The sequence below is a fragment of the Microcaecilia unicolor genome, unplaced genomic scaffold (assembly GCF_901765095.1).
Source record: "Microcaecilia unicolor unplaced genomic scaffold, aMicUni1.1, whole genome shotgun sequence".
Classification (NCBI taxonomy): Eukaryota; Metazoa; Chordata; class Amphibia; order Gymnophiona; family Siphonopidae; genus Microcaecilia; species Microcaecilia unicolor.
Genome location: NW_021963399.1, coordinates 34,727 through 104,876, shown reverse-complemented (window position 1 = coordinate 104,876; position 70,150 = coordinate 34,727). Strand labels below are relative to the sequence as shown.

General features: G+C 46.4%; 1 protein-coding gene across 1 annotated transcript; it reads right to left on the bottom strand.

The window, feature by feature from the left end:
- Positions 1-15,657: 15,657 nt before the first annotated feature.
- LOC115459296 (breast cancer type 1 susceptibility protein homolog) lies at positions 15,658-65,320 on the bottom strand. Its single transcript, XM_030189140.1, has 6 exons — positions 65,263-65,320; positions 64,495-64,612; positions 57,102-57,295; positions 34,792-35,087; positions 27,507-27,594; positions 15,658-15,815 (listed from the first exon to the last, which is right to left on the bottom strand). The coding sequence occupies exons 1-6, from the start codon at positions 65,318-65,320 to the stop codon at positions 15,658-15,660; spliced, it is 912 nt and encodes a 303-aa protein (XP_030045000.1).
- Between the last annotated feature and the right edge of the window lie 4,830 nt (positions 65,321-70,150).

Sequence of the window (70,150 nt, the reverse complement as noted above, 5' to 3'; positions counted from 1 at the left end):
CCACCAGCCCCGCCTCCGGCTCTGGCACAGACCGTATAAGTCTGCCCAGCACTATCCCTGCCTCCCACCACCAGCTCTGGCTCAGACCGTATAAAGTCTGCCCAGCACTATCCCCGCCTCCCAACCACCAGCCCTGCCTCCCACCACCGGCTCTGCCACCCGATCTCGACTAAGCTCCTGAGGATCCATTCCTTCTGCAGATCAAAGTGAGTTACATTCAGGTACACTGGGTATTTCATGAGGCAATTGAGGGTAAATAACTTGCCCAAGATCACAAGGAGCAGCAGTGGGAATCAAACCGGGCATCTCTGGATGTAAAGAACAGTGCTCTAATCACTAGGCCACTCCTCCACTCTACATATAGAAGCCTCAGAGTTCAATCTGGCACCTCCAAATGTGGGAAAGCACTCCTTCAGAGTCACAGACAGACAATTTAATTTCTATGAATAGTAAGGAATGGATTTAATCCAATAAAGCTAGTTTCTGTAGTACACCTCATATACAAAAAGCTCTGGGTTTAGAACTGCCTTTGAGACATATAGGGATTCTGGACTAGAGAATTACACGGGGACCCGTAGTAACCGCAAGGATGGGGACAAAGCCCACGAGGACGGGGCACGGATGGGGACAGAGCCCACGGGGACAGGGACAAACTTTGTCCCCGTGTCACTTTCTACTTTGAAGCCTGTTAATGACTGCTATTTATGTTTGATTGATGCAGATGTCTATATTTTTATTTTGTGGAAAAACAAGAAAACATGCTGGCCACAGCTAGCACAGTTGGATGGGGGACCTTGTACATCCTGCTACCAGCACATTTTCTAAGAAGACATCTTCTGTTGCAGGAAGGACTGTGGGAGAGCTAGACCGAATCCTGAGATTGTTGATGACTTCTTATTCATCCACAGATTAAAAATCATAACAGTGCATCATAGGGCATCTTTCTCTCCTCTAGGGCGTATAGAACGGGTTGTATTTTGTACCCCTGGACATTTTAACAGTGTGGATTAGGATTCCTTAGGGTAGTAGAAGTCAGTTTTTTTGGGGTTGGAAGGGTAGAGGGCAGTGGTGGTGGGAGGGTTTTTTATAGCTGCTCGTTATTATTGTTTTCTATTTGTAATTTATACACAACAGTTGCACAGCACATTGTTCCTTTTTATACTTAAATAAAATGATTTAAATATAAAATCATAAGTGTTTGAGGCTTCTGCAGATGAGAACAGAACCTGCGGGGATGGGGCAAGGACGGGGACAGAACCTGCGGGGACAGGGTAGGGACGGAGACAGGGCCTGAGCAGACGGGACCGGGATGGAGACAGAACCCACAGGGAAGGGAAAGGGGACAGATTTTATACCCATGTCATTCTCTACTTTGGACACACAGGGCATGAGAAACCACAGATTAAGGGCTGTGATGGGGCACAAAATAGTCAGAATGGATGGTGGAATAATTTTTCTGTCAGCTTGCTCTGTGTTTCTAAATGCCGCCTGCTCTGCTTGCAACTAGGTACAAGGAGAAATTAGACCTTACCTGCTAATTTGCTTTCCTTTAATCCCTCCAGACCGGCCCAGGATTGGACTGATGGGTTGTGCATGCCTACCAGCAGGTTGGAGACTGAGAAAAAAACTCTGACTCTAGCGAGCCAATAGGAGCCCTGGTCATGTGACCCTAGCATCAGTATTTTAATATCAAAGCAGAAAGAACAAACAGTCTGTGCCTCAAGGAATTCAAGCAGCCAGAGAGCACTAGTAAGGACGTGCTCTAACAAAGGCTCACCGACAACTCTTCCCAGAGAAACGGTATGGCCTTATTATAATGGCTCACCGAGTACCCTAACCAGAGCATCGGTATGGCCAGACTATCCTGGCTCACCACGTACTCTAACCAGAGCAGCGGTATGGCCTTATCACAATGGCTCACCGAAAACCCTAACCAGAGAATCGGTATGGCCATATCACAGTGGCTCACCAAATACCCTAACCAGAGCATCGGTATGGCCCAATCATTGTGGCTCACCACGTACTCTAACCAGAGCATCGGTATGGCCAGACTATCCTGGCTCACCACGTACTCTAACCAGAGCATCGGTATGGCCAGACTATCCTGGCTCACCACGTACTCTAACCAGAGCAGCGGTATGGCCTTATCACAATGGCTCACCGAAAACCCTAACCAGAGAATCGGTATGGCCATATCACAGTGGCTCACCAAATACCCTAACCAGAGCATCGGTATGGCCCAATCATTGTGGCTCACCACGTACTCTAACCAGAGCATCGGTATGGCCAGACTATCCTGGCTCACCACGTACTCTAACCAGAGCATCGGTATGGCCAGACTATCCTGGCTCACCACGTACTCTAACCAGAGCAGCGGTATGGCCTTATCACAATGGCTCACCGAAAACCCTAACCAGAGAATCGGTATGGCCATATCACAGTGGCTCACCAAATACCCTAACCAGAGCATCGGTATGGCCCAATCATTGTGGCTCACCACGTACTCTAACCAGAGCATCGGTATGGCCAGACTATCCTGGCTCACCACGTACTCTAACCAGAGCAGCGGTATGGCCTTATCACAATGGCTCACCGAAAACCCTAACCAGAGAATCGGTATGGCCATATCACAGTGGCTCACCAAATACCCTAACCAGAGCATCGGTATGGCCCAATCATTGTGGCTCACCACGTACTCTAACCAGAGCATCGGTATGGCCAGACTATCCTGGCTCACCACGTACTCTAACCAGAGCATCGGTATGGCCAGACTATCCTGGCTCACCACGTACTCTAACCAGAGCAGCGGTATGGCCTTATCACAATGGCTCACCGAAAACCCTAACCAGAGAATCGGTATGGCCATATCACAGTGGCTCACCAAATACCCTAACCAGAGCATCGGTATGGCCCAATCATTGTGGCTCACCACGTACTCTAACCAGAGCATCGGTATGGCCAGACTATCCTGGCTCACCACGTACTCTAACCAGAGCATCGGTATGGCCAGACTATCCTGGCTCACCACGTACTCTAACCAGAGCAGCGGTATGGCCTTATCACAATGGCTCACCGAAAACCCTAACCAGAGAATCGGTATGGCCATATCACAGTGGCTCACCAAATACCCTAACCAGAGCATCGGTATGGCCCAATCATTGTGGCTCACCACGTACTCTAACCAGAGCATCGGTATGGCCAGACTATCCTGGCTCACCACGTACTCTAACCAGAGCAGCGGTATGGCCTTATCACAATGGCTCACCGAAAACCCTAACCAGAGAATCGGTATGGCCATATCACAGTGGCTCACCAAATACCCTAACCAGAGCATCGGTATGGCCCAATCATTGTGGCTCACCACGTACTCTAACCAGAGCATCGGTATGGCCAGACTATCCTGGCTCACCACGTACTCTAACCAGAGCATCGGTATGGCCAGACTATCCTGGCTCACCACGTACTCTAACCAGAGCAGCGGTATGGCCTTATCACAATGGCTCACCGAAAACCCTAACCAGAGAATCGGTATGGCCATATCACAGTGGCTCACCAAATACCCTAACCAGAGCATCGGTATGGCCCAATCATTGTGGCTCACCACGTACTCTAACCAGAGCATCGGTATGGCCAGACTATCCTGGCTCACCACGTACTCTAACCAGAGCAGCGGTATGGCCTTATCACAATGGCTCACCGAAAACCCTAACCAGAGAATCGGTATGGCCATATCACAGTGGCTCACCGAATACACCGAGTACCCTAACCAGAGCATCGGTATGGCCAGACTATCCTGGCTCACCACGTACTCTAACCAGAGCAGCGGTATGGCCTGCATAGAAAATCCATCATCTTTTTTTTTTTTTTTTTTAAACTTGCAAACAAAACAGCTCTGCAACCAACAATTGAACATAGAAACTTAGACAGAAAGATAGAACATGGGAGGGACCTGGGCCGGTCCGGAGGGATTAAAGGAAAGCAAATTAGCAGGTAAGGTCTAATTTCTCCTTCCTTAGCATCCCTCCGGACCGGCCCAGGATTGGACTGATGGGACATAACAAAGCAGTAGTCCTACGGGAGGGACCCCAGCAGACCTGCTGAAATCACTCGCGACGCAAAAATCGCCTCCTGCCGACACTGCACATCAAGCCTGTAATGCTTAGAAAACGAATGGAGAGAGGACCAAGTCGCTGCCTTACAAATCTCCGCTGGTGGAACCAATGAACACTCGGCCCAGGACGCAGCTTGCCCTCTAGTTGAATGAGCTTTAACAGAGTCCGGGACAGCTTTACCTGCCAAAAGGTAGGCTGACCCTATCATCTCCTTGATCCACCTAGACAATGTGGGCTTAGAAGCCGCCAACCCCTTACGGTGACCGGCCAACAGTAGAAAAAGACGGTCCGTGCGCCGAAAATCTTCAGTAACTGCGAGATACCGCTTAAGCACTCTTTTAACATCCAGAGTATGTAACTGTCGCTGTTCCTGCGTCCCTGAGGCCGATCCCAGAACAGGAAGAAACACTGACTGGGACAGATGAAAACGAGATACCACTTTAGGCAAAAAGGAGGGAACCGGACGAATAACCACTCGCTCCTTGGAAAATTGCAGAAAAGGAGATCTGCATGAAAAAGCTTGCAACTCTGAGACTCTCCGAGCCGACGCAATAGCCACCAAAAACACTGTCTTAAGCGTCAGATCCTTCAAAGAACATGCTTGCAAAGGCTCAAAAGGTGGTTTCGTGAGAGTTGAAAGAACCAGATTAAGATCCCAAGATGGAAAGACTGATCTTACCGGAGGACGAAGAAGGCTGACTCCCTTTAAGAAACGGGCCACCTCAGGAAGACTGGAGAAAGATTTACCCCGAATCCGACCTCTAAAGCAGGAAAGAGCTGCCGCTTGCACCTTAAGAGAAGAAAGAGACAGCCCTTTATCCAACCCTCGCTGTAGAAAATCCAACATCTGAGGCACAGATGCTCGAAACGGAAGGATGTCAGCCTCTGCACACCAGGCCTCAAAAATTCTCCAAGTACGAATATAGTTTAGCGACGTGGAACGCCGACGAGACCCAAGCATGATGGAAATCACCGGTCCTGAAAAACCCCGTTTAGCTAAACGGGCTCGTTCAAGAGCCAAGCCGTAAGACAAAATCGACCCGGATCTGGATGTGGAACTGGCCCTTGAACCAGCAAAGTCCTGTGAACTGGTAGCCGAAGAGGAGGCGCCACCAATAGACGCTGTAGATCCGCGTACCAAGGACGCCGCGGCCAATCCGGAGCTACCAAAATTACCGGTCTTCCGTGATCCTCGATCATCTGTAGGAGACGGCCTATTAGCGGCCACGGAGGGAACGCGTAAAGAAGGTCGGAGGGCCACTGTTGCAAGAGAACGTCTACCCCTGCCGCTCTTACATCCTTTCGACGACTGAAGAAACGAGGGACTTTCGTGTTGAGACTGGATGCAAACAGATCTAGAACTGGAGTGCCCCAGCGCTCCACTATCAACCGAAACGCCTGACCGCTGAGAGACCACTCCCCGGGATCGAGAGTGTGGCGACTGAGAAAGTCGGCTTGAACGTTTTCCACTCCGGCCACATGCGATGCTGAAATGGCCAAGAGGTGAATCTCCGCCCAGGCGAGGAGACTCTCCGCCTCCCGACACAAGAGACGACATTTCGTTCCCCCCTGACAGTTGACATAGGCCACTGCCGAGGCATTGTCCGAAAGAACTCTGACTGCTTTGCCTATTAGTAGAGCCCTGAAGTGCTGCAGAGCCAACCAGATCGCTCTGGTCTCCAACAAATTGATTGATTGAACTGCTTCCATTTGAGACCAAAGACCCTGGGCCCACTGCCCCAGGCAATGCGCTCCCTAGCCTCGGAGACTGGCATCTGTTGTTAACGGTATCCAGCGAGGAGATTCCAAAGGCATGCCTACTGTGAGATTCTTCATCCGCAGTCACCAAAACAGCGAGCTGCGCTCTCTGTTGCGGAGAGGCAGACGCCTCCATAGTGACTCCCTCTGAGCGGACCAACAAGATAGAAGAGACCACTGAAGAGGCCTCATATGGAGTCTGGCCCAGGGTACTACTTCTATGGTGGCTGCCATGGATCCGAGAATCTGAAGATAATCTCGAGCACACGGACGCTGCTGTTGAAGAAAGGCCCGAATCTGAGACTGGAGTTTTAGAATCCTGGCCTGCGGTAGAAAGACTCGGCCTTGTGTCGTGTCGAACGTGACGCCCAAATACTCCAGAGATTGAGAAGGAACCAACCGACTCTGACACATTTACTACCCAACCTAGAGACTGCAAGAACTGCATCACTCGTTCTGTGACACGACAACTCTCTTGATAAGACTTTGCTCTGATTAACCAGTCGTCTAGATATGGATGAACAAGAATCCCTTCTTTCCTGAGGGCCGCAGCCACCACGACCATAACTTTGGTGAAAGTGCGGGGAGCCGTCGCCAGACCAAAGGGCAGAGCGCGAAACTGGTAATGCTGCCCTAGAATTGCAAAGCGCAAGAACTTGTGGTGAGCCGGACGAATGGGAATATGCAAATAAGCCTCTGTGAGATCCAAGGCTGTCAAATACTCTCCCTGGTGCACTGCGACTATGACTGATCGCAGGGTCTCCATACGAAAACTTGTGACTCTGAGAGCGCGATTGACAGGCTTGAGGTCCAATATAGGGCGAAAAGAGTCTTCCTTCTTGGGAACTACAAAATAAATGGAATACCGGCCTTGCCTGTACTCGGAAGGAGGGACTGGACAGATAGCGTGAAGATCTAACAGCCTCTGTAGAGTATCCCGAACCGCCCTCACCTTGAGAGGAGAATGACAGGGAGACTCCAGAAAGGCGTCTGCAATAGGCCTTGCGAACTCTAAGGCATAACCGTCTCGTATAACTTCCAAGACCCACTGATCTGAAGTTATGTGGGCCCACCTCTGATAGAACTGAGAAAGACGAGCTCCGACAGGCACCAGAGGAGAGGCCCTCGCCCCTTCATTGGGAAGGACGGGTCTGGGATCTAAAACCTGGAGAGGAGAAACTCGCTCCTCTGCGAGTACCCCGAAAGGACTGAGTCCTATTGTAGAACCGAGATTTGTGAGGTTGAAAACCCCGGCCAGTCTGAAACCTACGTAAACCTCTACCTGAACCTCTACCAGAGAAGGAACCTCGACCGGACAGGCGGGGTCTATCTTGCGGCAATTGAGGAACTTTAGCATCTCCTAAGGAATTAACCAACTTATCCAATTCTTCCCCAAACAAAAAGGAACCTTTAAATGGAAACGTGCTCAATTTGGATTTGGAGGCCGCATCCGCCGACCAACCTTTCAACCACAGCGATCGGCGAGCAGCGACTCCCAAAGCCAAAGACTTAGAAGATGCTCGCAACAAATCATACAAGGCATCAGCCAGAAACGCCGCTCCCGTTTCAATCCTAGCCACCTCTAGATCAATAGCTTGAAGATCATCCGAAGTCCTGTCCAGAACTCTCTCTGCCCACCTAAAACAGGCCCTAGCCACTAAGGAACCACAAATGGCAGCCTGTACTGCCAAGGAAGAAACATCAAAACTATTCTTGAGCAGAGAATCCAGACGTCTGTCCTGAACATCCTGAAGAGCTGTTCCGCCATCTACGGGGACCGTATTACGCTTAGTCACCGCCGACACCACGGCATCCACGACCGGCACCTTAAGCAAAGACTTATCCGCTTCAGGAACCGGATAGAGACGAGACATAGATCTGGACTGCCGGAAAACCACATCTGGGGACTCCCATTGCGCTTTAATAACATCCCAAATATCCTGGTGCATGACCTAGAGCCTTTAATCAAGAAATCGACCTTACGGACTTCCGAAGCTGGCTGTAAATCTTCAAAGTAGAAGACACCATAGAAATTAGCTCCTGCAAATCATCCTTATGGAAAACTCTGGCTACAGAAGGATCTTCTCCTTGAGCAAAAGAACTAGCCTCAGGATCTGGAGAAGAAGATTCCTCCCAGATATGTTCCGCCAGATCTTCCTCTTCTTCTAAGAAGGGCATTTCCTGATCATGAACTGACTCCAAATGCTCCCGCCAATCTCCCTACCTAGATCTCTTAGGGGGAGGGGGAGCAGACATACTCAAAGGACCTGGCTCAGCTGAAGAATCCCCCTTCTGCAGCAAAAAGGGTATGATACATACCTGTAGCAGTTGTTCTCCGAGGACAGCAGGCTGATTGTTCTCACGACTGGGTTGACGTCCGCGGCAGCCCCCACCAACCGGAAGAAGCTTCGCGGGACGGTCGGCACGCAGGGCACGCCCACCGCGCATGCGCGGCCGTCTTCCCGCCCGTGCGCGACCGCTCCCGCCAGTTGAATGACTAGCAAAAGATGAAACACACAACTCCAAAGGGGAGGAGGGAGGGTAGGTGAGAACAATCAGCCTGCTGTCCTCGGAGAACAACTGCTACAGGTATGTATCATACCCTTTCTCCGAGGACAAGCAGGCTGCTTGTTCTCACGACTGGGGTATCCCTAGCTCTCAGGCTCACTCAAAACAAGAACCCAGGTCAATTGAACCGCGCAACGGCGAGGGAACAACAGAAATTGACCTACGAAGAACAACTAACTGAGAGTGCAGCCTGACCAGAATAAATTCGGGTCCTGGAGGGTGGAGTTGGATTTACACCCCAAACAGATTCTGCAGCACCGACTGCCCGAACCGACTGTCGCGTCGGGTATCCTGCTGGAGGCAGTAATGAGATGTGAATGTGTGGACAGATGACCACGTCGCAGCCTTGCAGATCTCTTCAATAGTGGCTGACTTCAAGTGGGCCACCGACGCTGCCATGGCTCTGACACTATGAGCCGTGACATGACCCTCAAGAGTCAGCCCAGCCTGGGCGTAAGTGAAGGAAATGCAGTCTGCTAGCCAATTGGAGATGGTGCGTTTCCCGACAGCGACCCCTAGCCTGTTAGGGTCGAAAGAAATAAACAATTGGGCGGACTGTCTGTTGGGCTGTGTCCGCTCCAAGTAGAAGGCCAATGCTCTCTTGCAGTCCAATGTGTGCAACTGACGTTCAGCAGGGCGGGTATGCGGCCTGGGGAAGAATGTTGGCAAGACAATTGACTGGTTAAGATGGAACTCCGACACCACCTTCGGCAGGAACTTTGGGTGGGTGCGGAGCACTACTCTGTTGTGATGAAATTTGGTATATGGAGCATGAGCTACCAGGGCTTGAAGCTCACTGACCCTACGAGCTGAAGTAACTGCCACCAAGAAAATGACCTTCCAGGTCAAGTACTTCAGATGGCAGGTATTCAGTGGCTCAAAAGGAGGTTTCATCAGCTGGGTGATGACGACGTTGAGATCCCATGACACAGTAGGAGGCTTGATAGGGGGCTTTGACAAAAGCAAACCTCTCATGAATCGAACGACTAAAGGCTCTCCAGAGATGGCTTTACCTTCCACACGATAATGGTAAGCACTAATCGCACTAAGGTGATTCCTTACTGAGTTGGTCTTGAGGCCAGACTCTGATAAGTGCAGAAGGTATTCAAGCAGGTTCTGTGCAGGGCAAGAACGAGGTTCTAGGGCCTTGCTCTCACACCAAACGACAAACCTCCTCCACTTGAAAAAGTAACTCTTTTTAGTGGAATCCTTCCTAGAGGCAAGCAAGACCCGGGAGACACCCTCAGACAGACCCAACGCAGCGAAGTCTACGCCCTCAACATCCAGGCCGTGAGAGCCAGGGATTGAAGGTTGGGGTGCAGCAACGCTCCGTCGTTCTGCGAAATGAGAGTCGGAAAACACTCCAATCTCCACGGTTCTTCGGAGGACAACTCCAGAAGAAGAGGGAACCAGATCTGACGGGGCCAAAAGGGCGCTATCAGAATCATGGTGCCGCGGTCTTGCTTGAGCTTCAGTAAGGTCTTCCCCACCAAAGGTATGGGAGGATAAGCATACAGGAGGCCGGTCCCCCAATGAAGGAGAAAGGCATCTGACGCTAGCCTGCCGTGTGTCTGAAGCCTGGAACAGAACAGAGGCAGCTTGTGGTTGGTCTGAGAGGCGAAAAGATCCACCGAGGGGGTGCCCCACTCTCGGAAGATCTTGCGTACCACTCTGGAATGGAGCGACCACTCGTGCGGTTGCATGACTCTGCTCAGTCTGTCGGCCAGACTGTTGTTTACGCCTGCCAGGTACGTGGCTTGGAGAAGCATGCCGAAGCGACACGCCCAACGCCACATACCGACGGCTTCCTGACACAGGGGGCGAGATCCGGTGCCCCCCTGCTTGTTGACGTAATACATTGCAACCTGATTGTCTGTCCGAATTTGGATAATTTGGCAGGACAGCCGATCTCTGAAAGCCTTCAGTGCGTTCCAGATCGCTCGGAGCTCCAGGAGGTTGATCTGCAGATCCTTTTCCTGGAGGGACCACAGACCCTGGGTGTGAAGCCCATCGACATGGGCTCCCCACCCCAGGCGGGATGCATCCGTCGTCAGCACTTTCGTGGGCTGCGGAATTTGGAATGGACGTCCCAGGGTCAAATTGGTCCGTATGGTCCACCAGAGCAGTGAAGTGCGGCAACTGGTGGAGAGGCGGATGACATCCTCTAGATTCCCGGTGGCTTGGAACCACTGGGAAGCTAGGGTCCATTGAGCAGATCTCATGTGAAGACGAGCCATGGGAGTCACATGAACTGTGGAGGCCATATGACCCAGAAGTCTCAACATCTGCCGAGCTGTGATCTGCTGAGACGCTCTGGTCTGCGAAGCCAGGGCCAAGAGATTGGTGGCCCTCGCTTCGGGAAGGTAGGCCTGAACCGTCTGGGAATTCAGCAGCGCTCCTATGAATTCCAGAGACTGAGTTGGCTGGAGATGGGACTTTGGGTAATTTATCACAAACCCCAGCAGCTCCAGAAGTTGAATAGTGCACTGCATGGACCGGAGGGCTCCTGCCTTCGAGGTGTTCTTGACCAGCCAATCGTCGAGATATGGGAACACGTGCACTCCCAGCTTGCGTAGGTAGGCCGCTACCACCACGAGGCACTTTGTAAACACTCGTGGGGCAGAGGCGAGCCCAAAGGGCAGCACACAATACTGAAAGTGCCGTGCGCCCAGGCGGAATCTGAGATACTGTCTGTGAGCTGGCAGTATCGGGATGTGAGTGTATGCGTCCTTTAAATCCAGGGAACATAGCCAATCGTTTTTCTGAATCATTGGCAGAAGGGTGCCCAAGGAAAGCATCCTGAACTTTTCTTTGACCAGGAATTTGTTCAGGCCTCTCAGGTCTAGGATGGGACGCATCCCCCCTGTTTTCTTTTCCACAAGGAAGTACCTGGAATAGAATCCCTGCCCTTCCTGCCCGGGTGGTACGGGCTCGACCGCATTGGCGCTGAGAAGGGCGGAGAGTTCCTCTGCAAGTACCAGCTTGTGATGGGAGCTGAAAGACTGAGCTCCCGGAGGACAATTTGGAGGCAGGGAGGTCAAATTCAGGGCGTATCCGCACCGCACTATTTGGAGAACCCACTGGTCGGAGGTTATGAGAGGCCACCTTTGGTGAAAGAATTTTAACCTCCCTCCGACCGGCAGGTCGTCCGGTACGGACACTTGTAGGGCGGCTATGTTCCCGTGGATCCAGTCAAAAGCCCGTCCCCGGCTTTTGCTGTGGAGGCGCAGGGGGCTGCTTAGGCGCACGCTGTTGACGGGAACGAGCGCGCTGGGGCTGTCCCTGTGCCTGACGAGGCCTTCGGGCCGGCTGGTTGTACCTACGCTTCGCAAAAGAATAGGGTGCAGCCTGCCGAGCCCGGGAAAAAACGCCCGCCCGCGGGGGCGGGTGCTGAAGGCGCCCGGTGGGAGAGCTTGTCGAGAGCGGTTTCCCGCTGATGCAGTTGGTCAACCATCTGCTCGACCTTCTCGCCAAAAATATTATCCCCCCGGCAAGGGACGTCAGCCAGTCTCTGCTGGGTGCGGTTGTCCAGGTCAGAGGCACGCAGCCATGAGAGCCTGCGCATCACTATACCTTGGGCCGCAGCACGAGATGCCACGTCACAGGTGTCAAAAATCCCCCTGGACAGGAACTTTCTGCACGCCTTCAGCTGCCTGACCACCTCCTGATATGGCCTGGACTGCTCCGGCGGGAGCTTATCGACCAGGTCCGCCAGCTGTTGCACATTGGTCCGCATGTGGATGCTCATATAGAGCAGGTAAGATTGGATGCGGGTCACGAGCATGGAGGATTGGTAGGCCTTCCTCCCAAATGAGTCCAGAGTGCGAGACTCCCGCCCCGGGGGCGCCGAGGCGGTATCCCTCGAACTCCGTGCCCTCTTGAGAGCAGAATCCACGACCGCTGAGTCATGGGGCAACTGGGGCCGCATGAGCTCTGGGTCAGAGTGGATCCTGTACTGGGACTCTGCTTTCTTGGGAATGGTGGGGTTAGTTAGTGGTCGCACCCAGTTCCGAAGCAGCGTCTCCTTCAGGACATTGTGCAGCGGTACCGTGGAGGACTCTCTAGGTGGTGATGGATAGTCGAGGACCTCGAGCATCTCGGCCCTCGGCTCTTCCACAGAGACCACGGGAAAGGGAATGCTTATAGACATATCCCGCACAAAGGAGGCAAAGGAGAGACTCTCAGGAGGTGAGAGCTTCCTCTCCGGTGACGGCGTGGGGTCCGAGGGAAGGCCCGTAGACTCCTCTGAGGAGAAATATCTCGGGTCTTCCTCTTCCCCCCACGAGTCCTCATCCTCGGTATCGGACATTAGCTCATGTAGCTGAGTCCGGTACCGGGCCCGGCTCGACGTCGAGGCACCGAGGTCTCGGTGTCGTCGAGCGGTGGACTCCCGCGCCGGCGGGGACGGAGCTCCCTCCATCGACGTCGACGGGGACTCCACCTGCGTGGCGGTCGAGACCGGCACCGCAAGCGGCGGCGGTGTCGACAGCCCCGGCGCCGGGCTAGAGCTCGCCGTCGCCACAGTCATCGGCGCCGGGGGCGCAAGCACCCCCGACGCCGGCACAGCCTGGCGCATCAGCCCTTCCAGGATCCCCGGAAGGATGGCTCTGAGGCACTCGTCCAGGCCCGCTGCCGGGAAAGGCGGTGGGGCCGGTAAGGGTGTCGGTGCCAGAAGCTGCTGGGGGCCAGGAGACGGCACCGAGGTGCCGGAACCCCGACGCGTCGGTACCTCCACCACCGACGGAGATCTCTCCTCTCTGCGATGACGCTTCGGCGTCGACTCCCCTTCAGGGTGCACCGAGGGCTCCCGGTGACGGCGCTTCTTATCTTTTTTCCGGTGCACGTCACCGGCGCCGGAGGGCATGGAGGAGGAGGAGGTCGATCCCCCTCGGTCTCAAGGTACCGGGTCCGACAGGGTTCGGTCCCGTGGCTCACGAGCTGAGGGAGTGACCGGGGCCGACAGCCCACGCGGCCTCTCAACCCCACTCTCACCGGCGGACCGGCGGGCCGACGGGACCTGTTCTCCTGGGGTCGCTGCCATCGGTGCCGATGTCTCGGGCATCGATACCGGTACCGAAGATCCGGCCTTCGATACCGATGCCGTCGAGGTCGACGTCGAGGGGCCGGCGCAAGTTCCAAAAAGACGGTCCCGCAGAACTTGCCTCGCAACCTGAGTCCGTTTCCGGAGACCGAGACACAGCGCGCACGACTTGAGATTGTGCTCCGGCCCGAGGCACTGGAGGCACCAAGCGTGGGTGTCGGTCTGCGAGATCGGCCGGCCGCAGCGACCACACTTTTTAAATCCACTCGGGACCTTCGAGGACATCGACGGAAAAATCGCGTCGGCGAAGTCAAAGTCGGCAATGGTGGCTAAAATCACACCACGAAAAAACTAGCCGACCGAGCGGCCACTAGGCCGCAATGAGGCGTCCCCGCTGGAAGCGAGGGAAAAGGGGAGCGCGTGCTCCACACGCGCGAAAATCTTTTTTTTTTTTTTAACAATACGAAGAAAGAAAGAAAGAGGAACCGAACGGGTCAAAGCAACGATCCGCGTAAACGCGGTCGAAAAATCCGGCGGCTGAACGGAGAGAGAGGCAATTGCACAACTCTCTCCAGTCGCGGAAAAAAAGTAACTGGCGGGAGCGGTCGCGCACGGGCGGGAAGACGGCCGCGCATGCGCGGTGGGCGTGCCCTGCGTGCCGACCGTCCCGCGAAGCTTCTTCCGGTTGGTGGGGGCTGCCGCGGACGTCAACCCAGTCGTGAGAACAAGCAGCCTGCTTGTCCTCGGAGAAAAGCCTGATACATCTGGAGCACAAACTCAGGAGGAAAACCCCCTGCCTGAGTAGGCCCAGCCTGCATCAGTGCTCCTGAACAAAAAACATCCGAAGTAGGTACCGAAAGACCTGCAGGCTGCGAGGGAGATTGGGAGGACGAATTCAAAATGGCCGCCGTTCGCACCAAAACCGCCGTTCCGGAGTCCGGGGGGGGGGGCGCCTGACCCTTCAGCAACCACGGGATCAGAGAGCACCGGTGAAGAGACCGAACCAGCTGACTGAACTGCTGCAGGCAAAACCGGACCCAAAGCTCCCGCTAGCGCTGTACAATACTTACAAGCGCCTGAAGATGAAACACCCCGACGCTGACAAACGGAGCAGTGCTTAAGTTTTTCAGACATCGCTTGCGCGCGCGTACCCAACTCGCGCCGAAACTGTACTTTTTTTTTTTTAAATAGCGCTCAAATTAAACATACAAATCCCCCGAAAACAAACAGTGATGGGAGCTAGACCAGGTAAAGAAATCTTTTTATGTTTCCCTGCTGTGGAAACGCTAACCAGCCACACCACACACACACACTTGACAGTAACAGAGCTGCCTGCTCGTTCAATCAATGGGGACCTAAGAGGTCCGTGGCAGTAAAACAAATTTAGCTTCTTTTCACATCTGGCTGCCTCTCCCAAAGGTAAAATCCCCTTGCTAATCAAAGGGCAACCCTTCCCTTAGAAATTGAATTAAATAATAAGGGAGGTGGGGAGGAGCAAGGGGGGAGGGACCCGGGACACCCGAGTTTTCACCCCTGAGGCTGAAAGTCAACCAAGCTGAAAAGAACACCTAACAAGCCTCAAAGAATTCCTGTGGCACAGAATAAAAGCAGAATAAAGCCAACAATAAAGAACAAGCTGAAAGACAATAAAGAGAGACTAATGGGCTCACTCCTACCTGCTGGGAGACTGAGAAAATACTGAGGCTAGGGTCACATGACCAGGGCTCCTATTGGCTCGCTAGAGTCAGAGTTTTTTTCTCAGTCTCCAACCTGCTGGTAGGCGTGCACAACCCATCAGTCCAATCCTGGGCCGGGCCGGAGGGATGCTAAGGAAAATATGTTTTTGTTTTTTTTTTCAAAATTCCAGTTCTAAGCTGGTGCCCAGGAGTAGAAGTCTGAGAACTCAGCTCTATCTCAATAATGCTCAACTGGTGTCAAAGTATGTTCACACGTGCAGGTCGCGGTTTGCAAGTGCTGTGCCTTTGGGTAGTGGGGAAGCTGTCCTGTAATCTGGAAGTATGTGCATCGTTCTGATACTTTCAGGGAAAGAAGCAGTATATTAAATAATACATGGGAATTAAAGATGACCTCAATTTAAATAATAAAAACCCCATAAACTGAGTGACCTTTAATAATGATTAAAAGCCTTGATGGGCAATTTAAAGAATTAAGACCATTTCAAGGGCCTTGAGCGTGACTTGGGAACATTTCATAAAGACAGGCATTGATGTCCTTATCTCCGTTCTCCTTTGAGAAGCTCACTCTTTCTTTCTCATTTAAACCATCGCCAGCTCCCCTAAAGAAGCCTGCACAGAGGAACTGGTGCATGGCGGAACCTAAAAGGAAGCGATAGAAAGGATGAGCAGACCACAAAAAGACCACCGAAGTCCAAAATAATACAAAAACACCTTTACTGTGCAACAAGAGTGGAGGGTTTTGAACACAGAGCTCGACTTGGCCAAGTTTTGCCAAAAAGATGCTTCAAGGGCTAAAATAACTAATAGAAATATAATAAAGCACAAGGTTACTAACTACATAAATAGATTTTTTTTAAAGTACAGCAAAATAACGGTAACAGAATAACGTAAAATATTAGTAAGTAGCAAAACTTTCACCAACCAACCAAAAACATGTTTAATGCATGTTCTAATTTGATTTTATGTTCAGGTTTAACAATCTAAAAAGAACTTAAAGAAATATAACTTACAAAAATGTACTTGGGCAATAAGGAAAAATACATACCATCAGTGTGAAAGCAGGTATGCACCAGATCCGGCTCAATTCTGTAGGGTGAACCAAAATAAATCTTACGCCTTTGTTTACAAAGGCATGCGATAGGCGTCTTAGCATTTTTAACGCGCATTAAACACATGCGTCAAATGCTAACACTCCTATAGGAATGTATTGGCGCATTAGCATTTAACATGCCTTAAAAAAAGGAGCGTTAAAAACACTAACGCGCCTTAGTAAACATAACCCTTAGTTTGCTAGGGCCTCTGTTTCAAAAACGCAAAAGAGAACAAGAATCAAAAACAAAATAAACAAAGCAATCTTGTAGTCTTTCCTTCTCAAACACTCGTGTCTTTGCTATATCAACCAAACCCTGCACTGCTGCCAGCCTATATGCATTCACCATGGTCACATGACCTTTCTTCCTTCACAGTAAAAAAAAAATTAAAAACAATCTTTTAATTCACATCATAGGTAATTGTGGTAGAAAAAATGATAGAAATCTGGGGAAATATTAGGGCCGGGCATCGATTAAAAATTTTAATTGCAATTCATCACGTGATTCAAAAATTTTAATTACACGATTAATCATAGCATGAATTTTGGACACACGCTTTTCAAATTTTTTTTCTTTTTTTTAATGTTGCTCCAATCATTCTTTTGAACAAATGCTCAGCGTGGCTGATTATCCTTTACAACATGCTTATTCAATTAGGGGTGGGCAACAATTAAAAATTGTAATCAAAATTAATTGTGGTATTATGTTATGCCAACGTGAAACAGGATAGATAGGGGAGAGAAAGCAATGCTGGGCAACAGCCAGAAGTAAAACATTTTTGATCATGACCCAAAAATTCAAATCGTAGTTAAAATTTTTAAAAATTAATTGCATTAATAGTGCACTAAATGCCCACCCCTAAAAATATACATACAGTTATTTTCACTACGCAGTAACAAAAAACAACCCTTTTTTTCTAATGGCCTGTTATGGAAAAAAAAAAAAACCCTAAAGAAGTGCAGTGTATATAATGCTAGTCAATAGCGGAACTCAAACCCACAAAGTTAGGTTCACAGACAGCTATTCTAACCCTGAGGCTTTTATGTGTGTGTGTGGTTTTGGGCATGGACAGTTGTGGCCTTAAGTTGTCTTTCTCTCTCAAAACACTTGAATCATTGCTATAGCAATCAAAACCTAACCTACTGCCAGCCTACAGACATTCTCCATGGATACACAACCTTGCTTCCTGCAGACTAAAAGGAAAAGTGTTATAAGAACATAAGAGGTAGTATACTGGGACTATTAAGCCCAGTATCCTGTTTCCAACAGTGGCCAATCCAGGTCATAAGTACCTGGCAAGATCCCAAAACAGTACATTTTATGCTGTTTATCCTAGAAATAAGCAGTGGATTTTCCCAAGTCCATTTTAATAATGGATATGGACTTTTCTTTTAGGAAGATATCCAAACCTTTTTTAAACCCCGCTAAACTAAATGCTTTTTACCATATGCTCTGGCAATGACTTCAAGAGTTTAATTACACATTGAGTGAAGAAATATGTTCTCCGATTGGTTTTAAATTTACTACTTTGTAGCTTCATTTCATGCCCCCTAGTCCTAGTATTTTTTTGCAAATAAGGGGTTCACGTCTACCCGTTCCACTCCACTCCCTATTTTATAGCCGTCTATTATATCTCCCCTCAGATGTCTTAGCTCCAAGCTAAAGAGTCCTAAGGTTATAACCACGTGAATGATCCAGCTGTTTAAAGTGGAATTATAAGTGTAAAAACAAATGGGAATAATTTGTATGTTTAGGAGAGTGGTTGTTAAGCTTAACAAAAGGGGATTGGAATTATAAGGGTACAAACAAACAAACAAACAGAGATAATTTGTATTATTATGAGAATGTTTGTTAAGCTTAATAAATAATGTTTTGTATACGAGCAAACTCCATGGGCTTCAGTTTTTCCACCAAGATGTAATGAATGATTGAAATGATTCAAAATGATGAAACGAGTAATGTATATACATTGAGTCCCTGTGAATTATAGAGTTAAAATTTAATGCCAAGAAGTGTAGAATGATACACTTGGGGGTACAGAAACCCGAGAGATACCGAATAGGAGGGGAGAGATTAGTAAGCTCGACTCAGGAGACCTTGGGGTGTTGGTGTCTGAGGATCTGAAGGTGAAGAAACAATGTGACAAGGCGACGGCCGTGGCTAGAAGGATGCTAGGCTGCATAGAGAGGGGCATAACCAGCAGAAGAAAGGAGGTGTTGATGCCCCTCTACAAGTCATTGGTGAGGCCCCACTTGGAGTATTGTGTTCAGTTTTGGAGGCCGTATCTTGCTAAAGATGTAAAAAGACTGGAAGTGGTGCAAAGAAAAGCTACAAAAATGGTATGGGATTTGCATTGCAAACCGTACGAGGAGAGACTTGCTGACCTGGACATGTATATCTTGGAGGAAAGGAGAAACAGTGGTGACATGATACAGACGTTCAAATATTTGAAAGGTATTAATCCGCAAATGAACCTTTTCCGGAGATGGGAAGGTGATAGAACTAGAGGACATGAATTGAGGTTGAAGGGAGGCCGACTCAGGACTAATGTCAGGAAGTATTTTTTCACAGAGAGGGTGGTTGATATGTGGAATGCTCTCCCGCGGGAGGTGGTGGAGATGAAAATGGTAATGGAATTCAAACGTGTGGGATAAACACAAAGGAATCCTGTTTAGAAGGAATGGTTCCGCGGAATCTTAGTGGAGATTGGGTGGCAACACCGGTAATTGGGAAACAAAACGGGAGCTGGGCAGACTTCTACGGTCTACACCCTGATCGAGACTGAATTGATTGGGATGGGCTGGAGTGTAAATTTTAAGGGGCTTCGACATTAGCTTCAGAACTTAGTACAAGAGCAGTGCAGAGCTGGGCAGACTTCTACGGTCTGTGCCCTGAGAAAGGCAAGGACAAATCAAACTCGGGTATACATATAAAGTATCACATTCCATGTAAAATGAGTTTATGTTGTTGGGCAGACTGGATGGACCATAACAGGTCTTTATCTGCCGTCATTTACTATGTTACTATGGTCTTCTCCCAGGTTCTAGTTTAAAAGCTGCTCTATCTCCTCTTTAAATGGCGGTGCCAGCAGCCTGGTCCAACCCTAGTTAAGGTGAGCCCATCCTTTCGGAATAGGCTCTCCCCTTCCCCACAAATCTAAAACCCTCCTCCCTGCAACATCGCCCCATCCACTCATTGAGACTCCGGAGCTCTGCCTGTCTCTTGGGCCCTGCGCATGGAACGGGGAGCACTTCGGGAAATACTACCCTAGAGGTTCTGGAATTGAGCTTTCTACCTAAGAGCATAAATTTGACTTCCAGGACCTCCCTCCCACATTTTCCTGTCATTGGTACCAACATGGACCAAGACAATTGGCTCCTCCCCAGCACTAACTAAAATCCTATCTAGGTGACGTGCGAGGTCCACCACCTTCGCACCAGGCAGGCAAGTGACCAGGCGATCCTCATGTCCACTTGAGTCCAGCTATTTACATGCCTAATAATAGAATCACCAGCTACAACAGCAGCCCTAACCTTTCCCTCCTGACAAGAAGCTCCTGGAGACACATCCTCGGTGTGAGAGGATATTGCATCCCTTGGTGGGCTGGTCCTGGCTACAGGATTACTTCCAGCTGCACCAGGGTGATGCTCTCCTTTTAGAAGACCTCCCTCCTCCAAGGCAGCACAGGGGCTTCCAGGCTGGAGGTGGGACTTCTCTACAATGTCCCTGTAGGCCTCCTCTATGTACTTCTCTGTCTCCCTCAGCTCCACCAAGTCTGCTGCTCTAGCCTCAAGAGAATGGACTTGTTCTCTGAGAGATAGGAGCTCTTTCATCAAGCATACACATATAACCTCTCACCAACTGGAAGATAATCATACATGTGGCACTCAGTGCAAAAGACTGGATAGCACTCTTCTCGTTGCTGGACTTCTGTCTGCATCTTAGTATTATAGAGTTGTTTAATTAAAACTTCTTATGATACTAGGGATATCAGATAAAGAGCCTTAAGATTATAGGATGTAATATATAATTTATTGTTTGTTTCTCAAAAACTAATTAAATGTAATTAAAACTCTAATGAAAATTCTCCTCGTCTTAATTAGAATAACTGACTATAAATGAAGAGTTGAGCTAGGGGTGGGTGGGAGCTGGGGGGTGGGAGTAAGGACTTAACTAGGCCCTGCTGTTTCCTCTAGAGTCTATCTGTTAATTCTGTGCATATCAATATCCTACATTCCTCTTTTAAGCTCAATTTTTAAGTTACCAAGCACAGAGCAAAATAATGTCACTTACCAGAGAAATGTCCTCTTCTCTCAGACGCTGTTTAGCTGGTTGCTGAAGTTTTTGCTACTTACTAACACTTTACATATTATTTTTATTATTGTTATGTTGCTGCACTTTTTTTTTTTAGCTATTTATGTAGGTAGTAACATTGTGTTTTATTATATTTCTATTAGTTATTTTAGCACCTGAAGCAGCCAGTTGGTGAAACTTGGTTAAGTAGGGCTCTGTGGTCAAAACCCTTTACTCTTGTTGCATAATAAAGGTTTTTATTGTATTATTTTGGACCAGGGGCGTAGCCAGACATCCAATTTTGGGTGGGCCTGGGCCCAAGATGGGTGGGCAGAAGAACCCCACCCCGTCCCATAGGTAATTTGGTTTTTTCTTCTCTTGCCTGCATGCCATATGGTCTGTCAAACATCCCCCTCCTCCTGCATACCTTTTAAATAGCAGATTTTCACTGGCAGAGGGCAGCAACTAATATACACTGCTCATGTTGGCCTCACAGTCTTCCACTGATGCAACTTCCTGTTTCCACATAGGCAGGAATAAGGCTGTGGGGCTGGAGTGAACGGTATGTATCAGTCGCTGCTTGCTGCAGGCGAAGATCTACTATTTACAAGGTATGCAGAAGGGGCAGTTTTCAGCTGGTGGGACCTGGGAACCCCTGCTAGTCACATCATAGGTGTGTTGCTTCTGGGTGGGCCTGAGCCCACCTGGGCCCACCCTTGGCTACACCACTGTTTTGGACTTTGGCAGTCTTTTTGTGGTTTTGTCACCATTTCCTTCGGTCTGGATTTTGCGGAGAGCCTGCCCTCTTGTTTTTTGGGACCATCCCTAAAAAGGAAACGGGCACATTTCCAACTTGATATAAAAGATTACTTTACATTACACTCTTGTATCCCGCAACATACCTTTCAAGTTCAGAGTGGCTAACAAAAAGAAAACTGTAAATTCCAACAAATATAGCAACCTTTGACAGAACCATACCACAAATTTTCAAAATAAAAAAAGCTCTTAACATTTTACAGAATAGTTTGTAGTCTGTTAACTGCCTGATAGACATGGGTACAGAAATCCACCACTTTTCAGACTGATAAGAAAACAAAGAGAAATACCGACTTATACACTACCTGTCTAGGATTACAGTTATGGAGAACTACATAAGTGATTGAAGATATTTCACAGTTTCTAACTGGTTAAAGAACGAGACTGACCATCAAATTTGAGGCCCTAAACAATAGGCGTGCAGCTGTGTTCTCCAAGGATTGCAGTCATATCCACACTATCCATAATAATTCCCAGAAGTTTGAGTTGAAGTAGGTCAGTCTAAGGATCTGAGGAGTTGAAGCTCCTAGATTCTAATCCTGGCTCAGTCAGTGACTTTCTAAGAAGAAAGTCACCTGACCTCAACACCATTTGCTTAGCTAAAATCATAAGCTAGTGATGCACTTGCACAGTGGAGGTTTTTTTTTTTTTTTAACTCACATGCCCTATGTGATGAAACAGGGGACGTATATCTGTGACTTTAAGTGAATGTATGACATATTTGTTCCCCAGTGCATTTCCCTTGTTTTGCCAGCATATGGTGAATGTCTTTTTTTTTAGAAAAGCTGTTACAGAAGTGACAGTTTTTTCCCACCTTAAGCATCGAGGTAATCTTTAGTCTCAATATGGGAGCACAGAGGTAAATACCTCTGTCCTGAGACCCTGTTCAAGGCTTGTGAGCAGTTTCCTGAAGCTTCACAGGCACTACCCAGGTAGTGACAAAGTGTTTAGACAGTTTTAATATTGATCCTTATTCAGTTCCTGTTATTGCCTATTACTTTTCCATCTGTTTTATATGGTTCACTGTTTTAATTCTGTGATAATAAACTTTGTTAGTTTATTGGCTCTGTTCTCCTAGAATGACTAAGAATCCTGGTGGTTTCTATGTTGGGTCTGTGGGTGTTTTCCAGGAACTGTGGGACCCCTAAGAGTGTGGCCCCAGTAACCTAGAAATCACCGGGGAATAACTTCAGAGTGGGAGACTTACCCAGAGGCAAGTGGGACCCAGTCAGTGAGGTGGAGGGTGCTAGTATAGAGTACCTGCACAGGTGAAAGTGGGCCTGAGCAGTGTTGAGGACAGACCCTCCAGGTGGCTGCAGGGTTAGCCCAAGGCAGGTGCTAGGCATTTTGTGACACCCTAATATTATCCTGGAATTTGCTAGTGTGTAACAAAACCAGTGAAGAACCCGAGTACCAGAAATAACATACAGTTTCTATACAGGACTGTGGTTGGATTATGCAGTTTGAGTTTTTAAATATCACAATCCTGTCAGAAACGTATCTAGTGAGAACAAGATATTGGTTCCACCAGACCCTGCTGGTTAAGAAATCCATCACATTCAATGTATAGATTACAAAAGTTGTTCGTAGATGTTTCTATAAACTCGGTCTAATACGATCTATACGCTCACTCATCCTGCCTTCACTCTTATCAAGGACACAGAATAAAAGAATAAAAACGTATCCACATCATTCAAAATACCGTTATACAACATCACTAACAGTAGGAAATATGATATTACACCCCATCTTCAATTTAAAATGGCTGCTGATTAACGGGCACAGGAGCCGTTAGCGCCAAACGCCGTGCCCAATTTCCACCGTCGTTTGGCTGTGATTTAACCCGTTTTTACAGCAAACCGTCTCCGCTGGTTACCGCAGATATCTGCTTGTCTCTATATCTGTTCGGATCCGGTGTCTTCATCGGGAGCGACCATTCGTCCGACTTTCGGTTGCGGATCCTCTGGGCCACGTTGCATCGCGTTATCCCCCTTATTCTGCTGGACCGCTACCGTTTTGCAATCCACCGGTGCGGCAGGTGCAGAGATTTGGGAGGGGTCGGCTGCTCGTTTTTTGGGACACTCCCACTCAGCTCGGATTGCCCTATCAAAGTCCTGTCTGGAAAGGGAGTGAGTTACGGGCCTCCCAGCTGTATGCTCCTGATTGTCAGTTGTCAGTTGGCCGACGGAGAGCCCAATTGCATCGGTGGTGCGGTGGTGGGGTGAACAGCAACGATGGAATGCGTGAGACAGTATGTGGGAGATCTGTCGGATTTCATTGCTGATACACACATGTTAACCACATTAAAGAGTATGCAGACTTGTTCTCAGCCATTGCATGAAGATACATTTGGTGGGCATCTGAAGGTTGGTTTAGCACAGATGGAAATCACACGAAGAAATCACAGGGATAATAAAGCTGTCATTTGATATTTGCCTTGGCTGTATCATCCTCCGTCAGCAATGCAACAGGGACCCGAAGAATTTACCGAGTGTGTGTCTCACATTCGGCTCCTGTCATGGCTCCTCCTGGGGTGCCAGTTCTCCCTCGTTCTGTATGCCCATTCCTCTGGACGCGGGATCCCAGATAGCAGATCATCTGATTGAAATCCTCATTGGCTTTCCAGAACAATCCAAGACCTTGGTGTTGCACATGTGTTCTCTCTTCCACGCCTTTATCTTTGCCCAGCTATGGACGGTTTACTGTGAACAAGCAGCAGTAGCGCCCACTGTCCAAAACCAGAACGAGTTCAGTTTCACAGCGATCCTTACTGCACTGGAATTTTGGAGTCGAGTGGCACCCAGTCTCCTGCAACTTTTGGCACACAATAAAGTGATGGTGGAAATGGTGTGCTTTCCAGCCTTACTGTGTCTTGGCGAGTCAAGATCTGATTCTGGACTCTCTTTACTCTTTGCTTTTTCTTCTTTTTGTTTTCTTTTCCCTGCCTGCTGCTTAATTGTTTAAATATTATATTTATATACCCTTCCTTCCCTTCTGTCCTCTCAACTGTCATTGTAATTGTTTTTTATTAGTTCATTGTAAGCCGCTCTGGGGCTGCTTTACGTGGCAAAAAGCGGGGTATAAATGATCTAAAATAAATAAATAAATAGAATCTTAAATAAGCTCACTGACTACCGATCACTCATCGCATCACCTACAAAATTCTACTGCTTACTTAAAAATATTACATTTGGGAGCACTTCTATTTCTCATCTCACATCATCCCATACTGCACTCAGGTCTGCACAATAAAATCAACGTGTAGTTCCTAGTTATCGTGTCCTCATTCATGAACACATTAGACTTTCTATTTTCTCTGTCCGAGCTCCTCGTCTATGGAATGACTTTCCACCTTCTATGAGACTGGAAACCTCACTAACAAAATTTAAGACAGATGTTAAAACACATCTATTTAAAGATGCATATGGCTAAATTTCACTATCTTTTCCTTTTCCAGGGAGATCCGGACTGTATAAACCCCCTTCCATTTTGTTTTGTCCCTTCCACTTATGGATTTCTCCCTTTTTTCCTTTTTAGTCCAGTCCTGTCTTTGTCTCTGTAAAGGGTTGTTCTCTGTTTAATTATCTTAGACTATAAACTGCCCTGAAGGCTCCCAAAGGGTGGGGTAGCAAATGGAAAATAAACTTGGAAACCTTTTGTAGTCCTCTCTCATAATCCCTCCCTCCCATCTGCCTTCTGCACAGGCCTCTTCCCCTATCCAGTTTAGTCTTAACCTCATGTACTGTCTCCTATCTGAGCTGCTTCCTTCCTCTTTTCAATGCACAAGAGCCCTTCAAGCCCTCCACATTTGTCCCACCATGCTAATATCTCCTCCTCCCCAACACACATTTGATGGAAATGTCAGCATCTACCAATGAGACCCTGTGATGCTGGTCTCTCACTGTTGAGAACGCTTAGCACAGGTGAACCCCCGTCAGTCCATGTACCCCACTGGATAAATACCATTCAGCATTTTATAATGACAGATTTCTACTACTATCTTTTTCTCTATGCTGTATGCTCTTAGCATCAATAACCAGTTTGTACTGTGTCCTATGAGGCTTACTACACAAAACTTTTCACAAACTGTTGTTTTGGTATGCTAATGCTGAGTTACTTGTGGTCCAACCAGCACATTCAAACAAAAATCAAGAATGGCACTACACCATAATTGCATAACCTCTCTGCCCCCCCCCCCTCTCAAAAAAAAATGAAGTGTCGTGGTTGAGGACATGTCAAAAAAAAAGTTCCACTAGAATTAAAACCCCTTCAACTATGCCAAGTCAACTTGTCATTCTGGAAGACATAGATCTCTGTCTGAAAATAAGAATGTTTGTCATAAGGATTAATGCACTGAAGCAAGCCAGAAATAATGCTTATGCACACCCGCCCAGACATCTGTGATGCATGACCCTTAGGAAAACGCAGCCAAGAGCAGCTCCTGAATCACTAACGCTTTGCTCTTGGGAATGCAATTTGTTAGCTGCCAAGCAAACATCATTAGATTTATTATTAATTTATTTATTTAAAATATTTATAAGCCACTCGATCCAATAGTACTAGGCAGAGTACAAATTAAACATACACAATCTCGATAGATACTGCGTACAGAATGAGGAGCGAGTGGGTGGGGATTTCTTCTAGCACAATAATTATACGCTCAATGGGGCCTTACTACTATTTAATAAAATCATTCCCTTAAAACTATTTTGTCTGCATGCCACTAAACCGCTTGCCAAGCCACGTTCCATGTCAGAGTTAAGCACCATTCAGATGGGTTATATTTATTCCGCACCTGTGCAGCTGAGCCTCTATGCAGAGTCAAGGTGCTCACTGTTCCAAGATTATTCTTTATTAAAAAAACAATGAAAGTCATCTGTTTTAGCTTCTTGGCTCCCTTACACCGTGTTCTCCTGGTTCCCATCCCTCAATCTTCCACCTGATCAGTTCTTCCCATCACCCAGCAGTCCTCTCCCCTTTCAGGATGCAATCTGTAACCCATGTCTTTCTATATGCATTTTGGGCACCTGGGATTCCCTCAGCTTTTCATGACAGATTTATGATACTTTCATCTCCCTTTTCCTACCCTTTTTCTTGCTGTTTCACTTAGATGTCCACACACCACCTCAAATTGGAAGTGTTCTTTTGGGCTTAAAAGCTTCTAATGCTCCCTCTCATATCATCTTTTCCTCTGTGCTCACCCAACCTTTCCTCCAAGATGTGTGCCTCTCCTTGTCTCAAATTCCATCCCCTTCTTACCTTCCCCAAACTTTGCCAAGAATCCTAGACTATTACATTTTATGCAACCTTACAATTTAAGCTTTTCAACCTATTGTTATTTATAAAAGCACCACCAATGTGGGCAGCGTTATAAGAAGCTGAACACATCACATCCTAGAATTCTGCCCTTCCTCTTCTGGAGCTCTGTCACTGTACAGTATGTTTATCACCTAGAAGAGTGAAAAATATTTACAGCACACATCAGAACTCATCCGTGCAGGAGAAATGAAATTTCCTATAAATTAAGGGTAGAGGGGGTGGGGCAGAGGGATGGAGACACTTTCCCCTCAATTGAAAAGCTGCCTTCCATTGTTAAAGCTGACTCAGAATGCCCTCATTCAGCTAGCTACATCAGATACATTTTTTACAAATCACAGGCCTCATCTGCTGCATCACTGAGGCTATGCATTGCCATTTTCAAGTCCTGCCTACTACGAGGAGTCAAAGGGTGAACATGCACAGGAGTGGGAAAGGCTGATCTGGAGGTTACATAAGAACCAGGCTTCAAATTCTGCCTCTGACAAGCTCTGTTAGCAAGGATTTGTAGTTTCTATGTGTACTTTGCTGTGAAGGTGCTGTAGAGACACTGAAATCAAGGAAATTTATATATAAACCTCATCTAAGTGACCGTACTCAGCCACCCTTGGTAATTTTTATTTGGGCTGTCATGTTGAGTATGAAAGGCTGCCCCAGATGCTCATCCCACCTGACAGGGGTTTCCTCACTCTTATATAGAACATACAACTTTCAAAGTAGGAGAACGACCAGTCTGAGGGTGGCACTGAAGGAAGACCAAAATCCCATCCTGATTACAAAGAACAGCCATTTAGATAGAAGCCTCTGAGATTACCTGTTTTCATGATAACGTGAGTAGTTCCTCCAGTAATCTGATTAGAAAAGACACTCTGGGTTTTTCTGGTAAACCTTTGCACCAGTAACTAAAAGGAAAACACAGTAATAATTAATAATAATGGCAGAATGAAGACCTACACAGTATATGAGCTTTGAAGTCCACATCATCTTTTTGGTCCTTTGGATATAACTGCCAGACTTCCCGCATTGCTGCAAAGTCCATAGATGCTTTGTACCTGTAAGACTTTGCATTTATTTTAAAACTGAAATATTCTCCAGAAAAAAACACTCTTAAGTTTATGATTTTTATGTATGTAGGTAGTTTAGCAAGCAAAAGATACATGCATACTTTTGAAAATTCAAAACTGGATGCATAGTTCTAAAAACCATGCAGAGGTTTCGTGCTTCTCAAACTTTTATCCAATATGACCCCATTTTAAGAAGTGAAAATTCATGTAACTCTGGATGATTATGAAATCCCTTCCCCCTCTCATCCATAGCAGGAAGGCAGCAGCCACAATGGTGGCCACAGTGACGGCAGACAATGTGAGTGCTCACAGACCCCAGTAATTTCCATGGGTTTCCAAAGAAAGTCTACCCAGGGAGGGGTGAGGTCTTATAAATATTCTCTGGCTCTCAGACCCCATGATGACTGCCAGTACTCAGCAAAGGTAGTCCAGATTTAAAGGGGGGGTACTCTGATTCTGTGACACCATCCACTAATATCCCAACTGGTGTCCTAACCCACAGTTTGGTCCTAACCACATAAGTGGTGTGGAATAGCTAAATGTGAATATGTTTGAAGAAATACAAAGACTAGGGAGAAAACACCATGAAGTTACTCAGTAGTACATTTAGAGCCATGAACCAGGTGGAAAAGAAAAAAAACCCCTTTTTTTCTGATTTAAGTTCTGGAATTCATTAGAGAATGTGGTAAAAGAAGTTAGCCTAGCCAGGTTTAAAAAAACATTTAGACACGTTCCTGGAGAAAAAAATTCATAGACTACGGTTAACCAGTCAGACCTGGACAAAGCCACTGTTTAGTCCTGAGATAAGAAGTATGGAAACTATCTACCTTTTCAGGTGCTTGTGGCCTAGACTGGCCACTACTGGAAATAGGATACTGGTCTTGAAGGACCTTTGTATGTATGGCTGGGATGTCATTTGCAACAATAAATAGATATATAAATGATAAAATGCAATTATAAATGACACAATTAGTGCAGAAATTACATACACAGTGACCATGGTGTATAACATTAAAAAACTATATGTTAATAATGTAATAAAGAGTGAAGAAAAAAAAAAGAATATATATATTGAAGAAATGTGAATTAAAAACAAATGTCGTGACAAGGAATGAAAAAATGTGGATAAAAGTAAATAATAAGAAATAAACAGCGCAAGTAAATGCAACTCTGACCTTATTGGAGACAAAAATAATTGCTAAAATCGTGCTAAAAGAAAGACTATAAATACTGCAATGTGGATAACATAACATACTAAAGAAAATCTAAAGGAGTACCTGAGAGTCAATGCAATCGCAACAAGAAGATCCTGATAGGCATTACAGAAAAGTGAAGGTGATGAAAAGAATAATTCAAATAAGTGAATTATGATAATAAAATCATGTAAAATGCCATCTGAACAGTGAAATTAACCAAATAACTCTTTATGACACTTTTAACATATAGTCACTATGTATGCCATTTCTGCATTAAATGTGCCATTTACAATTGCATTTTATCATTATCTATTTATTTATTGTTACGTTGTTTACTGTATAGTTAAGACTTGTTCACGCAACTCACATTGTTTTACTGGAGAATAAAACCTTTTATGTATTTGAAGACAATGGATCTTCTGGTTTTCTTGGAACATTCATCTTGAATCCTTTCACTCTTTGTACTATGTAAGCACTATTTTCCCCCCTTTTGTTTGGCCTGTCATTTGCAATAGCATATCATTACCAAACAAAACTAAGCAGAAAAACCACTATTTTGTGTTTTGACATCACCAAAATTAGTGCGAACTCTAAGTGCATACGTGCGCCCTATTGGAAAGAATGAGCTCTTTTTCCAAAGACTGAGCATTATTATTGGAAACTAATAAAACTACACAACGGACAGAAAATAAAACAAAAATTCCCATAAACGATAAGGAAAATAACACAAAACTAAAATGTTCTGGCTGCCCATCCCTACCAACAGGGCAGTTCTTGTGTTCCCCTGTCCTAAGCCCTGACCCAAGGAATGTCTCTTTCTATTGCCTGCCTATAGGACAGCAATTTTCTGAAAGGTCATTTCCATGGATAAGACACCTAAAGGGAGCACAACAACCAAAGTGACACGTGCTCACTTGTAGATTAGACCTTTTATTTTCCGTGTTGACAGGAGGGTTTTGTTTTTAAAGGACACACACAGCCTACTAGATACAGCAGGAGGTTGTGAGCCAGAGGACGCAGGGGTCCAAATCCTATTGATGCACTTCTTACTTAGCCTCAATACGAACTTACAATGTGAGCCCTCTGGGAACAGGGGAATACTACTACTACTATTTAGCATTTCTATAGCGCTACAAGGCATACCTGAATGTAAGTCACTTTGAACAACTACTGAAAAGGCAGGAACTAAATATTAAATCCATACTGCTCACCTTCATTTCCTCCGAGCAGATTCCATTTACCACCACCCTCTGTCAACCTGTCGGTCAACCAGTTTCTAATCCAGTTCACCATTTTCGGTCCTAAGTTCAACCCTTTCAGCTTATTTACGAGTCTTCTCTGGGGGACCGTATCAAAGGCTTTGCTGAAGTCCAAGTAGATTACATCTAGTGGACGTCCCTCATCCAGTTCTTTGGTCACCCAGTCAAAAAAGTCAGTAAGATTCGTTTGGCCGGATTTTCCTTTGGTAAAGCCGTGTTGCCTCGGGTCCTGTAACCCGTTGTCTTCTAGAAAGTTAACTATCCTTTCTTTCAGCAGTGACTTCATTATTTTTCCTACCACCGACATGAGACTTACCGGTCTGTAGTTTCCCACTTCTTCCCTGTCTCCACTTTTGTGAAGAGGGACCACATCCGCTCATCCCCAATCTCACGGAACCTCTCCAGTATCTAAAGTTAAGCGGTCCCGTCAGGACCTCTCTGAGCTCCTTCAGTATCCTGGGATGTATCCCATCCGACCCATTAGCTTTGTTCACCTTCAGATTCTCCAGCTGTTTTTTTTTTTAATTATTTTATTTTAAATTTTACAAATTACTTCAAGATACTACTTGAATCAGCAAAGATGATTTACAAAAGAAAATGGCTCAAATATTTTACATCCTATATTGGTTATCAATAAGTCTATACTTTAACAAAAGAAAAATCAAATATATATTCAATTTTACAATATAGAATATAAGTATTTCTAAATTTATACATCTATAGTCCACAACAGTGAAGGCATATCTCAACCCTTTTATTTGAAAACCTTTTCTTTAGGAATTTTAGGGACAGGGGAGGAAGTTCCAGGGATTCCTAATATTTACGGAGTAGATGTTACTATTTGTCTTGGCTAGCCTGAGGGTAGCAAGGCTATTTTAGAGTCCAAAAAAGAATTAAGTTGTTTGGGGTCAAAGAAAACTTATCTGATGGAATTCAATTTTACAACACATTTACATGGGAAGTTTAACCAATAAAGTGCCCCGAGTTGAAAGGCCTTAGGTAGTAACTTAAGAAATTCTTTACGCCTTCTCTGGGTTGCCTTATAAACGTCCAGAAACATTCTTATCTTAAAGTTCATAAAAAGTTGGTCTCTGTGAAGAAAGAATTGCTTGAGAATCCAATCTCTATCTGGCTGCAGCACAAAGGAGACTATTAAAGTCATTGGCACCAAACCTAAGTTGCCATCTTCTAGTGTCTGTGTTAGATTCAAATCCAAAACATCAAAAGACGTTTCGGGTCTTTGACCCTCCACTTGTTCCCTTTATATGGTAATAAGTAGTAGATTTTGGATATAGGAGGAAATGCAGTCTCAGGAATTTCCAGAACTTCACACATGTATTTTCTAAAAGTTAATGCAGGTGCTATCATAGGTTGTTTTGGAAAATTTATCAAACTTAATGTATTAGATTGCTGAGCATTTTCCAAATTTTCTATCTTGTTCTGGAGGTATGAGTTTTCTTTTATGAAGTTAACTTGTAATTGTTGGATAGTTTGTATCTCTTTTGAATTATTCTCCGTTAATGTTTCCAGATTTTGCAACTTTGTCTCCATTACAGGTATTTTATTTAGGGAAATTTGAGATTGTTCACATATAGAGGAAATTTTTTTAGATAAAGAGTTTTCCAAACTCTTCAAAGCTTCCCAGATAGCTTCCAAAGTGATATTATCTGGCTTTTCCCCTAAAGCAGACTTACTTGGTAACTCCCTTTGTAAAGTTTCCTCTATCAAACCAGCTTCCCTCATCGATGGATCCTCAGTCAAGGCTTCTCCTCCACTCGATTACCGCACTGCCTGTGTGGTTAACATCGGCAGGCTAACTTCCAGGTTGGGTCCCGTTCCGGGAGACCCCGCCAGCACTTGGGGCTTCCCGGTCCCTCCTCGGCGTGTCTGCCGGCATGGGAGGCGCCGACCTCTGCTCGGGGCTCAACGTTGTCTCCATCTCTTGACGGGAATGCGGCTCTCCTCCCCCCGCAGTCCCTGTCTGCAGAGCTCCCGTTCCCGACATCGCTCCCGGAACCAGGAAGTGCTCAATCAAACCAGGCACCGGCGAAGCACAGACCGTGGGGCCAGTTCTCTGTCTTCCCCTCCTCTTAGGCATATTGGCGTAAAAAGGATAAACTATTTTCAGGAAATTAGAGGTGCGTGATTCGGAGCGCTTCTCAACACTTCCTTCCTGTCGCCATCTTGCCTCCTCATTCTCCAGCTGTTTATAAACTCTTTATTCCGTAAATGGTGCAGTATCCACTCCATTCCCAGACGTTCCCTCGGCAGCCAACTGCGGTCCTTCTTCAGGATATTCCTCCGTGAACACCGAAGAGAAATAATTGTTTAGCATGTTCGCTTTATCTTCATCACTCTCCACATAGCCATTCTCATATCTTTCAGTCTCGCAATTCCATTCCTATCTCTTTTCCTTTCTCCAATATATCTGAAAAAGGTCATCACCTCTCTTTACATCTTTAGCCATTTTTTCTTCCGCTCGCGCTTTCGCTAGCCGTATTTCCCTCTTCGCTTCTTTCAGTTTATCAGTGGGCTGATTTATCATATGATAAATCAGCCCACTGATTTATCATCAGATACAAAAAGGATGCATGTTAAAGAAAATACATAACTCCCCAAAGCTCAATGCTGCAGCCCTCAGATATCACCCAGCCCGACACCCAAGGGGAGGCTCAGGATGCACATTCACTGGAAGCACCCTGTCATGTTGGCTGGGTTACAAGGCAGAAAACAAAATGAAAACACAGGAAGAAAATCCCCCTGGGCAATTGCAAAGAAAAGGCATTTGGTACCCTAGACCCCCTACAGATGAAATCTAAATAAATCTAAATAAACTGGAAGCTGGTTGGTCAAAAGAATAAAATAGAACCAGAGACTTTGTGGGAGTACACATCAAATGCCTCTGCCAACCCTAGAAGCAGGTGTCCAAGCTGAGGATTTAACCCAGGCTCTCCCGCTAGAAGATGCACATGGGCAGCATTTTACATTACACCAAAAGACAAAAGGCTTGCTGTCACCTCAGAAACTGATTAATTACTGAAATCTCTCCATGCAGTAGTGTCCTCTTAAAGCAGGTAATGCTGGAGAGATATCTTCCTGTGAGTTTCAGAATTAATTACCACAGTTGGCAGCTTTAACAAGAAAATTTACTGTGCTTTAGCAAACTTGGAGCATCATCCAAAGATTCTCTCCCACCACACAAAGTGAGAAGCTGTTCATGTTTCCATTGCTTCCTTCGATGCTGCCAACAACACTTTGCAGCTGTGTGTGGCAAGCTTAGAAGATAAAATTGCTGTTTTCAGAAACATTTTAAAGGCAGGATGAGGCAGCTAAAAAGGTATCTATTGACTGTCGTTATCAGGAAGAGCAGAAGAAATAACAAAGGCTGATGGCTTGCTAGGTAATGAGTTAGGAGGCTTAACGGATTTTTGAGAAGCCTGCTGAGAACCCCTGCATTTTGCCCTTGCCCCTCAAAACATATTAAAATTGAATAATGAAAGGCATAAATCACAGAGGTGCAGGGGACCTACTACAGGGACAACCTGCCATCAGCCGTAGAGAGTCACTAAGTTTTAGTAGTTATTTGGAGAGCTCTAATGCAAAATGAGTGACTGTTTAGCCCAATTGACACTGGGCTACATTATAAAAGAATCTGAAAAAAAAAATAAACCAAGTTTGAAACAAAATGGGAAAAGAACTGTACAAACATGGGGACTGCAGCAGTAGTAAAGGGGTGGGGTGTGAGTGTAATACACAAGTATAAGTTGTTGTGTGTATGGGCAGGATATGGTGCTGCGGAGTGGGGGAGGGTGGTAATTTATACAGGAGATTAGGGTGAAAGGAGGGGTGTGTGTGTGTGTGCATGGAGAGGTGATATGGAAGATTCAGTGTAATGGGGCTGTGGTTCGAGTCAACTTCTCACTGGTTTCCTCTCTGCCCTCCCCCTTTCCTTCCTCTTCTCTCTCTCACACAATCTTCTCCCTTCCCCACCTCTGTGGCAGTCAGAAGTTATCTTGACCAGGGGAGCTGGGACATTACCCCAAGCAACCCCCAAGCTGTTCACTGACAATGTGCGAGCCAGCTAGTCCCATCCCAGTGGGGACTCCCACTGGCACTTCCATCTCTGCTGTAATGAGTCTGACCCATATTCATGGGTGAAAGCTCTGGATTCCCCCTGCCACTGTACTGCATTGCCACAACTCCAACCACAACCTTCAGCAAGGGAACTGGGGGACAAACGTCAGACCTCCACCTACTGGGAACTAGCAAACCCTTCAATCAGTCTTCTCTTCAGTCCCAGAACTTTACAGAAGTGCACACTGCGCATACACTTCTGAAATTCAAATTTCTACATGTGTGAATACAAACAGACAGATGAACAGACTCTCCTACTAGGCATCTTCAATTGAGCAAAATACGCCCCCAACTCTCACCAGCCAAGATAATCCCTCCGTAAGAGGGTTTTAGCTGTACTGTCAAGACAGTGTTAGTTAAAACTGTATCCGCTCAAAGGATATCTAGTGGGCTTAGGTTGCCCAAAGGAAAACCACCTAATTATAACATAACAACAAAATCATTACCAATTCACTTTGATTGAGGCCGGATGCCACAAGAGATAACTTCCTTTTGGTCACCACCACTGGGCTTTTGAAACCAGTCACTCCCATCAAAGTCGGCGTCAGCATCTTCTGCTCACTCTCCCCCGAGCTGTTTCTGCTAGCAACGCGGGGTATGCAAGGACTAGTCAATTCATCCCCAGGCTGACAAGACGATGGCTTTGCAGCAGAAGAAACATCTCCAGCTGGAGGATGGCCTTTGCTACAGTGCAGGTTTCTGCTATTCAATTTATCATCAGCATCTCTTTTGTTTGTATTTCCTGAAAGTAAAGAATGACTCTGATGAGGAAAGATATAGGAAATCTCAATATAATCTCTAGTTAAAAACAAAACAAAACACACACACACACTTTACCCAAACAGAAGGCAAGGAATAGTAACGCAGCAGATGACAGCAGGTAAAGACCAAGCAGTTGATCCAGTCTGTCCAATTATTCTGATCTACAAGTCTATCAAAGTTTTAACACTTCCTGTAGGACAGCGTTTTTCAGCCCAGTAACTGGGGCATACCCAACCAGTCAGGTTTTCGATATCCACAATGAATATGCATGAAATATATTTGCATACCAAGGAGGCAGTGTATACAAATTTGTCTCATGCATATTCATTGTAGATATCCTGAAAATCCAACTGGCTGAGTGTGCCCCAAGGACTGGGTTGAGAAGCGCTGCTACAGAATACTGCCACTTATTCATTTCAGTTTTTCTATTAATCTTTATAGCATATGCTAATCCTTGCCATCTGATTGGTTACAACTGAGAGAACCTAACTCTTCCCCAGGAACCAGCATGCATACAGCAAGTAATTTAAGTTTAAATCTGTTTATTCAAAGCACACACGTATATAGACAAAGACTAGCATAGCAAAACAAAACAGGTAACAGAGAGATCCTGAAACAAGTAGGCTAACAAAAGTGCTTTGGGTTTACAACCATCTAAAGTCCCCCCCCCCCACACACACACAAAAAAAAACCCCCAACAACAGTAACCGACATGGAGGTCCATTATAAACTGAGCAAACAGCTCTGAGCACGTGGTGTGAGTTTATTCCAAAATCTATTCCTGAGGACATGGGATAGATTTCGGAATAATGTCTGTCAAGACGTTGTCTCTGGTTGTCCCTGGAGGGCAAAAGATTCCTTATCCCTGTAGTAGGTCCCCTGCATCTCGGTGTTTTATGCCTTCCATTATTCAATATAATACGTTTTGAGGGGCAAGGCTGGAAGGCAAGGGTTCTCAGCAGGCTTCCCAAAAATTCGTTAAGCCTCCCAACTCATTACCTAGCAAGCAATCAGCCTTTGTTATTTCTTCTGCTCTTCCTGATAATGACAATCAATAGATACCTTTTTAGCCACCTCATCCTGCCTTCAAAATGTTTCTGAAAACAGCAATTTTATCTTCTAAGTTTGCTACACACAGAGCTGCAAAGAGTTGTTGGCAGCACTGAAGGAATGCCCAGACATTCCATGCATAACAGGATCACATGTGCCTTCCACAGTTGCAAGGAGGGTATGGTAGGCTGAAGCCAATATTGCAAGAGAGTCTTTAAAGCCATCAAAATAGCCCGTTTTAGAAAATAATTCAAGTCTCCAGGAGTAGGATGTTCCAAAATATAATGCCCAAATAGCATAAGCAGAGTCAGTGCAATCTGGGTCTGCCAACAGCCACAGAGAAGCCGGTCCCAAAAACTATGAATCAGTGGGCGATGCTAGAACATGTGACCAAAGCTAGAATCTGAAGCTAGAAAGGCTAGACCTGCACTGTGCGCACGATGTAGAGATATATGCAATCGAAGAGCAAGTCTATGTAACAACTTCCAGTTTTGGGCCTGGACCGTGACAGTGCAAATAGACAGCACATAATGATGCAACTGGTCTGCAGTAAGACAGATTTGTAAATCTCGATTCCAGTTAGATGTCAGTCTGGCATAGTCAACATCCTCTGTTGTGTCCTGCAGAAAACGGTGATGTAAAGCTAAGGGAACTTCCAGTTGAGATTAAAAGGTCAGAGCATCCGACAGTATCTCATGTACATCCTCACAAAGGTCTTCCCAGGGCAAACATAATGACGCAACTGGTAATAGGCAAACAGATCCACCTCTCTGAGGGTGTAAGTCTGCTGTAACTCAACAAAAAGTTTCATCTTACCCTCCTCATCTATGACATACAATAGATATTTAATCCCTTTTATTATTACAGCCGTGAAAGGCGTCCGAGCCCATACCAGGCTCAAAACACTGGATTCCCACAGGCAAAAAGGGGGACACTTTCAGGAAAAATGGGGGAGACAGCAGAGCTAACGCCAAACTGCTCTATACATGCCCAGGTAAAAGTCTGCAAATCCTGACAGCAGAACACCCACCCTCCCAAGAATGTAAAAGGCAGCTAAAGTGCACTCCTTCTGCCAGCTGTGTTTCAATATCTGTCACAGAGAAATCGGACGTGCGACAGACAAAACCAGTCATTTAAATGTCTCATACCACAAGCTATGGTCAAGTACCGCACATTAAGCAGCCCCAGGAACCTATGAGCCACTGGTTTATGCAAAGTAGCCAAGGGCAAACAGCTCTTCTTGCCTCCCCAGAGATAGGTCTGATCTATGAAGATAGAGGGGTAACATTTGGAAGGTATATAACCAACGAGGTACTTGAAAGCATATTATATAACAGAATCCTACCTCCCAAAGAAAGGTGATAAGCCCTCCACTGTACAGTATTCAGCAATAAGGGATGTACACATTGAGAGCATATAGTGGGAATAAATCAGTAGGTATATTAACCCCTAAATATTTAAGGACTCCATCTGCTCAAGTTAAAGGGAAAGAACCCACCCACTGGGTGCAAACCTCAGACAAAACCGGTAATGCCAGAGATTAAAGGTAAAATTATGTATCATACCTGATAATTTTCTTTCCATTAATCATAGCTGATCAATCCATAGACTGGTGGGTTGTGTCCATCTACCAGCAGGTGGAGATAGAGAGCAATCCTTTTGCCTCCCTATATGTGGTCATGTGCTGCCGGAAACTCCTCAGTATGTCGATATCAAAGCTCCATCCGCAGGACTCAGCACTTAGAGAATTACACCCACAAAGGGACACTCTGCCCAGCTCACCACCGCCGAAACGGGGGACGGGAATTAACCCAGCTCATCCCCACACAAGTGGGGGAGGGGAATCCGTCCAGCTCATCCCCGCGGAGCGGGGGAGGGACACCACACCCGCCGATGCGGGGGGATCTGGCTTATCCTGCAACCGCAACCGCGGGAGGAGCTGACTGACCCTAACACCGCCGAAGCGGGAGGGGTACAAAGCTGCCCTACTGCCGCACGAAGCGGGAGAGAGCGCCGGCAGAATTTAAGTCTCAATCCAGCCCCGTAAAACGGAGGGGAGAGGAATGCAGCAGCTCACTGTAACACAAACTCGTCTCAACTCTTGAAGAATCCATTGAAAAACTTGAACACGAAGTCCTCCTGAACAGGAACTGAAGACTAAACTTGAACCTGAAATGCAACCAGAATATAACCAATACAGATATCTGGGAGGGACTATGGATTGATCAGCTATGATTAATGGAAAGAAAATTATCAGGTATGATACATAATTTTACCTTCCATATCATCATGCTGATCAATCCATAGACTGGTGGGATGTACCGAAGCAGTACTCACCCAGGGCGGGACATTGAAATCCCTGACCGCAACACTGAAGCTCCAAACCGGGCCTCCGCCCGAGCAGCCACAGTCAAGCGGTAATGCCTGGAGAAGGTATGGGCCGAAGCCCAAGTTGCCGCCTTGCAAATCTCTTCCAAGGAGACGGACCCGGCCTCTGCCATCGAGGCCGCCTGAGCTCTAGTGGAGTGAGCCTTCAGCTGGATAGGCGGCACCTTCCCCCGCAGCCACATAAGCCGCTGCAATGGCTTCCTTGACCCATCTTGCCACTGTAGGCTTAGCAGCCTGCAGACCCTTACGAGGACCTGCAAACAGGACAAACAGATGATCCGATTTCCGGAAATCATTGGTCACTTCCAAGTATCTGATGATGACACGTCTCACATCCAGATATTTGAGAGCAGAGTATTCCTCTGGTAGTCCTCCCTACGAAAGGAAGGGAGACAGAGCTGCTGATTCACATGGAAGCGAGAAACAATCTTGGGCAGGAAGGAAGGCACTGTGCGAATAGTCACTCCTGCCTCAGTGAACTGCAGAAAAGGCTCTCTACATGAGAGCGCCTGGAGCTCGGAAACTCTTCTGGCTGAAGTGATAGCCACCAAAAAGACTGCTTTCAACGTCAGGTCTTTCAGAGATGCCCTCGACAAGGGTTCAAAAGGCGGCTTCTGCAATGCTCTTAGCACCAGGTTGAGATTCCACGCAGGCACCACTGAGTGCAGAGGAGGGCGCAGGTGATTAACTCCCTTGAGAAAGCGCACCACATCTGGCTGCGAAGCCAGGGAAACACCCTTCAGGCGGCCCTTAAGCAAGCCAGAGCCGCTACCTGGACTTTAAGGGAACTGAGCGACAGGCCTTTCTCCAGACCTTCTTGCAGGAACGCCAACACTGAAGAAATTGGAGCAGTGAAGGGAGAAAGTGAGCCTGCTTTACACCACGCTGCAAAGGTACGCCAAACCCTGGCGTAAGCAGTAGAAGTAGAGCGCTTCCTCGCTCTCAGCATAGTGGCGATGACCTTGTCTGAGAAGCCCTTCTTTCTCAGACGCTGCCGCTCAATCGCCAGGCCGTAAGACCAAAGGGGGAGGGATCCTCCATCACCACGGGACCCTGATGTAACAGGCCCTGCTCCACTGGCAGCCGCAGAGGATCGTCGACTGAGAGCCTGATCAAGTCCGCATACCAGGGACGTCTGGGCCAGTCCGGACCCACCAGGATTATCCGGCCTGGATGCTTTGCCACCCGGTCTAGCACCCTGCCCAACATGGGCCAGGGCGGGAACACATAGAGAAGCTCTTGTGTCGGCTACTGTTGGAGAAGAGCATCTACTCCCAGGGATCGAGGGTCCCGTCCTCTGCTGAAAAAGCGCGGCACTTGGCAATTGGCCGATGACGCCATCAGATCTAGGCTCGGCTGGCCCCAGCGCTTCGTGATGTCCAAGAACGCCTGAGCAGATAGCTGCCACTCTCCGGGCTCCAAGGTATGGCGACTGAGAAAGTCTGCCTTGACATTCATGACTCCGGCAATGTGGGCTGCTGACAGCTGTTCCAGATTCGCTTCCACCCACTGGCATAGATTCATGGCCTCCTTGGCTAGAGGGGCGCTCTTGGTACCTCCCTGGCGGTTGACATAGGCCACAGCCGTGGCATTGTCCGACAGGACCCGTACTGGCTTCAACGCCAGTACCGGGATGAACTCCAAAAGCGCCAACCGAATGGCTCTGAGTTCCAGGTCCAGGAGACCAGAGCCCCTGCGCTGTCCTTCCCAAGCAGTGGGCTCCCCAGCCCGACAAAGAGGCGTCCGTCGTGACGACAATCCACTCCGGGGTCACCAGAGGCATTCCCGCAGACAACTTGTTTGTCTGCATCCACCAGCTCAGCGCCTTGCGCACTGCTGGGTCCAAGGGAAGGCGCACAGCATAATCCTCCGACATCGGAGTCCAGCGCTGCAGCAGAGAGTGTTGTAGTGGTCTCATATGAGCCCTGGCCCAGGGCACTACTTCCATCGTGGCCGTCATAGAGCCCAACAGCTGCACATAGTCCCAAGCCCGAAGAGGAGAGGCTACTAGGAACTGGTCCACCTGAGCCTGAAGCTTGACAATCCGATTGTCTGGCAAGAACACTCTGCCCACTTGGGTGTCGAATCGAACTCCCAAATACTCCAGGGACTGAGTCGGGCGCAGCTGGCTCTTCTCCCAGTTGATGATCCACCCCAGGGAGCTCAAAAGAGCAACCACCCGGTCCACAGCTTTGCCGCACTCTGCATAAGAGGGGGCTCGGATCAACCAGTCGTCCAGATAAGGATGGACTTGTACTCCTTCCTTTCGCAGGAAGGCCGCGATGACCACCATTACTTTGGAGAAGGTCCGCGGAGCAGTAGCCAACCCGAAAGGGAGGGCTCTGAACTGGAAGTGTCGGCCCAGGACTGCAAAACGCAGAAAGCGTTGATGAGGAGGCCAGATGGGAATATGCAGGTACGCTTCCTTGATGTCCAAGGAAGCCAAGAACTCTCCTGCCTTCACTGCTGCTATAACAGAGCGGAGAGTCTCCATGCGAAAGTGCCGCACTTTCAAGGCCCGAATGACCCCTTTGAGGTCGAGGATAGGCCGGACAGAACCTCCTTTCTTTGGTACCACAAAGTAAATGGAGTAATGTCCCTTGCCAGTCTGATTTTCTGGCACCGGAACGACCGCACCCAGGCGGATCAGGTTGTCCAAGGTCTGCTGCACTGCCACAGCTTTGACCGGAGACTTGCAGAGAGAGAGTACAAACCCGTCTCTTAAGGGTCAGCAGAACTCTAACTTGTAGCCGTCTCTGATGACTTCCAGCACCCAAGCGTCTGAAGTTACTTTGGTCCACTCGCCCAGAAACGAGGACAGGCGTCCTCCAATCTGCACTGGGCCATGGACCAGGACCCCGTCATTGGGTACGAGACCCTGGGGGAGGACCGGAGGACGTACCTCCGGGACGGCGGTCTCTGCGAAAGGAATGCTGCTTGGGGGAGAAGTTCCTTTTGAAGGAAGAGGGGGCAGAGGAGCCCGACTTGCCCGGGCGGTACCGACGGGCTTCTTGAAACCGTCCTCTGGAGATACCGGGGCGAGCACTGGCCCGAGCCCTGACCTCTGGTAACCTCTTGCCCTTAGACGTGCCGAGATCGATTTTGTCCAGCTCGACCCCAAAGAGCAGCTTGCCTTTAAAAGGCAACTTAGCCAGGCGGGACTTACAGGCGTGGTCCGCAGACCAATGTTTCAGCCAAAGCCAGCGCCGCGCAGAGACTGTCTGAGCCATGCCTTTAGCCGAGGCTCTCAAGACATCATACAGTAAGTCTGCCAAATAAGCCAAGCCCGATTCCAGGGCCGCCAGTCAGCCCTCAAGGAAGGATCCGAGGGGGAAGCCCGCTGCACCATCGTCAGGCACGCCCTGGCCACATAGGAGCCGCAAACTGAGGCCTGCAAACTTAAGGCAGCCGCCTCGAAGGACGACCTTAAAGCCGCTTCCAATCTTCTGTCTTGGGCGTCCTTTAGGGCCGTGCCACCTTCCACCGGCAACGGCGTTTTCTTAGTCACCGCAGTGATTAAAGAATCCACGGTAGGCCAAATAAAGGCCTCACGCTCACTTTCAGGCCAAGGATAGAGGCGGGACATAGCCCTAGCCACTTTGAGGCTCGCTTCCGGGACATCCCATTGAGCCGAAATTAAGGTGTGCATGGCATCATGCACGTGGAAGGTTCTAGGCGGGCGCTTAGTCCCCAGCATAATGGCGGAGCCAACAGGGGCTGAGGGAGAGACGTCCTCCGGAGAGGAAATCTTCAAAATGCTCATGGCCTGCATTAACAGGTTGGGCAAATCCTCTGAGCGAAAGATCCGTGCTGCAGAGGGGTCATCCGCTCCATCCGAGCGGGAATCCGTCTCCTCCAAGGAATCCCCAAAGGACCGTTGGGAGAACTCAGATACGCTGCCCTCATCTACATCAGAGGAAACAGCGTCCTCTAAGGCCTGGGCATCCACCCGAGGGCGTTTACTTCTGGGGGCCTCAACCCCTTTATCGGACAAGGGAGAAGGGGCAGCGTTCTGCATGAGGAAGGCCTGATGCAGCAGCAAAATAAACTCGGGGGAGAAACCCCCCAAACTGTGCAATTCAGCAGCCTGGGCCACAGCCCTAGACGCACCCTCAACCGGCGCTCGCAAGAGCGGGGGAGAACCATGCTGCGCATCCAAGATGGCGTCCGGCGCGACACTCCGCGAAGGAGCCGCGCGGGAAGAACGGCGCTTAACTTTAGCCGCTTTTTTGCCGTCGCCCAAATCAAGGGCGGCCATGGCATGAACGTCTCCCAGCTCAAGGGCGGCCCAAGAAGAAGCCGTCCGAGCAGAGTGGCCGGCCAAGATGGCGGAGGCGAACAGCGGGGGATGGGCGTTTATGGCGGGGAAAAACCGCCGCGCCGGAGGAAGACCCGGGACACTGACCGGCCTCCAAACTGACACCCAACAAGGGCGAATCAGACTTTAAAACCTCCGCATCCCCGCTAGAAGCGCACACGCGGTCCGGGGAGCGATTCTTCGCGCCCTCGCCCCTCCAACGCCATAGGCCACGTGGAGATCAATCGGGGAACCCCCTGCCCACTATAAAAAGGTAAAAATTACCTGCTTCTCGCTCCGAGCTGTAACGACCTGGTGTCCCAGTGAATAGCTGCAATAAACGTTTAAATAAACGTCGAAATAAACGCCCTTAAGGAGGTTCAAAATTTTTTTTTTTTTTAACGGAGCCAGTGGGAGGGGGGAGAAAAGGAGGGACCTGGCGCCACCAGGTTTGCACTTGCTCAAGAAGAGCCCTCAACCCCAGGCACTCAACAAAACCTAAAAATTAGGCTTGGAGGCCTAGCCAGAGCTGCTGCTGTGTGTGACCACCACCTGCTGAGAGAGAGAACATACTGGGGAGTTTCCGGCAGCACATGACCACATATAGGGAGGCAAAAGGATTGCTCTCTATCTCCACCTGCTGGTAGATGGACACAACCCACCAGTCTATGGATTGATCAGCATGATGATATGGAAGGATATTTAGGTGGAAACCAGAGAGAGCCCCATAATGCTCAATCAATGCCAAGGTCGTCAGCAAACTCTAGTGTTATAAAAGTGAAACAACCCCCCCCCCCCCCCCATTAACCTCGCTCTCCCACTTAATAGAGCACAAAAGCAGGTTCAAAGTCAAAAGAAACAAGAGGGGTGATAAGGGTAGCCCTGAGTGTACAACAACAAACTGGAAAATGAGCCATGGGTGTGTTATAATTGTCAGGATTGCATCTAAACACCAGCCCTGAATCCCCATACATTCTAATACTTGAAAGAGAAACTGCCAACCCAATCAAATGCCTTTTCTGCATCTAGGATAATAAATAAGGCAGGTTAACAAGTACATTGGCAGTAGGACATGGCCAACAAAACCTTGCTCACATTGAGGACAGCTTGCCAACCTCACACAAAACCCCAACTGAATGTCACCCACCACCCCAGGTAGAGGCCAACAAGCCTACTGGCCAACATCCAAGGCAAGATTCTAATCTTTACATTCTTTACATTAAGCAGAGATATCGGCCGATAGGCATCTGGGTGTTCACTAGGGTGACCAGGCTCGGATATCAAGGTAATCAGTGCCACATTAGCATATGGGGGGAAAGTGGTGACACCAATAACATCTTAATAATAATAAAACTTTATTTATAACCCGCTATATCTTTAAAAGTCTAAGTGAGGAACAAATCACACACAAAATATTTTAAAAAACAAAGCAATAAAATTATTTCTTTACACAACAAACTATACAAAAATTCTACAATTCAAACATACTGCAGATAAAATTTGCATGGTATTAAAGAATTTATACATCAGAGGAACCAAAAGCCTGAAGAAATAAATGAGTTTTCAAAGCTTTTTTAAACTGGTCCATATTTGTATTGAACAAAGTTCAATGGGCAAAGCATTCCATAATTTCAGACCTTTGATGTAGAAAATAGATGATCTGCATTCTTCCTAAATAATCTGATGAATGAAGGCACGTCAAGTAGATGTTTCTGAGATGATCTAGAAGAGGACCTATCAATTCAAGCTGAAGCATTTTATAAAATTACCCAGCAAAACTTTCGGGTCCTGGCACTTATTTGCCTTCAGACCCTTACTAGCAGACTGAACTTCTTCGACCTCCAAGGGAGGGTTCAAAGAGTCAAGTACAGCGGGAAGAAGGGGTGAGAGGCTGGAGGTCTGAAGAAACTGACAAATGTCAGCAACTGGTACTACTACTTAACATTTCTAAAAGCGCTACTAGGCTTACGCAGCACTGTACAAATTAATAACTAAGGACGGTCCCTGCTCAGAAGAGCTTACAATCTAAAGAATGAAATGTCAAGTTGGGGTAGTCATATTATCACCCTGTTATGCAACTGACCCATATCTGTAAGAGCGGAGACCACACAAGAAACCCCCCTTCCCAAATTCTTCACCATCTGAGCCAATAATTACCAGGTTTATTCCTGTAGCAATAATCTAGTTTCCGATAAAGCATCTGCCGAGAGATACATTCATGGTAAAAGAGTGTTGAGGGCAACTTGAGTGACTAACAGGGTCTCTTTATTACTACAAATATAAGTACGTCTTGCCGTCTTTAATTGGGCTTCCAAGGTCAAGATTCCCTGTGCTATTCTTTTATTATGTGCACAGACATATGAGATAATATTTCCCATTATGACCGCTTTAGCAGCAGACCAAATAATGCAGGCTGATCAATACGCTTTGAATATTAAGCGTATAAAGTTCCCATCTGCCTTCAAATATTTGTGAGATGCTAAATGTTAATTGAAATAGACGGCAAACTCCCCCCCCCCCCCCCATATTTTGGTAATAAAGGGCAGACTCTCACAGCATTGCATGAGGGCCAACCATCACCTAAGCAATCGAAGGGAACAAAGATCGTTGGACAAAAATATAATCCAAAACATGACCAAGTATCATGAGCCCTGGAGAGGTGTGTAAAATCTCATTCATCTCCAAGATACTTGAATGCGCCATTCACAGCCGTTTGCCCTTGATTTTTCTCTCCTCTCATGCCATCCTCGATCCACTTCAATCCGGCTTTCGCCCCTTACACTCGACAGAAACGGCGCTATCTAAAGTCTGCAATGACCTCTTCCTTGCCAAATCCAAAGGCCACTACTCCATCCTCATCCTCCTCGACCTATCCGCCGCTTTTGACACTGTCAATTCACAATTTACTTCTTGCCACACTGTCCTCATTTGGGTTCCAGGGCTCTGTCCTCTCCTGGTTTCTCCTCTTATCTCTCCCACCGTACCTTCAGAGTACATTCTCATGGCTCTTCCTCCACCCCCATCCCGCTCTCTGTTGGAGTTCCTCAGGGATCTGTCCTTGGACCCCTTCTTTTTTCAATCTACAACTCTTCCCTGGGCTCCCTGATCTCATCCCATGGTTTCCAATATCATCTTTATGCTGATGACACACAGCTTTACCTCTCCACACCAGACATCACTGCGGAAACCCAGGCCAAAGTATCGGCCTGCTTATCCGATATTGCTGCCTGGATATCCAACCGCCACCTGAAACTGAACATGGCCAAGACCGAGCTTATTGTCTTCCCACCCAAACCCACTTCTCCTCTCCCTACACTCTCTATCTCAGTTGATAACACCCTCATCGTCCCCGTCTCATCTGCCCGCAACCTCGGAGTCATCTTCAACTCCTCCCTCTCCTTCTCTGCGCATATCCAGCAGATAGCCAAGACCTGTCACTTCTTCCTCTATAACATTAGCAAAATTTGCCCTTTCCTCTCTGAGCACACCACCCAAACTCTCATCCCTCTCTTATTACCTCTCGCCTTGACTACTGCAACCTACTCCTCACTGGCCTCCCACTTAGCCCATCTATCCCCCCTTCAATCCGTTCAAACTCTGCTGCACGTCTTATCTTCCGCCTGGACCGATATACTCATATCACCCCTCTCTCAAGTCACTTCAATGGCTTCCGATCAGGTACCGCATACAGTTCAAGCTTCTCCTATTAACTGACAAATGCACTCAATCTGCAGCCCCTCCTTACCTTTCTAACCCTCATCTCCCCTTACATTCCTACCCGTAACCTCCGCTCTCAAGACTAATCACTCCTTTCAGTACCCTTCTCCCAACCACCGCCAACTCAGGGCTTCGCCCTTTCTGTCTTGCCTCAACCCTATGCTTCAAATAAACTCCCTGAGCCCATACGCCAGGGCCCCCTCCCTGCCCATCTTCAAATCCTTGCTCAAAGCCCACCTCTTCAATATCGCCTTCGGCACCTAACCTTACCTCTATTCAGGAAATCTAGACTGCCCCAATTTGGACATTTCGTCCTTTAGATTGTAAGCTCCTTTGACATTTCATCCTTTAGATGTAAGCTCCTTTGAGCAGGGACTGTCCTTCTTTGTTAAACTGTACAGCGCTGCGTAACCCTAGTAGCGCTCTAGAATGTCAAGTAGTAGTAGTCATCTGGGTGCAACACACGCCAAGTATCTAGTAGCCAATTCCTCCACACAGGAACAAAGCGCCGCACTCCCATAGTAACATAGAAAAAGTCCAGTCTGCCCAACAAGATAACTCATATTTGCTGCTTTTTGTGTATACCCTACTTTGATTTGTACCTGTGCTCTTCAGGGCACAGACCGTATAAGTCTGCCCAGCACTATCCCCACCTCCCAACCACCAGCCCCTCCTCCCAACCACCGCCTCTCCCACAGACCATGTAAGTCTGCCCAGCACTATCCTCACCTCCCAACCACCCGCCCCTCCTCCCAACCACCGGCTCTGGCACAGACCGTACAAGTCTGTCCAGCACTATCCCTGCCTCCCAACCACCAGTCCCGCTTCCCACCACCGGCTCTGGCACAGACTGTATAAGTCTGCCCAGCACTATCCCCGCCTCCCAACCACCAGCCCCGCCTCCCAGACCTCAATCCTTTCCCTGAAGAGCAATTTAATATGTATCTATTGCTAGATTCATATCACCTAACACCATCAAGTCCTCATTTCCATAAGAGGCGCAAATGTACAGGAGGTCAGCCTCTTTCAAATGAAGGAAAACTCTGGAATGAGAGGGCACATGATGAAGTTAAGAGGTTATAAGCTCAGGAGTATCTAAGGGAAATACTTTTTCACAGAAAGGGTGGTGGGACACGTGGAATGCCTCCTGGTGGAGGTGGTAGAAATGAGGACTGTGTCTGAATTAAGATAGCGTGGGAAAGGCACATGGAATCTCTTAGGGAAAGGAGGCGATAGTGGTTGCTGTGGATGTGAAGACTGGATGGGCCATTTAGTTTCTCATCTGCCATCATGTTTCTATATTTCTTTCAACGTTTTCTAAATACCTAAAACAGAGTGATAAAAGGATTATCAAAGGGTGTTGGCCCACATAGAACAACCAATAAAAAACTGACAAGCCCTGAACCAAACCCAGAGCAACAAACAATGGCCCACATATCTTTTGTAATAATGTACAGGAGGGTCCAAGAGACAGGCAGAGCTCCGGAGTCTCAATGCATGGATGAGACGCTGGTGCAGGGAGGAGGGTTTTAGATTTGATAGGAACTGGGCAACATTCTGGGAAAGGGGGAGCCTATTCCAAAAAAATGGGCTCCACCTTAACCAGCGTGGACCAGGCTGCTGGCATCGGCATTTAAAAAGGAGACAGAGCAGCTTTTAATTAAACTAGAAAACTGGGGGAAGACCGACAGTCACTCAAAAGTGCATGGTTTGTGGGATAAGGTATCAAAGATATCACCAAAACAGGGAAGATAGGGTATCCCGATAGTGAGGTTGCAAAAGAGACCGTAGAAGATCAAGTGTCCTTAAATAAAAATAAAAATCAGACAAAGATTGCAATTAATACGTCAAGTACTGAGCAAGATGTAAATAGGCACAACCAACATAGTTTGAAAGGTCTATATGCAAGTGCCAGAAGACTAAGAAATAAGATGGGAGAGTGTAGAATATATTGCACTAAATGAACAATTTGATACAATAGGCATCTCTGAGACCTGGTGGAAGGAGGATAACCAGTGGGACTCTGTCATACCGGGGTACAAATTATATTGTAGTGATAGGGTGGATCGAATTGGTGGAGGGGTGGCATTGTATGTTAAGGAGAGCCTTGAATCAAATAGATTGAAAATTCTGCAGGAAAGAAAACACATCTTGGAATCCCTATGGATTGAAATTCCATGTGTAAAGGAGAAAAGGACAGTGATAGGAGTGTACCACCGCCAGCCTGGCCAGGATGAACACATAGATATAGAAATGTTAAAGGAAATTAGGGAAGCAAACAAACTGGGCAACACAATAATAATGGGTGATTTCAATTACCTCGATATTGACCGGGTAAATGTAACATCAGAGTATGCATGCTAGGGTGGTAAATTCCTTGACGAAATCAAGGACTGCTTTACGGAGCAGCTGGTACAGGAGCCGACGAGAGAAGGAAAAATTCTAGACCCTAGTCCTTAATGGAGCGCATGATCTGGTGCGGGAGGTAATGATGCTGGGCCTGCTTGATAATAGTGATCATAATATGATCAAATTTGGTATTAGCTTTGAAGTAAGTATACACAGCAATTCCAATACATTAGCGTTTAACTTTAAAAAAGGAGGACTATGATAAAACGAGAAGAACGTGTGAAAAAATAACTTAGAGGAGCGTCTCTGAGGGTCAAAAATTTACATCAGGCGTGGATGTTGTTCAAAAACCCTGAAAGCCCAGGCCAAATATATTCCGCGAAGACCAAAACGACAGCCAGCGTGGTTAAAAAGTGAGGTGAAGAAAGCTATTAGAGATAAAAGAAAATCCTTCAGAAAAATGGAAGAAGGAACCGACTGAAAATAATAAGAAACAGCATAAGGAATGTCAAGTCAAATGCAAAGCACTGATAAGGAAGGCAAAGAGGGACTTTGAAAAAAAAAGATTGCGTTGGAGGCAAAAACACATAGGGAAAATTTTTAGGTATATTAAAAGCTGGCAAAAGAATCAGGTGGACCGCTAGATGACCAAGGGGTAAAGAGGGCGATCAGGGAAGACTGGAAATGCCAGAAATGGTATTCAAGCTGATGAGTCGGAGAAACTGAATGAAATCTCTATAGACCTAGAGCAGTAATGGCGAACCTATGGCACGCGTGCCAGAGAGGGCACGCAGAGCCCTCTCCCTTGGCACGCGCGCCGTCGCCATCGCTGGTCCGCCCACCTCTCCCTCCCAGTTCGGCCTTCCTCCCGCCCTCCCTCCAACGCAACGAGCAACAGCCCGCCCGTCCGTCCTCCCTCCCTCCGAGCACCAGGAACCCCCCCTCGTCCTAAAATTTTAAAAGCGTACCTCCTCAGTCGGCGTGCGTCGGCAGCGGAGCACCTGTGCTTCGTTCGACGCGCCTTTGGCCTTCCCTTTCTCTCAAGCTCTGGTCCCGCCCATAGGACCAGAGCTTGAGAGACAGGGAAGGCCAAAGGCGCGTCGAGTGAAGCACAGGCGCTTCGCTGCCGCTGCATGCCGCCTTAACCCCGACTGAGGAGGTACGCTTTTAAAATTTTAGGAGGAGGGGGGTTCCTGGTGCTGGGAGGGAGGGAGGGAGGACGGACGGGTGGGCGGCCTGATGCCTCGTTGGGTTGGAGGGAGGGCGGGAGGCCTGCCTGGTGCTGTCTGTGTGCTGCTGGGTGGAAGGGAGGCCTGATGGTGGGTGCTGGATGGGAGGGAGGGAGGCCTGCTGCTGCGTGCTGGGTGGGAGGGAAGCCTGATGGTGGGTGCTGGGTGGGAGGGAAGCCTGATGGTGGGTGCGGGGTGGGAGGGAGGGAGGCCTGCTGCTGCGTGCTGGGTGGGTGGGAGGGAGGGAGGCCTGCTGCTGCTGCTGCTGCTGCGTGCTGGGGTGGGAGGGAGACCTGATGGTGGGTGCTGGGTGGGGGGGGGAGGCCTGCTGCTGCTGCTGCGTGCTGGGTGGGAGACCTGAGTGTGGGTGCTGGGTGGGAGGGAGGCCTGATGGTGGGTGCTGGGTGGGAGGGAGGGAGGCCTGCTGCTGCGTGCTGGGTGGGAGGGAGGCCTGATGGTGGGTGCTAGGTGGGAGGGAAGCCTGATGGTGGGTGCTGGGTGGGAGGGAGGCCTGGTGCTGGGTGCTGCCGGGGTGCTGGAGGTAGGGCAGGGGGGAGAGGAGGGCTGCTGGACATTTGTGGCTGGAGGGGAGAGGATGGTTGCTGGACACAGATGGAGGGCAAGAAATGAAGAAGAAAGGAGGAAAGTAAAGAAATCAATGGAAAGGAAGCCCTGGAAACGGAGTTAAGAGAACAGATAGAGAGCAGCAGAATCAGCGACTAGAACCAATAGGATAGAAAAACAAAATCACCAGACAACAAAGGTAGGAAAATCATTTTATTTCATTTTAGTGTTTGGAATATGTCGAATTGGAGAATTTACATCTGCTGTCTTATTTTGCACTGGGCATACTGGAGCTGTAACAGCTTACAGAAATGATTTATAATGGAAGAAAGTCATGTTATTTTTTTCTCCTACACTAGTATAATATTTTCAATGATGTCTGTTTATATGCGCCATGGCTGGTTAAGGGGTGTGGCTATCATAGGGGTGGAGTCATATGTGGTGACCCCGCCCATAATGAGTACCGGCACTTTGCGATAAATAATTCGGTTTTGGGTTGCTGTTGGGCACTCGGTCTCTAAAAAGTTCGCCATCACTGACCTAGAGAATGTAATGGGGCAATTTGACAAATTGAAGAGTAGCAAATCTCCTGGACTGGATGGTATTCATTCCAGAATACTGAAAGAACTGAAAAATGAACTTGCGGAACTATTGTTAGTAATATGTAGTTTATCCTTAAAATCAAGCGTGGTACCATAAGATTGGAGGGTGGCCAATGTAACGCCGATTTTTAAAAAGGTTCCAGGGAGATCCAGAAAATTATAGACCGTTGAGTCTTACATCTGTGCTGGGCAAAATGATAGAGACTATTATAAAGAACAAAATTACAGAGCATATTCAAAAGCATGGATTAATGAGATAAAGCCAACATGGATTTAGTGAAGGGAAATCTTGCCTCATCAATCTATTACATTTCTTTGAAGGGGTGAACAAACATGTGGATAAAGGTGAGCCGGTTGATATTGTATATCTGGATTTTCAGAAGGCGTTCACAAAGTACCTCATGAAAGACTCCATAGGAAATTGGCGAGTCATGGGATAGGAGGTAGTGTCCTATTGTGGATTAAAAACTGGTTAGAAGATAGAAACAGAGAGTAGGGTTAAATGGTCAGTATTCTCAATGAGTAGTTAGTGGGGTTCCCCAGGGTCCGTGCTGAGGACCACTGCTTTTTAACATGGGGGTAACTAGTGAGGTAATTAAATTTGCTGATGACACAAAGTTATTCAAAGTATTAAATCGCGGGAGGATTGTGAAAAATACAAGAGGACCTTAAGAGACTGGGAGACCAGGCATCTAAATGGCAGATGATGTTTAATGTGAGACAAGTGAAAAGTGATGCATGTGGGAAAGAGAAACCCGAATTATAGCTATGTCATGCAAGGTTCCACGTTAGAACTCACCGACCAAGAAAGGGATCTAGGTATCGTCGGTGATGAGACGTTGAAACTTTCTGCTCAGTGTGTTGCGGCGGCTAAACAAGCAAATGGAATGTTAGGTATTATTAGGAAAGGAATGAAAAACAAAAATGAGGATGTTATAATGCCTTTGTATCGCTCCATGGTGCGACCACACCTCGAATATTGTGTTCAATTCTGGTCGTCGCATCTCAAAAAAGATATAGTGGAAACTAGAAAAGGTGCAGAGAAGGGCGACAAAAATGATAAAGGGGATGGAACGACTTCCCTTTGAGCAAAGGCTAAAGCGGCTGGGGCTCTTCAGCTTGGAGAAAAGACGGTCTATAAAATAATGAGTGGAGTGGATCGGGTAGACGTGAAGCGTCTGTTTACGCTTCCAAAATACTAAGACTAGGGGGCATGTGATGAATCTACAAAGTAGTAAATTTAAAATGAATCAGAGAAACTTTTTCTTCACTCAACATGTAATTCAACTCTGGAATTCGTTGCCATAAAATGTGATAAAGGCGGTTAGATTAGCAGAGTTTAAAAGTGGAATGGAGGAGTGGCCTAGTGGTTTGAGCACCGGTCTTGAAATCCAGAGGTGGCTGATTCAAATCCCACTGCTTCTCCTTGTGATCTTGGGCAAGTCACTTAACCCTTCCCACTGCCTCAGGTACAAATTTAGATTGTGAGCCCTCCTGGGACAGAGAAATATCCAGTGTACCTGAATGTAACTCACCTTGAGCTACTACTGAAAAAGGTGTGCACAAAATCCAAATAAATAATAAAAGGTTTGGACGGCTTCCTAAAGGAAAAGTCTATAGACCATTATTAAATAGGACTTGGGGAAAATATTTCTGGGATAAGAAGCATAAAATGTTTTGTACTTTTTTGGGGATCTTGCCAGGTATTTGGGACCTGGATTGGCCACTGTTGGAAACAGGATGCTGGGCTTGATGGTGGACCTTTGGTCTGTCCCAGCGTGGCAATACTTATGTACTTAAGTAATAAGGTCAGCCTGATACTGCAAAGATTTCTTGAACAAAATTGCAACTCTCCCTCCCCCTACGAGACCCAGAGGAGGAACAGAATACTTTGCCCACCTAGGTTCGTCTCAGTTTAAGGTTTTTGCATCTGTAAGCCTTGTCTCTTGCAGACACAGTTGATATCCACCCTGTGGCACTTCAAGGCAGACAAGATTTTACTGCATTTCATCGAGGTGGATATCCCTCCCACATTCCACGTGACTATCTGGGCGCTACTACTAGCCATCTTCCTGGTCTCCAGACCCCTGTGAAGTAAGATAGTGAAAAATCTGAAAAAGGCAATTACTACTACTACTACTTAACATTTCTAGAGCGCTACTAGGGTTACGCAGCGCTGTACAATTTAACAAAGAGAGACAGTCCCTGCTCAAAGAGCTTACAATCTAATAGACAAGTGAACGGTCGGTCCGATAGGGGCAGTCAAATTGGGGCAGTCTGAATTCACTGAACGGTAAGGGTTAGGTGCCGAACGCAGCATTGAAGAGGTGGGCTTTAAGCAAAGACTTGAAGACGGGCAGGAAGGGGGCTTGGCGTAAGGGCTCAGGAAGGTTGTTCCAAGCATAGGGTGAGGCGAGGCAGAATGAGCGGAGCCTGGAGTTGCCGGTGGTGGAGAAGGGTACTGAGAGGAGGGATTTATCCTGTGAACGGAGGTTACGGGCGGGAACGTAAGGGGAGATGAGGGTAGAAAGATAGTGAGGGGCAGCAGACTGAGTGCATTTGTAGGTAAGAAGGAGAAGCTTGAATTGAATGCGGTATCTGATCGGAAGCCAGTGAAGTGACCTGAGGAGAGGGGTGATATGAGTATATCGGTTCTGGCGGATATGAGACGTGCAGCAGAGTTCAGTTTCCTGAGCCATCAAACCACTTTCACCTGTCCCTGACCACAATCTCACACCACACAACCAGTACAGACATCAAGTCACACAATAAACAATCAGTGCAACTCCCCAACCATTCCACCCCTCATCCTCTACCCCCCACCCTTCCCCTACTAGTACCTTCTCATGTCTACTCAAAACATATCCACTATTCTCAAAAGCAGGGAAGGGAAGGTCACGGCTTTAAGTAAGGGTCCCTGAACCCCATAGTAATGCATCAACATAAGAAGCTAAATGAACAAGAAATAGCAAGATAACATATCACAATTAAGCAGATTAAGAAAAAACAATTGAAATAAATGAGATAATCAAAGTCCCCAACAGGAAACATTACTCATGCACCCTATAAATGATAGACCGTAAGTCACACTCCCTCAGATGAACTGAGCTTTGAGAAAAGTCTGAGCAGCCCCCAAGGAATCCAAGGTCAGCCATTTGCTCGCTGAAAACACTTTTAGCACCACAGGATATAAGAACATGAAGGTGGCACAGATGGGTGAATATCACTGATGATGCTCCTGCAACTCGGGTGAAAAATCCTGGAAGATCCTAATAGGTGAACCCTTATACTGAAGAGTATCTTTCTTAACTCTGTCCCTCAGAGTATATCCATCTTGTGTTTAAAATTTAAGAGTTTAATTACCACCACCCGAGGATGATTGCACCATCTTGTTGTCTGCCCTCACTGTGCGCTCTCTCCAAGCAGAGTGCACCTGAACCCGCAGTAAGGGTGAATTCCTGCATGAGCCAGTGCTCTAGAATGTCCGATACTTGATGCTCTGCCAATGTTTCAGGTAAGCCCAAAGGCACAAGCTGCTGTGCAGAGATCGATTTTCTATCATCCAAAATTGCGATTTGTTTCTGCAGTTGTTTCTCTCTAGCCCTGGAAGGTGCTGGTCCAACAAATAGGTCAGGTCTTCCACCGCGGACACCCATTGTTCAAATTCTCCAGTCCTACAGGTGGTATACGCTGGCAAAGTTTACAAACTAGCAAGTTGTTCAGAGAGTTCATCCAAGCGCGGATCTAAGGCACAGCCCACTGCCTTAGTGATCTGTGCAGGTTGAAGATCCGTAAATGCTGGCAGCTCCGCGCAAAGTGCATCGGCCATTTTCTCGGGCTGTGAATGGCTCTTATCCTGATTTGTTTACTCGCCCGACCAGCCATAATTTTGCCTTCTCAAAATAAAATTTGTCCGTACAGTGTGTCCCAACACACTGCCACTATACGGAACTACAAAAAATGCTGACTTTCGGCAAATTAGTACCAATAAAAGGTGAGGGGACCCAAAGCTCCTCAGACCTAAGTCTTGTCAGCTCAACGCATCACATGATCTCCACAGCAAATAATTTATAACGTCATAAAGTTCTGCTTTCAAAAAACTCAAAACACTTGGTTGGGGGGGGAGAAAAGATGGGGGGAGGGTTCAGCTGTTTTCAGACTTCCATAGTAATCTCTGCTCTTGCATGAATAGAATTTGTATGAAACCATACAGCTGTCTACTGCCAGGAAAGATTCAGTTCCAAAATGTGAACAGCTTTGGGACATGTAATAAGAGGAAAAAGATTCATATAAGCAATCAGAAAATATTTATTAAAAAAAATCTAAAATAAAGGTCTTAACTGCATTCAGTTTCTCCTAAACACAATGGGAGTGATAGGGAGAGCACCAATATTTAGATATCAGGAATGCACTTAAATGGAACATAGAATCATGATGGCAGATAAAGCCCAAACAGCCCATCCAGTCTGCCCTTCCTCAGTAACCACTAGCTCCTCCTTCTCCTAAGGGATCCCACATGGAATATATGTGAAAGTGCCAATATTCTAGCCATGCGCTATTTCTATCTGTTTCACCAGGTCTGCATTTCTCTTCTGCCTCTCCCAACCCCCAACCATCCAGCATTGCCGGTCTCCCCTCCCTTTCCTTTTCCACTCTCACACTCACTTGATCCAGGATCCTCCAGGTCCGCATGCCAGCAACAACAGCAGCTGTAATATAGAAAGCAGGTGCATGGAGCCCAGTGCACACAACTGCTGGCTCTGACAGCACCAGTCCTCCAAAACAGGAAGTTATATTAGAGGGGGCATGACTGGAAGATCTTGCAGTGGCGCATGTAAGACAGGACTCTACGTGCCTGCCATCTATTTGCTGTGTTGGTGTTGCTGCCTGCATGCAGACCCAAGGAAGGAGGCAGGATCAAGTGAGTGGGGGAGGGAAAGAGGAAAGAGAGAGAGATTGGCAATGTACAATTTGGGGTTAGGAAGAGAGAAAGAGAGACAGAGGAGTGATGCTGGATAGGACTGGGGGAAGAGAAAAGAGATGTTGTTCAGGAGAAGGAAAGCGTGTTGAAGTTTAGAAAAAGGGAAAGGATGCTACCCATGGACGGATGGGGAAGGGAAGAGATGCTGCACATGGATGGAAACTAGAAAAGTTTAAAGAGGAGACAGAAAACTGGGAGAAAGAATTTGAAAAATAAAAACGACAACAAAGGTAAGAAAAATGAATTTATTTTCAGTTCAATAACTGAAATGTCAGTTTGACAATTTATGTCTGCTGTGTATTTTTTCACTGCACAGAAGGAAATATGAGGGAACATTTTATGCGACTGAAATTTTTTAGCCACAATTAATCGAGCGATTAAATATATATGTGGGGGGGGGGTGTATACGGGAAATATTTTATTTCAAAAGTAAACACAAGCAAATCTAATTTTTACACAAGGTTGCATACCTCTAATAACCATTCTCCATTTTGCTTATCCCCTTAGATTCACACCATTTACATGTGTCACTATGATGCCCCTATGAGGCTCTGATAAGAACTGGCAGAGCAATACCCAATATAATCAGACTGATAACGGTAGATGCGGCCAGGCAGCAGATGTCTGCAGAAACTTTACCTATGAATCTCTCCTCTGAAGCAAGACAAGGAAAGAGGCAAGAAATAATTTTACTGAAGCTGCAAAGTGGCTGAAGGTGTTTCTGCCAATATTGCTGCTTTAATGCCCAATCAACCTCTGATATCCAAGATCCGCAAACAGAACGGAAAGCATGGGTAGATGAAGCTGCCACTGTTACCTGATGCAAGACTGCATGCAGCAGATTGGTTGCCTCTCTCCTGCCCCTTATGCTGCTTCTCAGGGTAGGAACTGTCTTCCTGGGAGATGCTGTCTTTAAGTTCCTTCAGGAGATGGATGGACAGTCTGGCCACCTCTGGCATTTTTCTCTCCTTGGGCTGGGTTTCCAATGGGGTCAACGGGGGAGTTGGAGACCTTGTAGCAAATAACAACAAGAAAAAAACAGCCTTTCAAGCTGCTGTTCTATTTCAAACACCAAGCTTCTGGTCTGTGATATAAAAATAAAACATGCCCGCTTTTGTTTTGCTTTCACTGTAATGAACCAAAATTAGCTTTTACAAATAACTGAATGATGTCTTTCATTGAAGCAGAACAAGCACTGAAAAGCAAACAATCTGGCAGCTTTTTTTTTTTTTTTGCTGATACATCTGGTGCATCAAATTCCTTATGACCTCATTTTTTTCAGTCTAAGGTATTATAAGCAGTTGATCAAAGCATATGATCTGCCAGATTTTACATCAGAAAAGCCGCCTTGGGGCTCAGCTGCATGTGCAGAAGATTGAAGCATGTCTCAAAAATAGCTGCATCATAAGACTGTCTTGAGCAACAATGCGAGTTTAGAAATGAGGGAAGAAGTTGTAGTGTTTCTCCAAGGCTAGCAAATGGCTGATGGTCCTATTTAGCAAAATGCAATAATTTACTAACACATGTTAACATATGCGTTGGTAAATAAGTCCCTGAAAGTGCCAAAGGTGGCCACCAGAGTAAGTTGTTCTACACCAAGGGTGGGCAACCTCGGTCCTCGAGGGCCCCAACCCAGTGGGGTTTTCAAGATTTTCCCAATAAATATGCCTGAGATCTATTTGCATACAATGGAATCAGTGCATGTAAACAGGTCTCATACGTATTCATTAGATAAATCCTGAAAATCCGACCGGGTTGCAGCCCTCGAGGACTGAGCTTGCCCAACCCTGAAATACACAAGTACCATGCTCATTTCATGGTACTTGACGTTCAGGAGGTAATTTCTTAACAGGGCATTCACAAAAAGTGTCAGGGAAAGCACCTATTTCAGGGGTGGGCAGCAACTGAGCCCTGGAGGGCAGAAACTCAAGTCGGGTTTTCCACATTTCCCCAATGAATATGCATCCACCCCTTAGAGTGACAATAATAATCCTGTTATGATTTATTTAATCCTAACTTATAAATAACAGTACAATAGTTTTTATGTACGAACTTCTCTAATATCAAAAAAAAATTTTATTCATAAACATTTTAATTTACAATCTTCTGTCCAAGTTTCCATACACTCCAAACACTCACACAATCACACTCACACAATCAACCTACAAACAATTGCACTGTGAAACAAAAACTCACTGCAAAAATATGTGCAAAGATTCACATGAATACTACATATATAGTGCATCAATCTTCTTAGTATACTTGCAGCGCTCTAACACAGCGAGCACTGCTGCCAGAGTCCTCCAAATGTTGGTAACTTGCATATAATTTCAGTCCAGTGATCTCTCCGTATACTTGCAGCACTCTAGCACAGTGAGCACTACTTCCAGAGTCCTCCAAATGTTGATAAGTTTCCATCCAAACACTCACACAATCACACTCACACAATCAACCTACAAACAATTGCACTGTGAAACAAAAACTCACTGCAAAAATATGTGCAAAGATTCACATGAATACTACATATATAGTGCATCAATCTTCTTAGTATACTTGCAGCGCTCTAACACAGCGAGCACTGCTGCCAGAGTCCTCCAAATGTTGGTAACTTGCATATAATTTCAGTCCAGTGATCTCTCCGTATACTTGCAGCACTCTAGCACAGTGAGCACTACTTCCAGAGTCCTCCAAATGTTGATAACTTGAATATAATATAATATAGTCTAGTGATTTCTCCAAATGGCACAACAATGATTTAAAGCTGAAAATAAGCAGCAAGTTCGCTCCACACTGCTAACAGCGATGGACAGCTGTAGACGTCATCAAAAGGTGCCAAAATACTGGAGCTACTAGTTCAAACAAGGCGCCAGGAATTCTGAAAAATCAAATTTTAAGTCTCAGCGTATTCCGTGCGCTGAAAAACTCTCTCTCCATAAAGGTATTCAAAAAAATCTTCAACACTTCAATGCACCAAATGTGCCCTCGGCCACTAGATTTTTAACCCAACGCGTTTCGCCTTGCGGCGTCTTCAGGGGCTAGATCTGTGTAAAAGGTAAACCCACGGTCACTTGGAACAGAAAAACCTGTCCTAATACATCTAAAGTCTATTAACAACTTTTGACACACAATTATACAAATATGTTTTTACCTCATTGTGGCGTACATCTGATTGAACACCCTATAAAACAAACCACAAGGGCACAATACAGCATATATAACAAAAGCAGGTTTTCATATAAAAGAGGGCAAAATCTTGCCGAGAAATTGAGGAACAAGGGCATCAAGCAGGTTGATAATGTTGGGCATAGGAGATGTACAGGGTGCACGTATTGCAAATTTGCTATTGAAATTTCTAATCAGAAATGCAGCAGGTGGTTTCGATTACAGTCATGTACGAATTGCGATACTGCTTTTGTTATATGCCATATTGTGCCCTTGTGGTTTGTTTTATATAGGGCAAACTGTTAAGAAAGTTAAGCATAGAATTGCCCAACATCTCAGCAATATACTGCAGAAAATGGAAACACCTTGGTCAGTCATTGGGTGCAAAAAGCACATGAGATTGAACAGCTGAGATTTGTAGTACTTAAACATTTAGACCCTAATAAAGAAGGCAATTTGCTGCACAAAATGATGCAAGTAGAGCAGAGATTTATTTATGAATGGAGAACAGTGACTCCTACAGGTTTCAACAAGGAAGTTGAATGGATGGGTTTATAAATAGTTGAGTAAGGGGGGAGACATTATTTCTGGGCGTGCTCGGCGTCTGGGAACAGCCTAGACGCGGTACCTGCTAACCTATGGGTGTTCAATCAGATGTACGCCACAATGAGGTAAAAACATATTTGTATAATTGTGTGTCAAAAGTTGTTAATAGACTTTAGATGTATTAGGACAGGTTTTTCTGTTCCAAGTGACCGTGGGTTTGCCTTTTACACAGATCTAGCCCCTGAAGACGCCGCAAGGCGAACGCGTTGGGTGAAAAATCTAGTGGCCGAGGGCACATTTGGTGCATTGAAGTGTTAAAGATTTTTTTGAATACCTTTATGGAGAGAGAGTTTTTCAGCGCACAGAATACGCTGAGACTTAAAATTTGATTTTTCAGAATTCCTGGCGCCTCGTTTGAACTAGTAGCTCCAGTATTTTGGCACCTTTTCATGACGCCTACAGCTGTCCGTCGCTGTTAGCAGTGTGGAGCGAACTTGCTGCTTATTTTCAGCTTTAAATCATTGTTGTGCCATTTGGAGATATCACTAGACTATATTATATTATATTCAAGTTATCAACATTTGGAGGACTCTGGAAGTAGTACTCACTGTGCTAGAGTGCTGCAAGTATACGGAGAGATCACTGGACTGAAATTATATGCAAGTTACCAACATTTGGAGGACTCTGGCAGCAGTGCTCGCTGTGTTAGAGCGCTGCAAGTATACTAAGATTGATGCACTATATGTAGTATTCATGTGAATCTTTGCACATATTTTTGCAGTGAGTTTTTGTTTCACAGTGCAATTGTTTGTAGGTTGATTGTGTGAGTGTTTGGAGTGTATGGAATCTTGGACAGAAGATTGTAAATTAAAATGTTTATATGAATAAAAAAAATTTTGATATTAGAGAAGTTCGTACATAAAAACTATTGTACTGTTATTTATTTAGGACCTCTTCAATGCTGCGTTCGGCACCTAACCCTTACCGTTCAGTGAATCCAGACTGCCCCAATTTGACTGCCCCGATCGGACCGACCGTTCACTTGTCTATTAGATTGTAAGCTCTTTGAGCAGGGACTGTCTCTCTTTGTTAAATTGTACAGCGCTGCGTAACCCTAGTAGCGCTCTAGAAATGTTAAGTAGTAGTAGTAGTAGGACAATGAATAGACATGAGATATATTTGCATGCACTGCCTCCATTGTATGCAAATAGATCTCATGCATATTCAATGGGGGAATCCTGAAAATCCGACTGGGTTAATGCTCACAAGGACCGAGGTTGCCCAGTCCTGACCTATTTAATGCCTACATTTATAAAAAAATTCAACAGAGGCTTATGTGCCTTTATCAAATAGGCACAAATGTTCTCAGACATACTTACTTCTGCTCCAATGCAGGCATAAATGCGTGTGAGCATTCTAAATGCACATATACATTTTATAAAGGTACACATATACCACTCCACCTTATAAGACGTTTTATTAAAATACTCCTTCAGTAACTTTGGCCAAGTTTGTTTCTGTTCAGTCAAAAAACATAGCAGAGAGACTGAATGAATTCTTTTTCCGGTCTTTACGAAGATGTAAAATATCTACTTTCAACTGTGACTATGCAGAGGAACTGAAAGAAATCTCGGTGAACCTGGAAGACGTACTGAGCCAAATAGAGAATTTAAATAGTGATAAATCACCTATACCAGATGGCATACACCCCAAGATACTGAAAGAACTGACACATGAAATTTCTGATCTGCTATTACTTATCTATAGCCTGTCATTAAAATCATCCATAAACAAACATGGTTTCATGGGACAGAGTGAACATGGATTCAGCCAAGGAAGGCCTTGCCTCATCAATTTGCTTCATTTCTTTGAAGGTGGGAATAAACATGTCGATAAACATGAACCAGTTGATGTAGTGTTATCTAGATTTTCAGAAAGCTTTTGACAAAGTACCTCATGAGAGACTCCTGAGAAATTAAGGAGTCATGGGATAGGAGACAATGTCCTTCTGTGGATTAAGAATTGGTTATTGGACAGAAAATAGAGGGTAGAGTTAAAAAGCCATTTTTCTCAATGGAGGAGGGTGAATAGTGGACTACCGCAGGGATCTGTACTGGGACCAGTGCTATTTAACATATTTATAAATGATCTGGAAAACGGAACAAAGAATGAGGTGATTGAATTGCAGATGACATGAAAATTCAAAGTTCTCAAAACATATGAGGATTGTGAAAAATTGCAGGAAGACCTTAGGAAACTGGAAGATTGGGCATCCAGATGGCAGATGAAATTTAATGTAGTCAAATGCAAAGTGATGTACATTGGGATGAATAATCCAAATCATAGTTATCTGATGCTAGGATCCACTTTAGGAGTCAGCATTCAAGAAAAAGACCTAGGTGTCATTGTAGACAATACACTGAAATCTTCTGCCCAGTGTGCAGCGGCGACCATAAAAGCAAACAGGATGCCAGAAATTATTAGGAAAGGGTTGGTAAATACGACCAAGATTATTATAATGCCTCTGCATCTCTCCATCGTGCTACCTCACCTTCAGTATTGCGTTCAGTTCTGGTCGCTGTATCTCAAAAAAGATATAGCAGAATTAGAAAAGGTTCAAAGAAGAGTGACCAAATGATAAAGGTGATGGAACTCCTCTCATGAGGAAAGGAGAAGAGGTTAGGTCTCTTCAGCTTGGAAGAGAGACAGCTGAAGGGGGATCTCATTCAGGTCCACAAAATTCTGAATGGTGTATAACAGATAAAAGTGAATTGATTTTCCACTCTTTCAAAAAGTAGAAAGACCAAGTGATACTCAATGAAATTGCATGGAAATACTTTTAAAACAATAGGAGAAAATATTTTTTCACTCAACAAATAATTATGCTCTGGAACTTGATGCCAGAGATGTGGTAACAGAAGTTAGTATATCTGTGTTTAAAAAGGTTTGGACAAGTTCCTGGAGGAAAGTCCACAGTCTGCTATTGAGATAGACATGGGGGAAGCCACTGCTTGCCCTGGGATTGGTAGCATGGAATGTTGCTACTAACTGGGTTTCTGCCAGGTACTTGTGACCTGGATTGGCCACTACTGGAAGCAGGATACTGGGCTAGATGGACCACTGGTCTGACCCAGTATGGCTATTCTTATGTTCTTAACCAAAGTATCTGAAAACTCCTAGGCCAGAAAGAGTTCAGCCTAAGAGTAAAAAAATCCACCTGGAAAAGGGCTTTTGGAGCACACTTTCAAGCTCTGTACTTAGTTTTTAAGTCTGCGGGTATAAACCTTTATACGTAATTTTCAAGGGAGAAGTCTGTTCAAAGAGACATTGAAAACCGCCATGGGTACTAAGCACAAGCACACTTCACACCAGCTCTTTGTGTGGGTAATTTAAATTTAAATTGTACAGCGCTGCGTAACCCTAGTAGCGCTCTAGAAATGTTAAGTAAGTAGTAGTAGTAATTTAAAAAAATAATAATAATGTGCAGAGATGTGAAAATAAGATCCGGTTGTTATTATTGTCTAAGTCCATCCAAAAAAATGCTCAGAAATGCCTCCTCTCAATCCACCTGACAGTATGTTCAAACTCTACGTCACACTGAGAAAACCTTTTCACAACATATTTACCCAGCTAAAACAGCTTTAGAAATTGTTCTCATGGAGGCAACTGCCATATCACCTTGCATGACCTCAAAGTCCACAAGTACTGCCACTGCTTGAAAATTCTAAGGGAAAAAAGTGTTTGCACACACCTCGCACCTCCATTTTGTGTAGGTAGTTTAAAATTAAAAAAAGAATGCATTTACTTTGAAAATACAAGCATGCATACGGTTGCAAACCCAGGGCAGGATGCACTAAGGTCCCCGTAAAGAATCGCTCTCTATTTGCACCTCGGTAAGATTTACCGATTTGGAAATACAGAAGGATTCCCAAAGCGAATCACATGCAAATGAGTTGTTCGCAGCTTCTGCAAACAACTCATTTGCATGTGATAAAGGGGAAGCTAGTTGGTCAGCTGAGCATGCGCAGAACAGCCAGAATGATGCTTGTACACGGCCTTCATACACGAAAAAAGCTGCGTGTATGGAAGCCGGAATAGTTTTTCTTTCTTATAACTGCGATAAGACTCCAAAATCTCTCTGCTAGAATAAAACAGGAAACAACGAGCCTCTCACCACTTTGGACAGCTCTCTATAGAAGCACATGACACTCTCCACTTCTCCTTCCATGCTGCCCCTAGACAAAAGCTGCCTCTTCATTTGGCAGCTATGCGACGGCTCACTGCTGTAGACTCGTCGCACCAGTGTAAAACCCACATTGCTGGCTCATTAGATTTTGTACATCTAGGTCCCTGTCCTAATCCCAATCTCCAGGCACCTTTCTCTCAAATATGGGTATAGAACTGCCAACCTATATCCCAGTGCAGGAGGTTTCTCTGCTACACTGCTATGGAATTGAACAAACCAGATCCCATCATACCGCCAACCCCAGCTCAAAATTTACCTGGCATTATTTGCATCCTGACTGTTCTTGTTGAAATCATCTCTTGTGGCCAGGCCTCCATCAGCTGGAATGCATTGTTTTTTCTGCTGAGTATCCCAAGTTGAAAATGATGCTTTCTCTGCAAAGACATATTTTTATTTAGGCAATCCTTGCACCTTCTTAGCCAGCTCACATTAGAGCTGCTTTTAATTCTTCCCATTTTTTCTTACATCCTCCCAATCTCAAAACTGACAATACATACAGCTTTGTAGCAAATACCTCTACCCAGGAAAGCTGGATTCAGTTCCCTTAAAGAGATCTTTCTGCAGAGATACCCAGTTCCAGGCTGGAGATTTGGTACAGTCCTGGATTCTGACCACCCCATCCTAGTGAATTAGGGGACCTACAGCACCGATTTCAATGGCAGGATTAGGTATTACAAATCCCATACTACTTTGGGATGTAAGTTGGAAACCAGAACGAGCCAAAAAGTCTCCAGCCTGAAACTGGGAATTTGCCATCTCTGCCTCTGCGGTTTGGACAGGGCTGTTTAATATTACCAAGTGATCCTTCTGAAACTGCCACAAACTGAAAGCTTTAGACCAAAAACAAATCTGTAGTCAAAACTCATTGCCTAGTTTTGGCCAAAGCCGAAAACTCAAGTTTGGTTGTGTGAATGTAAACCAGTGAGAGCTGCTGGGAATGTCAGAGCGTGAAGTGCATCTTTCTGCTAAACACACAGTATCCAAGCCAGAATATAATAATTTAAATAATGAAAGACTATTTTACCTTCAGGCAAGATAACTCCCACACACTGGACTACAACTAATGAAAAACTAAAAACCATGATGCTTTTACAGTAGCTAGATTTTGCACTACACTCGAAGTGACAGCTAACATCATAACTCCACAAAGATACTAATTCCTAAGGAGTTTATTCTAGGGTTACCATATCTGCCGTGAGGAAAAAAAAAAGAGGACACAAAATATCACCCCCCCCCCCCACCCCCACATCACATCCCTGCACGCAGTGTCACTTTTGACCCCCCCACCCCCAAGAAAACCAGATTCCCTCTCTCTCCCACATATATCCCCTTCTCAATCTTTTTCCAGCCTCCCTCCACCTACATGACTCCAGTCACATCTACTCCCTCCCCTCTCTTAATGTAGTGCCCTGGTGGTCTAGTGGCCTCTTTTGGGCAGGAAAGAACCCCTTCCTTCCTGCCTGGCGCTGCCGCAGACCTCTTGCTCCTGGCTCCGCTTCAAAATGGCTGCCGAGAGTTCAAGCAGTGACCTTGTAAGACTTCTGCAGAAGACTCGCGAGGCCGCCGCTTGAACTCTAGGCAGCCAAGAAGAGGCTCTTTCCTGCCCCCAAAAGGCCACTAGACCACCAGGGCACAATAATAAGTAAAGGAGGGGAGAGGATAGGACACCCTGAGGCCACCTGCCCATCCGCCCACAAACCCGGACAAACGGGCAGGCTGGCAAAACCCCCACAGATGCACCTCAGTGTCCTCAAAAACAGGACATGTCCGGGTAAAACTGGACATATGGAAACCCTAGTTTATTCCAAATGTACAGACTTAAATTCCTTCAAAATTCTGTATCAAAGCATTTATTTGAAGCACTCTAATTATCATATAAACTATTATACAAGATCAAAACTGCATTACTTGCAAATGCAGTACAAAAAAAAAGGAATACAAAAAGTAGTCCCCCTCCCCTGGACTACCTTGCAATCCCCTAGTCTAATGATGTAGTCAGAGTAGGAACGATGCCGCAGTCACAATAGCCCTTTTGAGATCAGAATTGGAATGAGCAGGAGTAATTAACTAGGGGATCACTCCTCCCCCAATATTTCTAAACCACCTTTGGGTGGGGAAAAAGATACTCAAGGGTGGGGAGGGTGTCAGGGAGGAAAGGCAGGAGAGAGAGAGGGAGCAAGACAAATGGGGCAAAGCATAAATTTTCAGCTCCACTGAAAACACACGGTCATTTTTCAGCCGAAACAGAATATGGCTGAAAATTAAAATAACTTTTTGGCAAAAAAAAAACAAAACCAGGCAGGAAAAAAATGATTTTGGGCCTGTTTTGGCACCATAACTGAAACTGAAATTCGGTTGGTCTCTAGATCACATCATCAGTAGATGGGACTCAGATACAGGGTTGCTCTCTTCTCCAGGCCTCCACTATAACTTATGCTCGGTAATGACAGACAGACAGCATGTGTCCTGCGAATGAACATTCACAAGCCCTGCCCCTCTTCCTCTGTTGAACTGGAAAACCACAATATTGGACCGACACAGGATCCTAAGCTGGCTGTTACCACCATCAATGCCGCCGGTTCTACCTTCATGCCCTGAATTAGTGAGGGGAGTGGGGGTAGGAATTGGATAAGAGAAGGAAGAAGAGGTCTGCTATTTTGCTTTCATCATTATCTGGGGTCACATGAAGGTTTAAATGTTAAAATGGAGTCATACTAGATGAAAGGCGATGCCACGAACTGAAATAGTTAACAGTATTAGGGATACAGTAGAACGGTAAATTTTGTTCTGATCTACCTATCTATAATTGATCTCTCTGAAATCAGCAAGGGGAACAAACAACGAGAGCGACTCGTGAGGCATATTCTTTGAGCTGCAAACAGGCTGAAATGCAGACCTCAGGGCCTATCGGAAACAGTAGCCAGCAGGGTTTTTGAGCCCAGGCTTCACACTGAATATGGGCCTCCATTTGGCAAACTGCTTTTATTACCTTTTTTTTTTTTTTTTACACCTAGGGCCCTGTTTACTAAGCAATGTTATAGGCACATTAACATTTTAAACACGCATTAACCATGTACGTGCCTACAATATCCCTATAGGTGTCTACATGGTTAGCGCACTAATGCATCTTAGTAAACAAGGCCCCAAGTTTCAAGACTGTAGGACCTCTTAATATGTGCTGGCCCAGGTCTCCGATTCTCTAAAAGGTCATTTCCTAGTTGTGTCACCCAACTGCCTGCAATTAACTTTGTTTTGTTGCAAATATAAAACAGCAGTTCTCATGACACCTATACCCTACATTTTCCTGCACAAATTTGAATTCAATGTGGCTAACAAGCTACACGAAGACAGTACAAATATGAAATAAAAACCATAATTACACACATATCAACAAGAAAAAAATCAATACACATGCAATGGGGGGGGGGGGGGGAGGAAGGAGAAAAAAACCTAGGCATCAGCATCAATTAACAGAAATTTTGACAGAACTTGTCACTGACCAGCTTAAAGGAAATCATTAATCTACAGAGAACCAGCAGCTCGGGAAGGCAACCAAGAGGAACTTTACAGAAGAGATTAACACTTCTATCCCCTATCCTCTTCCTCTCAGGGGCTGAAAGCTACGGACGAAAATGTGTGATGAACAGCCACCAGTTTTCAGCTTTCTACCAAGACTATACTATAAGGAGGTCTGCAACCCGACTGCATCCCGAAGACAGATGGAGAAGCAAAATCACTGTATTAAATTGGTCCTGGATTTATCCCAACGGCCAGAGTCCTTCAGCATCTGCTGAGGAAGGGCAGAGGCTTAGCCTTCATTAAAAATGGTTTTCTAAACCCAGGTAAATCCCATATTTCATGTGGTAGTCAGTCACCCTTACTGTCACTAACCCAACCAGTATGTTACATTTGAATATTCTACTGACTGAACAGCAGAGAAAAACATGAAGCCTCTTAAAGGTGAAAACTGCTGCAGAACAAGGCATGCCTTACCAATGAAAAACCGTAATCTGTTTAACTCAGGCACTGAAGAAGCAGTTGAGCTAAATACACCATTGTTTTGGACTACGCCACTGAGAAATGCAACCATGCATCCCAGAGCGGAGAACTCATTTTCATCTATTTATCCGATGGCGCCTTCTTGCTGAAATAAAAGAAAAGGTAACCATACATCTTTTCTTTTTATCTGGTTCTAATAGAATGAGTAAAGAATTCCATAAATCACGAATGCTGATCCCAGCGATTAATTATTCCGTGTCAAGTGCAGGGTAAAACCTTAGGGGAGGGTGTGGAGAGAGGAAAGATGGGAGACTATGTACAACTATGAGGAACCCACAGATGAAGAGGAAACTTCCACTGTATAATGGCAGAGATATACTGCCATCCCCCTGCCAGCTTGAGAAGCTGAAGCCAGGCTTGGGATTCAAATCCAGGTCTACCAAATGCCCTGCCACCATGCAGCGGGGCTGTTCCCTCTCTAATAACTTTGTAAAGCTCTAATTAAGAAACACTGGCAGGATGCAAAAACTGGGGATGTTTGATGCTTGCACAGAGCTGTAGTGTATCACTCATCCTAATAATAATTTGAACTTCCATCTGGATGCCTGGGTTCGTAACACAGCTCCCACTGGTCCACCTTGAGGATGACATCACAGGGCGGACCAATGCAGGGGTGTGCTGGTAAATTTTTAACAACAGGCTCTTTCTCCGGACGTAGCCATCTGCAGTTGGAAGGGCCAGGGGTGGCCGGGGTGGGGGAGCAACACTTGCCTCTCTCTCCTCCTTCCCTTCGTGCGGGCACGCTAGGCATACTGCCACCACTCCCAACGTCTTGCTCTGAGCAGCATGCTGGAACTTCTCTCACATGTCCGAGAAGTCCCAGCCTGCTGCCCAGAGCCGGGGAGCAGCAGTAGTCTATTTACTTGGCTGGCAGGGCTCAGCATCCCCACCAGCAAAGTAAAGATAATTCAGCAGGGGGCCCTAGCCCATATTTTGGGAGCCAGTTGTTAAAGTAGCCATGGAGGGCCCTACTTTAACAACCGGCTCCCAAAATTCTTAAAAACTTAACAACCGGCTCTTGCGAGCCTGTGAGAGCCTGCTTCAGCACACCACTGGACCAATGGGAAGTGAGAGGGAAGGGAACCCAGTACCAGCCACCGGAGGTGAGTAAAGAATCACCCCCCCCCCCCCCGAGTTGCATGTTCCCTTACCTCCCTCCCTCCCTCTTTCCTATCCCGTCCGTCCGAGTTCCATGGGCTCACTCGGGAGTCCGACGGCCCCAATCCCGTCCGAGTTCCACGCTCCCCATCTCCTCCGATTTCCACCGCCAAGTGCCTCCCTCCATCTCTCTCTGTGGCCTCCGAGTGCAAGCAGGACGTATGCCGCTGCCCCTGCCCTTCGTAAGTGCCGGCTGTTCTTTAAAACTTTTTACCTCCTGCTTGGCCGGCAACAGTGAAGTCCAACACGCACGGACGCCACTTCAGACTGCCTTCGCTTCTGTTTCAGCTGTGCCTCTGGTCCCGCCCTCATTTCCTGTTTGCGGAAGGGCGAAAACTGGGCAGTGGAAATCAGAGGGGGGGGGTGGAACTCGGACGGCATGCAACGAGAGTGGGGGGAGGGGGTCCTAGGACGACAGGGGGGAGGGGGTCCTGGGATAACAGAGGGGGAAGGGGCAGGACCTGGAAGGAGAGGGGTGGTCCTGTAACTCCAACGGAGGAGGGGACCTGTAACTCCAACAGGGAGGTGGGGTCCTGCAACTGTAAGGGGAGGTGGGGTCCTGCAACTGTAAGGGGAGTGGGGTCCTGAAACTCGATGGGGAGGGGCACCTGGAACGCGGAGGACAGGGAGGGAGGCAGGTAGGGAGCATGGAACTCCGAGGGGAAGGGGGCTCGAACTCGGAGGACAGCAAGGGA

Bases quoted from the DNA above. Each gene is read 5' to 3' on its own strand.
- LOC115459296 (XM_030189140.1), bottom strand. From the start codon at position 65,320: ATGGTTTTTAGTTTTTCATTAGTTGTAGTCCAGTGTGTGGGAGTTATC. The intron at 57,296-64,494 runs GTAAATTTTGAG...ATTTGCTACAAG, and splicing joins CAGGATGCAAATAATGCCAG to GTCTCCAACTCCCCCGTTGA. The intron at 15,816-27,506 runs GTAATCTCAGAG...GCTTCCTTTTAG, and splicing joins TCACGTTATCATGAAAACAG to GTTCCGCCATGCACCAGTTC.